This window comes from Amblyomma maculatum, chromosome 10 (genome assembly GCF_055883805.1).
Source record: "Amblyomma maculatum isolate TAMU_Amacu chromosome 10, ASM5588380v1, whole genome shotgun sequence".
Lineage (NCBI taxonomy): Eukaryota > Metazoa > Arthropoda > Arachnida > Ixodida > Ixodidae > Amblyomma > Amblyomma maculatum.
In genome coordinates this window covers 24,441,441-24,503,227 of record NC_139353.1, presented here as the reverse complement: position 1 = coordinate 24,503,227, position 61,787 = coordinate 24,441,441, and the positions used below count along the sequence as shown (strand labels likewise).

The following is a 61,787-nucleotide window of genomic DNA, read 5'->3' as shown; positions in this document are numbered from 1 at the left end:
ATCACGTGACCATATATATGACCCTTATGTACCGATCCGGATTTCATAATGGAAATAATGTTATCCAACCTAATGACGATGTTCATGTGGTTAGTTGAAGCTCTACACTATACAACATACGACGCCGACATCAACTTGCCTCCTCTGATTATATGCGGAATTTTGCGGTACCTACTTCCGATCTCACTACGACGCCGACATCAACTTGCCTCCTCTGATTATATGCGGAATTTTGCGGTACCTACTTCCGATCTCACTACGACGCCGACATCAACTTGCCTCCTCTGATTATATGCGGGATTTTGCGGTACCTACTTCCGATCTCACTACGACGCCGACATCAACTTGCCTCCTCTGATTATATGCGGAATTTTGCGGTACCTACTTCGATCTCACTACGACGAGCCCCCGGTTTCACTCTCACCTCGCCGGCGGCCCGGATTCATATCTCGACTGTGCTACCCCCCCCCCCCCCCCTCCCCCTTTTATTTCTTGATTTGCTTTTGATCTGCCCACACTCATTCGAGGCAGCAAAGGTGTGGCACCGCACAGACGGCGAAAAATACCGATGTTTGTTTTCATTTCTGAGGCTGAAAAATCGTACCCTCCTCGGAGCACCGACGTGGGACGGAGCAGTCGTGCGCTTTCTTGGTCGAGGCTGCGGGCGCAGCCTCTTTGAGGTTGTGCATGCAGGCTTCTTGAGAAGGGAAATACGCCTGTCAACCACGACGCGTGACGGGTCTTGCGTAAATAGGCTGAAAAACTTCAAAGTATAGTAATGAGTACATCTCGTTGCTCAAGCAGTTCCGTGTCTCGGTTGTGCGCTGCAGTTCCACATCCCATGAGGCAGACACACTCTGGAGCAGATATATGTGCCCCCGCTGTGCTACAGCGGCAAAAAGAAAATATGGCGGAGAACTTGTGAGTTTGTCAAAGGCACCGTGTGGGAGCCGCTTTCAAGCTCCAGTACGCTGAGAGAAGAAATCTTTAACGGACGGCTTACTCTTTCTATTCCAGTTCTCTTCTCCTGTGGTGCAAACGCCAGGGGAAACCATTGTGTCTACATCTCTCCATGATTATATCAAAGTGTCAGGAAATTTTCTTGGTTAGTCATACTAAAAGTTCAGTGATGCTAGAGGCAAAACGCATTTTGGGAACTTCGTTTTGCTCTTTTTGATTATTTATTATAAAATAAAAACTCATATACTGCTACTACTGCTAACAATTACTATTTCTTGGCGCATTAAAATTTCCAAATATAGTAGAACTCTGGAGCACATCTAAGAGTATCGATTTAGGAACAGTCTGGATCATTTGAATTTCTAACCTGGATAACTTTGGACCAAAGTAATTGATTTAGAAGAATTGTGTAGCTCTGTGGTACGAGGCTTTTATTTTACAATTAAGAAAAGTTAGTGTCTAATACAAAGGAAAGTGCACAGTCAGGTTTGTCTTTATTGTCACAGAATCGCACCTGACAGGTAAGCGGCTCTAAACTTTATGCTGTATGCTGTGTAACTTCATGCCGTGTATAAGGACACCTCACGTAAATATACAATGGCTATCAAGAAGAGCACGTATCGAAAATGCACACGAGCAGACGAGCTCAAAATGTGCTGATCTATGTCTTCGCACTTTTCTTTGAATCCGAAACGATTGAGCACCTCCTTTGTGATTGCCCTGTTTTTTCAACTGAACGATATGCGCTGCGGACTGCATTGGATGGTCTCGACGCTCTCCTCTTAACGGAAGGGAAGATCTTGGGACCATGGCCACAAACGTCATCTGCGCTCAAAGCCCACAAGGCACTTCTTCGCTTTCTAAAAGAGACTAGCCTGATTGAAAGACTCTGACTTTCGCACCTCCTCTCCTCATCTACCCTCCCTCTTTAATCTCACATTCCCCTTCCCCAGTGCAGGGTAGCCAACCGGAATTCATTCTTTCTGGTTAACATCCCTGCCTTTCGCCCTCCTTTTCTCCTCCTCCGCCTCCTCCACATTCAGTTATCTCTGGCTTGTCATTCATGAGTCATGACAGCCAAATTTTTTGTTTTGTCATGTTTTATGCACCCCTGTGCTTCCTTCAGGCAGAGAGGATCCGCCATACTCAGTCGTTTCCATGACCCTTGTGATCCAGGGAGGTACAGTTTTATCAAGCCCTTGCGTACACTCATGCAATACGTCTGGAATGCGCACTAGCCTGCGCTATAACCTTCCCCACGCCTAATCTTTTACACAAATGCAGACGCGCCGGTGACACCATGCACGAGTGAAAAGAATTGCAGCGTGATGATGGAGGAGCGGCTAACACCTGTAGCAGCCATTCTCGCCATCGGCCACGTTGCGTGAGATTTTCACACAAAATTTACACGAAATTTGCGTGAGATTTTCACACGAAACAGGCCTGCACGGCCTGTTTTCAAAACCTGTCATTCGTCAGCACTCAGCAATAATGATACTCTGGCAAATGCACTGCTCCCATGTATGCGGAGATCGCCTTACTCACGCAAGTGAATTATGGCGCCAGAGTACAGTTGCATCGAAAACGCAACCGGGTGTTCCCTTCCTGTGAACTAATCATCATTATTATTATTACCACGCTAGGCCTAATCAGACGCCCAGTCGGCCACGCAAGCCTGAGGGCCGCCGAGTGGCCTTCATGTTTTACTCGTGTTCTTAATATTTTTGCGCTAAGAGAAACGTTCAACGGCTCGAAGCGTTAGACGAAACTTAACAGCATGCAAGTCCGCGTTTCCTCGACGACCGTGAGACAGTCATGCATCAGTATAAGAGGGTTTCAACAGATATGACGTTTAGAAACAACGATGGCAACGAAGGTTACGAGTTTGGAGCAGTTTGACGCAATTTTCCTCAAGTTTGGTCAGGAATGGGGAAGTCACCGGTTTGGCGCATGCGTAGTGCGTTTGGCCAAGGTTGGGGTCATCGCTAAATTGCATTCAAGTCGGAAGTTAAATAATATATACCTAGAAGTAAACGTGCATATCCTGTTTCAATCTATAACACATCCTTGCCATAGGCAGTGCTTTCGGTTATTATCACACGCTCGCCCCGCCACAGTGGCGAAGTGGTTAGGGCGTTCGACTGCTGTATACCTAAGGATGCGGGATAGTCCCAGCCGTCGGCGTCCGTCCGGTCACACTATAGCTGTCAACCAAATGACGTCATCTGAAAAATAAAAATCTTTTCTCCAACGGGAATCGAACCTTCATTCATCGGATCCCCGGCTAAGCGCTTTAACCAGCTACGCTACGCCCGGGATCGTAAAAAGCATATCATAGTTCTGCTTGAGGATGATGGTAGCGGCAACAATGATGCTGCATTTAGTGATAATGACTATGATGACAGTAGCGATGAAAATGACAGCGCATTTAGTTGATAATTACCCTGTGCTGCAGCAACGCTCAGGCTTTCGCATTTCTGCAGTGTAGATTCAACAGTGCTTTTGAAATTTTTTCGATTGGAAGCGAGAAGCAAGGCGCCCGTGTGCTGTGCGATGTCATTGCACGTTAAAGAACCCCTGGTGCTCGAAATTTCCAGAGCCCTGAACTACGGCGTCTCCCGTAGCCTGAGTCGATTTGGGACGTTAGAATCCATAAACCACTCACTCACTCACTCACTCACTCACTCACTCACTCACTCACTCACTCACTCACTCACTCACTCACTCACTCACTCACTCACTCACTCACTCACTCTCTGAGTGATCCTCCAGATAAAAAAATCTATCAATATGGAACCGGCCCATAAGAGGCAGAGCCTCTGTCGTTCTGCCGAAGCCCGAGGACAGTGTGGGTGTAAGTGCGAGGTCGGTCGGCTCTGCCTCAACGATCCAGACGGGGAAGAGCACCTTACTTTCACCACTACGGGCATCCCGCCGTCTCATAGTTCGGCTTCTCCCTTTCCGCCGTAGTTCCTCGTTCCCCACGCGGAGGAATACTTTTTCTTCTCTTTAACAGAAGTGCATTTTAAAGGTACACGCACAGACGAAGAAATAGTTGGAGGTGGAGTAAGAAATATGATGGAAAGGAGAGGGAGGCATGTTTCAGGAGCCAAGTTTGACGAAGACTGCTGGCGGTCTGAAGCCTCGCTTCCGTGCGTCTTCTTCTCCTGCTTTGATACGCCCTGCCTCGTTCGCTCATAGCAGGAGTATATATATATATATGCATATATACTGCTTTGTGGAATTCCTTGCCTCCTCTGTATCTTCTCTCGGCGGCGTTTCTCATTCATTTTTACAGCCACCCTCGGGCATCGATTCGTCGCCCCTCGTAAAAGCGCCGCTCCGCGGCGCCCCAGAAGGATGGCACTCCCGCGACCGCCTCATTAGCTCGCGTCCTTCAGAAGCGTGCTTGCGGTCGTCTTTTTTGAGACTTCCGTCCTTTCGCCCGACCCCGGGCCTGTGTCTTCGTGGTCTCCTTTCCGCCGATTGCGTAGGCTGACTGGCTTCTATCATCTCGGCAGAGCACGGGCGAGGAACGAAATCGCGTTGCGTACATGTCTGCCACCACGAGACCGTCCGGCTTGCATACTGCGGGCGAGACTGAACCCGGGTATCGAGCTTACACTTCCCGCTAGTTCTGTGCGCCTTTCTTACCGTTGTAACCTTCTCCGCCTCGAAGCGCTAAATGTTACCTGGCGAGAAGCAAACTGGGCTCTTTGCTCTGGAGCTACATTAGCCATTCCTCGGCTCTTACCGTCCGTGCAGAAACTCCCGCACAATTCCGCGTATTCTGTTGAGGCAACCTCCGTCGCTTAATTCTGCAATCCATGTTTCTTGTATTTGTTATTTCTCTGATGCTTTGAAATGGGTTTCTATCGTTCCACACTTCTGCAATGCCCATCAGGACGATGTATATTGATGCCTGTACTGTTCTCACTTTAGAACTTCGGCGCTGACAAGTGTTCCAGTTTTTTGCCTCGTCCCCCCTACTGTAATGCCCACCAGGGCGATATGTAGGTACTTGAATAAATAAATAAATAAATAAATAAATAAATAAATAAATAAATAAATAAATAAATAAATAAATAAATAAATAAATAAATAAATCTTATTCATATTACGTAGAGGACATCTACACACACACGCACGCACGCACGCACGCACGCACATATATATATACCCCGCCGGGGTGGCGCAGTGGTTAAGGTGCTCGACCATGCACTGTTCCCCAGGACGCGGGATCGAATCCCGGCCTCGGCGGCCGCTTTTCGATGGCGGCGAAAAGCAAGGTGCCCGTGTGCTGTGCGATGTCAGTGCACGTTAAAGAACCCCAGGTGGTCGAAATTTCCGGAGTCCTCCACTACGGCGTCTCTCATAGCCTGAGTTGCTTTGGGACGTTAAACCCCACAAACACACACGTGTGTGTGTGTGTGTGTGTGTGTGTGTGCGTGTGTGTGTGTGTGTGTGTGTGTGTGCGTGTGTGTGTGTGTGTGTGTGTGTGTGTGTGTGTGTGTGTGTGTGTGTGTGTGTGTGTGTGTGTGTGTGTGTGTGTGTGTGTGTGTGTGTGTGTGTGTGTGTGTGTGTGTGTGTGTGTGTGTGTGTGTGTGTGTGTGTGTGTGTGTGTGTGTGTGTGTGTGTGTGTGTGTGTGTGTGTGTGTGTGTGTGTGTGTGTGTGTGTGTGTGTGTGTGTGTGTGTGTGTGTGTGTGTGTGTGTGTGTGTGTGTGTGTGTGTGTGTGTGTGTGTGTGTGTGTGTGTGTGTGTGTGTGTGTGTGTGTGTGTGTGTGTGTGTGTGTGTGTGTGTGTGTTTAACAGGGCACGCTTTTCTGTTCAAATTAAAACCACGCCTCCTGCACTGCAGATAAGAAAACGATGTTTGTCCGCGTGAAAGAGTACTGGCGTATACTACTGGTTTGCACCATGACTGCCAGTTTCAATTACGCAACGTGTGAAAAATCTTTGAAGGAAATAGCGTGCTCCGTTCACTTTTGTCCGCACCGGTACGTGGTTATGCATAGTATGTATAACCACGTACCGGTGTGGACAAAAGTAAGAGACACAAAGAGGACTCAAACAGTGTTTTTGTACCCTCTCAAAAGTGTATGCTGCGAGGGAAATAAAGAATGTTTTATGTTTACAGTGCGTGTGCGCTGATAGATATATTTCATGTGCAACACTAAATGATATTCTCATCAGGGCAGTTAAGGGTCACAAAAATGGTTGTGCACGGACAGCTATTAAGCAGACGTATCAAGCACAGCCCCCAACTGCACACAACTTGCTAGTTTTGCGCGCATATTTACTACCTCAATCAGCGCAGATACTATAACGACAAGGGTACCAATCACTGATAAAAGAGACAAACCATGGTGACACAGGCCGGCTGCGTATTTGTTGTATAGGCCCTCTCGGAGGGGGCCCCTATATAGAGATATGGTTGCAGAGAACCGAGGCTGGAAGCGTATCGTGCTGTGCATAATTGAGCTATATATATCACTCCAGCTGCAGTATTGGAGCCATTACTCACGGTGGCATCTGGCGTGGAAAAATCAACCGGTCAACCAGCTTTTTCCTAACTCGAACAAAGAATCGTCGCACGTCGTATTTGCAAGCTCCTGTGCGCAGATAAATGTAATAAATGAAATAAATAAATGAAATAACCGGAACCCGCACTCGTATATTTCGCTGGTGTTCGCCCGGTACATATAGCCTCTGGAAGCTGCACGGTAGTTGGCAGGTTGGTGGGGTTAAAATAAACTATCATGAAACACTTTATGGCTGCGATAGTTAGGTTGAAAACCCGCTACGGTGCGTCCAGATAAGCTTCACTGGCCACTGTATCCGTGACCACAGCCGAACATCCCTCACGTTTAACTAGCAGTCTGTCGCGCTGCATGCTGTTGTTGTCGTTGGCCAATGATCGGAATAGAATAAGGTCGGTTGGGATGCAAAAATGGGAGAAATGACTTCAAAGGTCGGGTCTAGCGACCAAATGAAAGTTTGGAAGTGGGAGGTTCAGTCGGGGATACGGGCTTCCAGATAAAGCAGAGCATTTGAAATGAATTTTGGAAAGCCAAGACAGAGACGTAGAGCATGCCTCATGCCTCTCCAATAACAGTAAAGTATGAAGTTTGTAATTTGCGCTGCCAGAAAACAGAATGAAACCAAATTCAAGTATTGGTCTTACATAGGCTTTGTAGAGAAACAATAAATTATCGCGACGCATTCCGAACTTTTTTTTTGTATTCGTATCAGCCGCCCAAGAGCACGTTCTCCTTTAACCACGTTGTTTTATAAAAAAAAAAAAAAAACAATGTGGTTAAAGAACAACGTTCTTCTCCATGGAGTCTCCAGTCCAATGTTAGATCATACGTAACACCGAAATATTAACCGCATCTAGCTGTAGAATCTGGTTAGCGATGTGCTAAAGAAATCTGTAAAGGTTTATCCGGAGGAAATACAAGCGCACTACATTTATTGACATTAAGGGATAAATTAATACGGTCCAGCCAGACTTCAATCTCATCCAAATATCCTTGTAGAGTGCAATGAATATCCAGAGCCGATGCGAGAAAGGCTATATCGTCGGCATAATATAAACTGTTATGTTTGGACGGATGGGGATGTCATTTATCAATACGTTAAAAAGCAGCGGTGAAAGAACTGATCCTTATAGCACACCCCTTGATTGCTGATACGTGTTAGAGCAGAGGGTTCCGTCTGCACAGTAAAAATGTCTATCTTTCAGAAATTCACATATCCATACATAAATATATGATGGAGGATTTAACAGGGCAAGCTTGTTAAGCAGGATCGCATGTTCAACGCTGTCGTAAGCCTTAGCAACACCAAGTGTCACCAAAGCGGAGACTTCCATTCTTTGTTAGACGACTGTGTACTATTCGTTCTATTAATATGACTAAATTTGAAGTTAATGCAATTGGCCGAATATTGTCCAAGACATATCCCTTCCCTGCATCTTTCAACAACAAAATTTTTGCTACCTTCCAAATGTGCGGAATCCAAGTATTTGGCAATGAAGAGTTTACAAATCTAAAAGGTAACTTGTGAAATCCTGGGCTAAGATTTTAATTATTCCAACAGTGACACCATCATGTCCTGACGCTGCAGATTGCATCGTTGTCAAGAATGATAGCAGCTCAGGCGAGGAAACCTATAGGTAAAGTCTAAGCAAGAAGCGAGTGTACACAAAGAAACCTGTCGTTGTTTCTAGAATCGGAACTCTAATCCCTGAGCTATGCACTCCAGTGTTTGCTTAGCCTTCTGTGGAGCAAGCACTATTGAATTATTGCAGACTAGTGAACGCAAGTTATGCTCCATGAACAGCTGCATGTGTTTGGGATCCGTCTTCACCAACATCGATTCGTGCGCGTTGCATCCAGAACACAGTGCTGCCGCATTGCCCTCTTAAGATCAATCAGCGATTTCGCTGGTCTTTGCCTGAAGCTTGCCAGTGTTTGCTTAGCCTGAAGCTGTATAGACTGAAGCTGTATAGACAACACCCAAGTGCTATAGCGTTCATGAATTCGCATTTTGTCCAACCATGCTAAATCATCCTTAATTTCACGCTATAGGGCATACAGCCCGTTCCGCCGAAAAGCCGCCGCCGCGTCGCTCTATGGGGTGGTCGGAAAAAAGCTTGACTGGGCAGCAAGGCCATGACATCACAGCCACATTACCGTCGCGCGGAAATTTCAAACATCAAAATATTAAAACAAAATCGCAAAATGAAAAGGCGGTGTCAAAGGCACTATCGCCTCTACTCTTAAGATGAAGCTTAAGCTTCCTCCTAATTTTATTCTTTTTTACATAGGTGATGCATTCATTTGAAATAATTTCAAACCTCTTCTTGAACTAAGGTTCAGCAAGGCTGTTTCTTGGGCTAGTTGGTGGAGTTTGTTCATGTTGGCGAAACCTGAAGCGCAAAAAGGACAATCCCTGTATTTATTTGCGCTTAAGGCTTCGTCAACATGAGCTCTCTTTGAAACTTCAAGCTTTTGCTTCACAACTTACAGCAAGCGAGATACAAATGCGGTCCACTTTCCTTGTGAGGATATATCGGTATTATGCTGGTCCTTAAGTGCCTACTAAGCTCGATCGGTCTTTCTTTTCGAAGCCTCCATCATACGCTTTTTCGATGCCGCCATTATGCAATCGCTCTACGGGCTGAGAAGAGTTGAAGTTCAGGTGCAGAACGCTCCTGGGCCACGTGCTCAGACGGGTGCTCCATGACAAGTGGAGCAGGACGGCGCCCTCGGACCCCGAGACGGGGCCCCTCCACGTCCTCTCATTTGTCGCTGTCACTCGAAGGAAGCGGAAGCGCGCATCGGGCCCACTTCCGCCCAATCCTGTCGCCCGGGAAGGGCCTCGCAAAGGTGCAGCGTAGAGGGTTCCGGTCGCGTGACACTGAGGCCTCGACCTGCGCGGGCCTATAGCCCACGTTGTCGCTCTTCGTCGTGCCCGTGACGTGCGTCCGACGCGGTGACACGTCCGCGTACCGACAGCTTGGCGTCGCCTCCAGAGGGCGCTGTGATTTAGAGGCCGTGGCGAAGGGCGGAATGGGGAGAGAGCCTTAAAGTGCGCTCTCCCGATTGCTAATTCGCTACAGTGAGGATATCAGTGCTAAAAAGAAAGAAAATTTCACGTACTTCTCGACACGAATTCCAAGCTTGGACTTAGTAGGTGTGGATGCTTCCTATTCTGCAGTGCTGTATAGTGTAATCTATAGTATGTTTCGATGGTTTAATTCCGCCACATACTGGTCGCTTCATTCACAATTAAGATGTGTCAAAGAGATTTTGCGATGTCCAGTCAGCAGTTTGTAGACTGAAAAGAAAGAAGTGTTTTGTAACTTTAAACCTACGAGGCGGAACTTTCCTGAAAATGAAAGTATATTCATAGTCCGAAGCTTCCATTCAAAAAGAAAAAAAAATTCTAATATATTTTAATTGCAATTATAAGGCTTGGAGAAAAACGAACAAAAATGCGTAAAACATTATTACTATTATTATTTTGCATATGATATCGAATTTAGCGGGTTCTGGTGTTCTCTGTTGCGGGTCTTCTGTTTTTTTTTGCTTGGCAGCACTGTTTGACGTAAAACCCTTATTACGTTTGATGTCTTATAGCTACCAACTGATGCGCAAGCGTTCTTGAAACGTGTCTAGCTGACCCCCGTTACCGTGCGCTACCAAGTGTGAGAACACGTATACCTTTCGCAGATCCGCGCATACCCCGTCCCGACATGCACTGCGCTTCATTTTATTGAGATGAAAAGGCTGTCGCGTCCTGAAGGCTAATCAGGTCACCGCGTATTTCAAGCTCGGTGGCCAAGCAGTTTGTGCGAATGGTCATTTCAACACCTGTCGCTTCCGGAACAATTTGTCAGCGCGATACACACGAACTGAGTTCACTGCCTGGACATGTGATCTCCCGCTTAAGAATGCGATAGACAGCTGTAGGGAAACTTGTCTTGAATTAGGCGTCTCGCACACGCGAACCAGGACAGTGAAATCAACATACAGGATCTATCGTCGCTCTTCCTTCAAGAAAGGACGGGGGAGGGAGTAAACAGGGGGGGGGGGGGGGGGGGGTAACCGCAGAACCCAACCCCGAGATTTCACCCACACCGAGCCTCCCTGTGACTCCGAGTGCGACTTCCACACGAGTGACGCCTGTCTGGAGGCCACGGTGACGGTGGCGTCAGCGGTGACGTTCACTTGTCACTCACCCCGGGTGCGGGACGTTGCCTGTCCACGCACTGCACGGACAGGCATGCGAGAAGATGGGGGGGGGAGTTGGAAGTGTCGTCAGCTCTTGTTTCCCTGAATGTTTTGTGACACTGTGGTTCACTTTTTTTCTCTTATATTTGACTTTTCGATGCCCTCCAGAGAGGTAGCAACCTCGTGCGCTAGCGGTGCAGTACGTAGACCCAATCTCTTAAGACTTCGTGCGCTACACGTTCTGACACGTTAAAATGACGTTGCGGCCGAGTGACAAGAGAAAGCAAAAGGCATTATGCGCACACTCTGCGGCGAGGAAGTGGTATGGTGCTGCCGCGCCTCCGGTAATGGCCGCTGCTGCTGACCCCGTAATACACGAAGCGTTGCGTCATAGTTGATACGCTCTGTCCACTCCATCTGGGTCACCGCGTTTTCAACGGGCCGTGCTGCGCCAATCGTTCGAAGAACAAGTGATCGATGCGGGCCGGCACGGCCTGCTGAGCGGCGCTGAACTGTAGAACCAAGTGGCTCAATTCTGGCCTTGTCTAATGACACGAAGATTTTTCTGCCGACTGTGGTGCTGTCAATGTGGTTCATATCCTGCCGATGTCGTTTTCAGCTGCAGCCCTTATCCCCCAAGAAACCTATATCACTGATGCCGCAGGCATTCTGCTGGCTTTGAGTCGGCTTCCGTTCCGGCCAGTGAAATTTTTTCATGCGTTTCATGCGCGAATACTCCACCCGGTGAAATTGCGTACGTGAAAGTGGGCTAGTGCAAAAACAAAAATGAAATCCAGTATGAAGGGCCTCTCCCGTAAGTCCCTTCATTAACACTGTTCTGTGCCACCCCTTAGCTCAGCAGACCTCCTATCACATGCGTTAATTTATTTGACTACCTCGTTATCTTGCATCATTGCGGTTTGGGCAAGTTGGTTGTTGAAAGGGGACACACACATAGCCGCATTTTTTTTTTTTATATTGCGCGTGTGTGTGTGCCCTTCCTTGCCTTGTCTGTTGTGTGTGCAAAATTTCCATTCACTATCCTGTCCTGGTATATATCGAACGTTTCTTTGACTGTATAGGTATACCCTTCAGTCGCGTCTATTTCCTAAAAAACGGGGCTGAAGAAAAACACAGGCACAAACAACTCGTTCGTTGTTTGGTTCATTTTAAAATGAGCCAACTATGTGCTGATTCGCTGTGCGCTCTTCCTGCTTCTCATGAGTCATAACCGATATATATACCCCCTTCCCCACCCCGCCCCTCCACGTATCATTTCCTTTTTCTCGCTGCTCTGTCCATATCTTACACTGAGGCTTTCTATAATTTTTATCTTCGACACGAAATCTCCAAAATTGTGGCTTGAGCTCTCCCAAGTAATTATATTATCATGCAGATTTAGTTACTCACTGAAACGCATGGATGCATCGAAGGCTGCGTTAACGTAAATTCCAGTACTATGTTTGAGTTGCTTTCTTCGCGTGGCCTTGATATAGTCGGTTATTATACACTTTTCATAATTATTAATTACCGGTCTTAGGCCCCTGGTACTACGCAGAAGTTCCTATGAGCTGAAACGCCCCCTACGCTCTGGTTTTGAACGCACACACAAACACACACACACACACACACACACACACACACACACACACACACACACACACACACACACACACACACACACACACACACACACACACACACACACACACACACACACACACACACACACACACACACACACACACACACACACACACACACACACACACACACACACACATATATATTATGGCCTAATTCATTTGTTCAAGACGGCCCTGTGATACTATATACCTTTTCTGTAACCACATATCACAATGTTTATAAGCCTATATATTGATTGACAGGTAGAAAGTAATTACCACGATGCATCCTTTCCAATCCAAGTCTGAATTGTATAGGAACGGAAAGAACGCCAACATAGAGAACGGAAGTGAAAACTGTTTTAATGCACGCATACCTCTCTTATGTTAGTGCATCTGAACGCCCAGCTTCATCTGCAGACATATCTTACATTCATTAAAGTCCCCCCTTCCGTCCAAAATGAGCTCATTCACTCACGACACAGTTGCTCCTCGCAGGTGGTTTCGATACAACTCGTTTGCCTCGCGCAGTGCTGGTTTGAGTGAAAGCCTGAAGCCGTCGGCTACGCGAGCCAAGATCTTAACTGCAGTATATATGAAACGAAAGAGAGAGAGAGAGAGGAACACATAACGTCCGGAACGAGACGAATATAGACAGAAGAGCTAAACGAAGTAACTGCAACAGGAGGACGTCAACAGTAGCCATAGTTGGCTGCCACACGAGCCACTTTCGCCGATAGTTGCTTTAGGCAAGTGCTTCTGCGCGGAAGCCGTCGAGTAACCGGCAGGTACATGTAAATCAACAGGCCATGCCAGGACGACTCTTCAGCCTTTGCTCGCGTCTCACTCCGTCTCGTCTCTTCCCTGCAGCGCTGCCGAAACTGCGAGGGGTAATTAGGCTGCACCGTCAGGGTTGGGCTCCCGATCGGCTGCCACAGGGTAGAGTACACTTCCCGTAGTAAGTATAGTTCTTGTTATTTCATACCTTTCGCTCCTAACGATGTCTTTTCACGCATAGTTAAGCTATCGCTTTGACAAGCAACCTAGTTGTTACCGTTGACACGAGCTGAAGTGGCTGTGAGGAAGAGCCTGTAGGGTTTAGGGCAAACCCCTAAAGAAAGACGACCTAATACCTACACTCATATATATGCGATACCATCAAAAGACAGAGAGAAATTCAAAAATGAATTAATTTGTTCTGAAATCACGTGAAAAGGGAATGAAGAATGCAAGTAGACTACGAAAAGACTCTCATTCGAACACATTGCAACAGAGGCATTGGCGCTCTTTCATTGTTCGAGAGTCTGTAGCTTCGGCGGCCCTGCCGGGAACTGTTCAGACGACGCAGTGCGAGGAGACACGGCGAGCAACGTGAAGACCTTCGCGCACTATTTGCTCGGGACCCTTCTTTACACCACGCGGCGTGAGACCTGTCGGCGGTCGACCGCCACACGACGAACTGCGGTTCACCGCGTATGCTCTTCGTGGATACACACACACCAACACGCGTGACGAAGTGGCCGGCGGGGGCGTCGTTATGTAGTTCGCGCCCCAAGTGTTGACCACAGACCGGCAGCTGCCGCCGGTCTGTGGTCGGCGCCGGCTTGCGTAAGGCTCGTGTCCGCACAGAAGCGAGCTCTTTGCTCTCTGTTCGTCAGGTGAAGAGAAATGTGGTGGGAGGGAGCGCTGTTGGCAGGGTTTCTCATCTAGCAATTGTTCTCTTGTATCTTTCTTTTGGAGCGACGTGTGGCAAATACGCTGCTATCGTTCGGTCTAGTAAGCGAAGTATTCACGCGACGTCATCAGCATCGCTGTAGCTCCATACCAGACATGGCAGTAATTGAATTACAGTAATGAAATTACTGTAATTTAATTACTTTTTCTGGTAATTTGCAATGCAATGAATTACTTTTTTGGTTTGGTAATTTAGTAATGTAAGGAATTACGTTTTGACAGTAATTTCGCATCAAAAGTAATTAATTCCTTTCGAAATTACTTTTACTAAAGTGCACTACTGCTCCTTCAATAGACAACAAAGTAGAGTGCCGCGAAAGCAGGAATGACGTTCGGCAAACCGAAGCCAGCGTGACGGATCAGCAAAAGGAGACAAAATTGAGCAGAATAGTGCGTCTTAGATTTAGTTTACTAGCTTTACTTAGTTTTTGCATGGATGAAAACTAGAAAGTAATTTAAAAGTAATTGAATTACTCAGTCGAAGTAATTGTAATGTAATTTCATTACTTTTTCGGAGCAGTAATGAGTAATGTAATTTAATTACTTTTCTGCGATTTTCAGGAAAGTAATTAGTAATGTAATTTAATTCCTTTTCAAAAGTAATTTTGCCATGTACCCTTACAAAAATGGATATTGAATTTCTGTTACCCACGTAATGTGTTTTTGATGAGTCATCAACCACTCAAAGGAGATTCAAGATTAGATGTGTTTTAACATCATATCCGCGGCAGACTTTCCTTTGAGATCACACATGAAGTTTTGTGCTTGGAAAACGCAACAGTATTTTTGGGTAGGATCTAATGTGGAAATACATTGACTTTCTCAAATGAGGAAATGTATACATCACTAAGTGAATATATATTATTTCTTTGTTAACTGCACACTTTCAGAGCCCTATGTTTTCATTTCTGATTAGCATATGTAGGATGTTGCCTAAGAAACAATTTTTATGTGTTTTAACATGAGATCCGCAACAGACTTTCATTTGAGATTACGCAAGAAGTTTCGTACTTGGAAAACACAACAGTATTTTTGTATAGGAGCTAATGTGGAAATGCATTGACTTTCTCAAATGAGGGAAATTATACATCACTAAGCGAATGTATATTCTTTACTATGTTTTCATTTTTGTTTAGCATGCACTGTAAAAACAAAAACAACTTTTTGGACATTTGTTTCATTCAAAACACGCTTACACCCGGCGTCTTGGGTGTTTGTGCCATTGCAAATCACTTCTTGCCAAGCGAATGGGTGCTGTGGTTGGACAATATGCTTGAGGGTGTTACGGGCAAGGATATTGTTGTGTACGCGAACCGACGCACTGCCACACCGCCTCCAAGCAAACGGACGCAAGGCCGCTCCATTTCCAATGCCTCCTCGCACCTGCGAGCAGGCCGTTTTGGAGAGGCCTGCGCCGACGACGACGCGCGGACGTAACCCGAGCCGTTCGTTGACTCGGAACTGGACCGTCCTGGGAGCATGTGCGCGACCAGGGCACGAGAAGCAATGCCTTCTTTATAATGCATGATATTTTGCGTGTTTCTTAAGCTTTCGAGCTCCTTCTTCCTCTGCGTATAGATTAACCGAGCCTTCAGTCATCGCATCGCTTCCCGAAATGTTTAGATACAAATAAGATTTAGTTACCAGTAAAATAGTGTTGGCGCTGCTGCGCTTGCCGGTATTGAAGCTTGGTCGCACTTTTTTTCCTTAATGGTTCGTGCTACAGCTCCGTGTTCAGCGAAAATTACGCCCAAGGTAGCAACCACCGAAGAGCCAGCGCTGATAAATTTGCCAGCGATGCCAAACTCGACATGTTAAAATGACTCCAGTGGACAAAATAGTGCGCATAGGTATCCAGAACATTAGATGCAAGTTCTAATGGTCAAGAAGTTGTAATTTTTAGAGCAGCCGCAATGGCCTGTACACTTCGAAACATGCTTCGAAACATCAAGTCCCAATCTTATGAATGCAGTCCAGACATAAGAAGCAAATACGGTACCAACGTTACCAGTTCCCGAGTGGCCGAGTGGTTAGCGTAGAAAGCTACGGAGTAAGAGGTACCAAGTTCGAATCGCGCTTGGGTGCAGTTTTTTTTTTTTCGCTTAGTTTTCATTTTTTTTTTATTTTTTAGCTTTTTTTAATGTAGTTGAAGTGCTTCGCTATGTTTTAGCTTTTACTTTTTATCCAAAAGTGAAAGCCATGAGGCGCTCATTGGTCAACACACAAGAAATGCACACATTAGGTACCAACCAGAAACACGGTGGCCAACTTTCTTGTGAAACTCATTAAATATGCATCAAGAAAATGTATAGAAATGTTAATGTGCATGATGAGAAATGCAATTAACATTTAATCAGAAACTCATTAAGCTTTTTTGTAAGGGTATGCTCCATACAGTACCGTACAGTATCGATGTTCTTCGCCACAAATACAATGAAGGAAACGTGCACTTGCTATGGCTCTAAGGCCGAACGTGAAGACATGAAGAGGCGCACTGACCGTATTACGGCCGCTGCCATAGAGGCACCTCTCGATAATTCAGAATGCAGTGAACAAGTCGGCATGCTAACGACGTTGCGGTATCCCAGCAATAGTTCAGCGTACAAGGAAGGATCTAAGCACGCGTGTGTTCATACCACTGCTCTGTGCTTGAGCAGGCGAATTTTCGCCAGGCCTTTCACGAAGCGGGACCTCTTCCAATAAAATAGAAATGCCAGTAGTAACTGTTAACGAGGACAAACCATCATGGCAGTAGTGAATGTTAGCATACAGCGTATGCGTAATTGGTCGGAAAGTTACACAATATCAAAGTATACACATTTAATACGAAGCAGTGGAGAGTGAAGACCACAGACGTATTGAACGTTGCGACATGACTGGTACCTTCAAATCAGCGAAAAGAAGGGCAGAGGAATGTATAACTTCTCCGAAAGGAAATCTGTTAGTTCCGAAAGGTCCTCAGCGCCTCCAGATGTCATCGCGTAGCAAGGGCCCATGTCGTGTGGTTTCAGCGCCCGCATTCTATGTGACTTGTATAATGAACAGATCAACGCCCGCCCACTCACTTGTTATTAAATTTTTTCTCATATTTTCCTTTTTAGACACTACGTGTGCGCACGCAACACGGAGTCAAAACGGTAGCGTGCGTCGTCTGTAGGCTTGCGTTTCGACGCGCACGTGTCCTTCAGGCGGTCACCGGCACGTGTCCCTGTTTTTACCGCTGAACGGGCACGTGGCGTCACGAGGACACCTTCGCCGCGTTTCCGTTCGGCGAAGTGGTACGGAAACATTAGCGCAACGCGTGCACACGCTGAGGGAACAGCAGATGGCGCCATGGGGCACGAGCTCCCCCTTCCCTATCTCCCCAATTCAGCGCAGACGCCGGTCACGTGGCTGAGGCAGAACCCGCCAGAGGGCGGTGTTTAAACGCGGCCCGGCCGCTGCCCGCCAAAACGACCGCCTGGGGACCGCACCAACCAGGGTTCGAGACCGGGGTCACGTGTTCGGGTCCCGTCCACCGAGATTCGCCACTCCAGAGGCGGCCCTCTCGATTTTTCGATCGTTCCGTCCGGGACCTGGATATGCATTTATTTCCTTTACTGATCCTTTAGTGTCTTCTTTCAGTTATTTTTATATTTCGCCGCCGCCGGATTTTCTATTTTAATTTCGATTTCGTATGCCGCTCATATGCGTCCTTGTTTTTCTGCGTTTCTACCTCGCTTTGCTCCCGTTATGGCCTTTTGTTCACCTTTAGGGGAACGCCTTTCGATGTCTCACCGAAGGTCGTCGGCGCATATGGCGTTTCCCTCCGTAGAGCAGAAATCGCCGCGCGAGGCTTCCGCTGCTGCGTACGTAACGCAAAGTATACGAAAGACGTACGTTGACGTTCTGAGGCTTTATCTCGATTTGTTTCTTGGCGTATACGTATAGAGAATGAGTTCACACGTCTGCTGTCTGCTGCTCTGCCGACTTTGTAAGGGGGCCAGGACCCCGTCAAGCTGTTTTTACAGCTTTTATTTCTGGCCCCTCCTTTTCTTGCTAAAAGTAAATAAACTTGAACGTACGGTCGAAAACGAAACCACTTTTTTTTTTTTTGAATTCCAGCAGACGTAAATACAAACAGCTGCTCACATTGTTACGTTTACCGTGCTGTATAGCAGAACTTGTAACGTTACCTATAAATATGTTCATCTTTTCGAGTATCAGAAACGGATCATATACATATTGCAGGCTGTTCAAGAACATACATGTATATCTACAGATACTAAACTGACAACGAAACAAGCATGCACAAGGAGAGGCTTGCTATGGAACACTGTAATGATTCGTTAAGCGCGCAAACAATTTATATTTTCAAAGATCCGCCTTACGATGACATCTGCGGCAATCACAGTTGTATGTTTCATCATTTTCTTACGTCTTCCCAATGTTTGGTAAAGACGCTTACAACCTTCATTCGCCTGAAAGCCGGTAGCAAAGAAAAGCCTGTGACCATCGTTTTAAGCCAAAATCAGTCACCTGCGCTTTAGCTAGCACGCTCGCGTATACAAAGCAACCATAAAATAACGTTCATGACTTGTGCATTAACCTGTTCTCGGCACTCCTTTCCTACAGTCGCCGACCATACATAAAAACCAACCAACCACTTAATCATATATGCAAGATGCTATTAGCTGTGGTATTTCTGGATTTGGTACTGAAGTTAGCGCGGGAATTAAAAAATAAATGAAAATAACGTCACCCAGACCGCACCTCCAAAACACAACGTACTAACGAATTAGGGCATATTTTTTTCCGCATGTACCCATCTCACGGTTACGTCCCCTAAATGCTCGTAGACGCACACGTTGAAGGAAGAGAATCATGATTTGGACAAGATCTACAAAGAGACGCAGGCGGAACGAGTGCTACCTTCGTTCGCATCATCTCTAAAGTAGCTCTTCCCTTCAGTCAGCTTATATGCTCAGCTCAACAAAATATAGCTTCAGCCGTGCTGGTGGGGTACCAGCATGACGTACTAAACGGATACTTAGAAAAGGCCCATTTCCTATCATTGGATGAATTGGTGATAACGATTTCAGGTGAAGACAGTAGACGAGATCCTTAGCATAAAATTTCTACTGTTTTCAGATTCCGAAATTTTTAATGTCCACAACAATGTCATGTGGCATATTGTCCATGCAAAATGAAATGTCAAAATGCTCTCCTAATTAAACGGAAACTCTAATGGCGCAAATAGGAGTCTAATCTGAAATTAGCCTATTATAAAGCACATCAGTTACACAGAACGCATGCCAACGGCTATCAGATTGCCTTACGACGCAATTAACGTTTACGGTGGCATCAATCACCGTGACAGAAGTCTCTATGTGGAGTAAGCATACACTATCCCTAGTGAAAAAAAGCTACGAGTCACAATAATCTCATACAGATTTCTCATACTAAAGTTATACAAAAATCATACAAATCTCATATTATCTCATACAAATATCATTCAACTTATGAGAAATATATGAGATTATTTAAGAGTTGTATGAGTTTAGTATGAGTTTCGTATGAGAAACCTGTATGAGGTTATTGTGACTCACAGTTTTTTCGCTAGGGATATAAAGTCGTTTCAAAGTGGTACATAAGAATATGCAGAGTATGTACATTTAACATTACCTTATTTAAATAGGCAAACTCTAAACAAAGCAACAATGTGCACTGGCGATGAGTCTCTGATCAGTAGAGCTACGTAAATAAATATCAACGCATTCGTTACGCGGCAAGTAAACCTGATCACATTTATCTCTCACGTTCAGCTAATTAAGGGCACAATAACTGCTGCCGTCAAAGAAATTGCTCTTTTCTTATACATGTTTTCTTTTCAGAATAATGAAAATTTGTATCACGCTAAAATGAGTCCTATGCAGCCAATATTTGGTTTGGTTACACAGCTTAACTTCCAAAGGCAAATCAGGTGCGAGGGACGCCAGGTGAGAGATACAAAATTTTCGACCGCCTGCTTTTTTTTTTTTTTTTCATCCCACACGGTGCTCAATAGGGCGCCTGTGCAGACAACACGTCAGATTTCTATGTGCTCAAGTGGTAGCACTTGGCACACAGAGCGTGTTAAAAAATAAACACCTCACATTCTTACAACCGAAACTTATTTCGGTCTCAATCGCAGTGCTGTCACGGCAACAAGAACAAAAAAAAAAACAATCATTTGTCAAAACTGTGTATAACGCCCACGCTAACTCGTATATCAACTATGTTAAAACGCTAAAACCATCTTCCAATATTATGCTGACATTTCGCCTCACTTTTTGGGCACCCTAAATTCCTTGAATGAGTAACCTGACGCAGTGCATGCCTGCATTAACCCGGCAGTGGAACAGAGTAGCGAGAAAACCAAAAAGCACACGGAAAAATGTCCATCCAGAAGTCTTTAACGAATGTTTACGGTGACACCGCGAGTTAACTTAAAGCTTCTACCTGCACCGTGTCCCGTAAACAAGGACGTACTCCCGAAAAGCCGGCCCTGCATGTCTCTTCTCATTAGCACCGAAAGCACGCACCACAAAAAAAAGGGAAGCGTCAAGTAAGCACCAAATGCAGCGACAAAATATATGGGAAATGCGCGGAAAGGCTATAACCGCATATCTTGGCTAATCCGTTTAATTCGCAACTCTTCATCGCTCCACGTCCGTAACAAGAAGCATCACGAAACGCCTCCGGTGCTCATATCCGCCACGCACGAGAGACAGTCCGTACGTAATACACACAGCGATATCCCCTCCGCTGTAATAATAGCGAGACCTCATAAAAGAGTGCGCCCTCAGATCCAGCCGTGCAACCCTCTGCCTGGTTAGACGAGGGGGGTCGGGTGGTGTATACATGTACACGCACGCCTACGATAGGGGGCGCTGCGTGCGTTGTCCGGCGGGCGTTCCTAACAAAGGCGAGGCTATTTAGGCGACATTTGTGCCTGCCGAGCCCGATATTTATGGCGGCGCGCAGAGAGAGAACACAACGGGCTCCCGATCGCAGCTCCCTCTGTATGGTTCCCTCGGTGCATGTATAGCACCACGCACAGAGGGACACCATTGATGTCAACGCTGTCGCGCGGTGTACAGCGGCCAGTGGAGGGGGGCTTCGCTGCAACAGGGAAGAAGGGGAACAGGCGCGTAGTTGTCCGGCTCATATATATAGTGCATATATGCGCGTGCTTTCGCGCCTCCACAGCGCGTGCACGTGTCAACAGGGATGCAAATAAACAGGGTGTCACTCTGCCTCTGCTCATGGGTGTGGCAGCTTCTTTCTCGCATTTGTTTTTCGTTTGTTCTTTTTTCGCTGGCACCGCACACTTGGTGTTTTGCTAATTTGTTTACTTTATACCAGCGCACCCCCAAACATGTCTGCCACATTTGGTGGAATGTATCTCGTCATTGTTTATTTATTTATTTTTTTCATTCTGTTCTATTCAGTTTCATTCCTTCTCGTATGCGGTGCACTTCAGGTACAGTTAATACCAGGCCTCGTTGTTCAGGATTTAGGAAAAAACATGTCCCCAGAAGAAATGGCGAGCTCCGTGTGAAAAATGAAAAACAAAAGTGGGAGGGGGGGGGGGGGGGTTCCAAATATAGAAAGGCACTAATGATTGGTTAACATCATCAGGCATCGCAGGAGGTGGTAACGTGCGGCTGTGGAGTTCCAGGGCGAGAGGATAGCTCTTACCCCGCACCTCCACCAAATGTGGAATGGGGGTTTATTGAAGTACTAGGCCGCTATCTGGAAGCACGTCAGGAACAGTCCGCGGAGAAGCAGGTCCAGTGCACACACACCGATAGCGATGTCACTGGCTACAGCGCACGGAAGCTTCTTCTTTATCTTCGCACGCACATCTTCATCTTTACAATATATACACCAGAACCCATTATTCTTGCCGCTGGAGTGAGTTTCCATCGGAACTCTATTCACGGGGATTTCGATTGACATGTCTGGCAGTCGAGTCGGACTCCGGCAGTCTGGTTCCGACTGCGTTTCATTGCTGTGTTTCCATGGCTGAGAACCTGCTTTCGATTGCTGTAGTATATACAACAGCCCTGGATAAAACGGAATGGAACCGTGAAAAACCTGTTCCTTCAAACGTCACATGATCCCCGTACAATCAAGCGCATCGTCACACGAAAGATATTGGTATGTGTGACTGTACGGGGAGTAGAGCACTGCAGCTGCAGTGTGACAGCTGTCAGTGGGCAGTTGGAACTTGCGGAAATTACTTTTTACTTCTTACTAAATTTTACTCTTACTTTTATGTCGTTTCAAGTGGTCGCTTCTGCATGGGACTTCGCCATGGGATACTTACAGTAATAATAATAATTGGTTTACAGGAAAGAAAATCCGCGGTATTTGTCACACTTTTTTTTCTGTGGGCACCCAAACCGCGCCATAAGGGAAGGGACAAAGGTGGGGGTTATTTGCTTCTCGTCTCTTTCCTTTTCCAGCATCTTAATCGTCCGCGCTTCGATTACGCCCTGTCCGCATGACTGAGTATTCAATTGAGTCAAATGCTTCCTGGTCATCTATGAAGGCATAGTTCCTGAAATACAACCATCAGAAGGCGGAGACAGGAAAGAGTACGTCCAACATTTGCGTGGTGCCTAAATTCGCATTAATGCGGTAAGCAGACAGGCTTCGTATGAAGAGAGCGGCAGCTAGCGATCGCCGCAACTGCACACACACAAGCTTCTGCGCTGCAGCTTGCTTGCGCCGCTGATGGCACTTGAACGTCGCGCACCAGGACAGCATGTAACCCCCCGTCCCCGTCTGGGCACATTGAAAACAAAAAGAAAAAGCTCAAGAAGACAGCATATGCGAATAAGAAAATGGGGAGGAGGGGGGGGGGGGGGGGGCCGGCTAAGATGCGATATTCTTCAGTCCGTCCCCCTCTTCCCTTGCCCCCCGCTGTTACTCCTCCGGCTGTGTTTTTCGCTGCTGATTTGCTCTGGCAGCGTCCTCAGTCGAGGACCGCGCCGGCGACACGCCACCTCGCCGGTGGTCCTCCCGGTATAGTGTCCTGCCCTCCCCGGCCTCTAAACAGGAGCCGATCCTTGACAAGATGATGGCCCAATCCACGACATGAGCGCGCGTGGCCCCGGCGTCTAGTCCTCTCTCTTCTTGTTGTCTCACCTCTCTGCCTGTATGCGGTCCCGACGCGACGCGCGAAGCACACCAGGCGGCAGAAACGATTCATACACCCCCTCCCCCAGATACCCCTCAGTGTGCTCTTGAACCTCCCGCGCCACTTTCTTCTTTTTACCTCGCCTCCGCCTTGTCTGTAATGAACTTGAGGCAAGACGGTCACGCGATGGGCATATTCGCTTTATGTGCACGGAGTTCGTCGTCATACCCGGATATGAGGCTGCGAGCTGCTTCACGTGGCATCGATATCGGCTCTGTTGTTGGAGACTTTGTGTGCGTTTGCGAGCTGATCCGTTCGACAGTAACCACTGCCTGCGTACAAGCTCGGCTGAGGCTGCGGCGAAAACAGACTCGGAATTGTCCGCAAACGCAGGCTGATTACGGAGGGGAAAAAAAATCAGATTTTATTCTTCTAAGCGTTTATAGTTTTGACTGCTGTCCATGCGTTCGTTTCTCTTCATATATTGAAGGACCAGCCGGCTTATAGGGCGGCGCCCCGCGAAGCCGATAATTTTGTTGACCTGACTTCTATCAGTTTCACAGTATCGACTTCTTTCCTTTATTCCGAAAGTTATTTTCCCGCTCCCTCCGACAGGACAAAGCGGTGGTAGTGAAAGGGATCACGGATGACGAAACACGAGCATCTGTGTCTCGCCGCGTGTTTCTTTCCTTTGTCCAATTTTTCTTGAGCTAAATAAGATGAATATAATGTGAGTGAGTGAGTGAGTGAGTGAGTGAGTGAGTGAGTGAGTGAGTGAGTGAGTGAGTGAGTGAGTGAGTGAGTGAGTGAGTGAGTGAGTGAGTGAGTGAGTGAGTGAGTGAGTGAGTGAGTGAGTGAGTGAGTGAGTGAGTGAGTGGAGTGATCTAGGAGTCCTCGTTCCCTCACAGCCAACTCCGCTTATGCAGTGACCTTCCGTTTGACCACCAGGTTGAAGATCAGCAGCATCAAGCATTGCTTTTTCATTATAACCGTTTTCAAATTTTTTATCTCACTTTTGCAATTTTCGATTTTATCAAATATTTCAATTAATTGATCAATTGCACACACAATTTCTTAATTAGATCAGGAAGCATTGCCTTTTCGTTCAGCAATTTGACACCTTTGAAGTCCCCTTTTCTAATTTTTAATTTTTTATCAATTAATCAATTAATTATAAAATTTCATTAACTCATCATCGCCTATTGCGCAACAATCTATCATAAGTCCTTAGAACCAAAAATTACCATTATATGAAATTTTTTACGCTTCCCCCGATTATTATCATTTCACGATTAATATACTGAGGTAAAGAATTCGGCAGCATCATGCGTATGTGTACAGCCACACAGCACTGATATTTTGTTTTCTAATACTGCTTCCACAACGTCGCGAAGCATAGGAAACGGGCGTTTAAAAGGCGGTGGCATAAAATGAGATAGTAGCAGGAACCATCGTCTTAATATTGGGATATGTTTGTTGGCAATGTCCGGCCCTATATACATATATTGGGCCGGTACATTGCCAACAAACTCCAATACTGGGCCGATGATTTGTGCTGCCGGGGATATAATTCTGCCGGTATTCTTCCGCGAGTCCCGCATTCCTCCGCTTTCGCGTCCTCACTGCGTGGTAACGCTCCTCCTCCTCTTCCCACGGTAGCGAACCTCCGGAATTTTCTCGTGGCAACCCTTCTATCAGGTTACGCCGACCAGTGCTACGCCAGCGCGAACCTGTGGAGCTGGCGCTCAGGGAGTTATCCTTGTGGCACATCGTAATATAGAGGAGAAGAAAGAAGCCACCGTCACAGGTGTGCTCGATGTAACGATGGTTGTCTCGAAAACGTTAGAGCGGGCAAATAGTTTTAGCTTTCCTCCCATACAGAGTCAAAGGGTAAGGAACGTGGCGCTTTCAGTTGCCGCGAGCTCTTTCGCTACACTGTGTCCCTTCCGACGACATATGCAGGTTTGCTGGCCGACGTGGAATGCGACGGATCCACTGTCCCGTCGCCCGTTTCGGCAGCAGCGCCCGTCCGTGTCTGCGCTGGCTGCATAGATACGCCCGCCGCCTGTGTCCCATCGCATGCAGTCCCCACAGCGTAGCCGAGGGTGAATACGTAATAAGGCGTGCCGCTGCTCAGCTGGACAAGACTGCGAGCCATATCCCAGTGCGAGACTCGTGCGCCTGTCCGGAGACGGGAGTACGGCCGTTTCTTATGACCGAGCCGTACGTTTGAGCGTTCATGCTTGCTTTTTTTGTTCCCATGTCTCTGAACCGCTCGACGACACGTGGAGATCAGTATGCGAGCTTTCTTTCTAGCTTCCTTGGAGACGCTGGCTATGTCAGCGGAGACGATGCGTGACTTCCAAGGGGACACAATGTCTAGGTTTTTTTTCCTGGGAGCTGTACTGCTACTAAATAATTGCACAGACGTGCATCTTTGTTGTTTCTTTTTTTTAGCAATATAATTGTATGCGAAGCGAGAAAACAGACATATTTTCCAGATGCCGTACGAATAGTGCATTTATCTTAAAGGAGAAAGCTCGACGACATTGCAATTCCGAATCACGACGCGTGACTATACCTGCTTGTCAGTGGCAGAGTCATGCCACATTTGTGACCAAAGAGAATGTGCTGTCTATCGAAGTGTGATACAGGTATGCGTGCCATTGGAGCCTAGAACTGGACGTGTAGCTTTTTTTCTTTTTTTTTTTTTATGAGGTAGGATTACGGCCTTGGCGGACAAGACATGGAGTTTCAAACGGCCCGATTAGCCGATGGATCACATGCAGACTCGAACCATGAGTAGTCCATGACATACTAAAATGAGGAAGGTATAGATTATTATTAAATGCGTTTCCTATCCTGCACCGCGGTGGAGATCATGCATATGAAACGTTAGCAATTTAACAAAATCTGCAAAGTGAACCCAAGAATTTGACCTTCGGTGACTGTCCATTTTTAATGAGATAGCACATGTACAGTACGATCCACTGTTAAAGGGAACGTGCAGTCGCGTGGTGTAAACACTTTGCAAAACGCTACCACCGACAACTGGTGAGAATGAGCGGCACTATATGGATGCTAATAGCAGCCGGCCATGCTCACTGAGCATGCACTTTCTGTGGTCACTTGTTGTCGGCTCTCTCGGGAAGGTAGCGCATGTACAGCCTTCTGCGACACCATTTAATTGTAGGACAACTATGAGATATTCTAAGAAACAGTGATGCGCATGTTAATGGGAATGGCATAACCTTCCGGCGCGCCGCAGAAATTTGCTTCAGAAGTTTTCTTCGTGCCCGCAACGTGTAATACTGCTGTAGAAAACTAATCGGCCGTTTCCGAAAACGTAACCCATTAGCCCAAAAGAACGTCTGTTTTGTCGAGCAGAACAAAGGAAGTTAACTTAATAGCGCACTCAGCGAAACTGAAAAAAAAGACAACAATAAAGAAATAGATCGGATTTTCTTATTCAATTGACTGCGTGACTTGCGTTTCTGCCAATTTTCCAATTTCTCGGTGATTGGAGAAAGCAGAGAGTATACATTAAAAAGGGACGTCATCTGGAAATGCTGCTCCGCGTCGTCTATGGCGTCATCCTCCTCCTTGCGTGCACAATACAGCAGTATGTCCGGAAGCTATGTGCAGACGAGCACTTCGTGCCTTCTTGGTTTCATTATGTTAATCAGTTACTGCAGTCTCCCGCCGTAACCGCTCTGTTGCTGCCAACTATAGCGAAGAGAAGGAAGCCGAAACGGCGCTGAGCCATGGTAATTCAATCTAAGGAATACGCTGGATAAGTGCAGAACTGCTCCCCAGGCAAAAGGCATAAACAAAAGCTTTCTTAAGACAAGAGACGTGCGCGCTTCGTTGCACGCACGAGTTACTTCCGAACTCATCATCGCTTGGCGAAGTATTATAGGCAAGTTGCGTTTTGTAGCGAAAGCTACACTACTGTAGGTTTTTTAAGACGTCGGCGTGGCACCATGGCACCGTGGCGGGAGCTGCCAGCCTCGTTTCACATGGGACGGTATGTCAGAATAAGCCTGCCAGGACCCTGGCATTCACTTTACCCATATAGGCCACTAAGGCACATTCATACGGCTTGGTTAAAGCGGGGCTTTGTATGTGGGATGGTAGCCTACGCTATCGCGTTATACCTTGAAAGATGGAGCTTAAGTGTCCTCCATATTTAGATGCAATAAACGGCTTTACCACCATCACCTAAAAGACCGGTGAATATTGATGCGTTCAACGGAACGCTTGTTGTGTTCGATGCAACGTTCGGTCGCCTGCAGCCAAAGCCTGCGCTCCACACTCGGTTCAGCAGCGTTGAAACCGTGTGATTTTTTGCCCGAACTCCCCCGCCGCTGCCAAGCTATGGCGCCGTAGCTGCTCCAGAAAATTCGACCTCCTGAGGTTCTTTAGCGTGCACTGAGACCGCACAATAGACGAACTTCTTGCATTTCGCCTTCATTGAAAAGTGACCGCCTCCGTCGGGATCGAACCTAGCTACGTCCTTCTGATCACAGGTCAAGCGCCTTAACAATTGAGCCACCGTGGCGGGGTCATCCATAATTATTTGCTATTTAGCAGCACAAATTAGTAGTACTGAGTAGTAGGGTCCCTGCATTCAAGATGCGGTCCCTGCGTTCAAGCGGCATATGACGACGGATTATGGGGGGAGAAGCCAGCTGCCACCAGGTGCAGGATCCGCGTCGGCTCTAATTTGACCGACACCTAGCTCTCTTGAACACACAACAAAGTCTTCATAAACGGGTACTTTTCCGTATCGCCTCTCTCAAATGCAGCCGCCGGGACCACGATCGAACCTGCGACCTTGAGCTCAGCAGTCGGGCGACATAGCCACTCAGTTGTCACGGTGGCTTCTAATGATACAAAGCGCATACACTGTCTGCGGGGGAACCGCGGCCATACCAATTGGACAAAGCCAGGGGGCGCTGCTAGCGGGAACGCACCAAGACACGCGTGGTTTCGGTTATGTTTATATTCGCCGCTCATGCTGTGCCGCCGGCATGCCGACACGGTGCAGAGACCCTAGCGAGCAGAGCAATCGTGACTTGGCTGTCACGGCTATCGCCGCACGGCCGGGTGCCTGGCAGGACATGACGACCGCCGCCGGCTCCGTATGTCCCTTCACATCTCCGTGTCCGATATAAAGAAAAGTGGGAGAGTTGACCGTGGCGGACTCCTTTCCCAGCCTTGAAACTCCGGTTCAATATCGGGATGTCTCCTTCGACCATTCAGTTTCCAGCAGGTTTAGGAGTCGCACATGGGCGCTATATAGGTATATTGTCAGCTACTCATGACGTTCTGCACCACCTGAGTGGGGTTGAACAGTTCTTTTTATTGTAACTGGTAACACTACGTATGTACAACATTCTTCCAACCCAGAGACCAATGAGCGTGTTGGGTGGCGAGTTCCGCCTCGGATGTGATCGAATACGTTGTATCTTAGGCTGCAGTGGTTCGCATACCGAATGGTCAAATTTGTCCTATAGGTAGTCTATAGTAAGAGCAGAAAACTGGGCTAGTTGGTGTGGATTCATACTTTCCAAAAATTGTAGAAGTTCAACTATCCTTCAGCCGGCTGCTGCCGCTTCTATATCTTGGCTTGACTCGTTTCCGCACTTTTGTAAGCTTCTCGGCGACGGGCTAGCCTGGCTTCTAGTTGTTTGGTAGTCTGAGCTGCCTATCTGGCACTGCTGTGGTCACGTATTGGGATTTATTTATTCTATTTAGTTATTCATCCGACGCTTTACTCGCGGACCTCGCCCGCACTCGCCCAGGTGGCGTATGTGTATGGCGCATTTCTCTATGTTAAACGGAGGAGCGGCACAGAAGAAACACAGCACAGCGCCAGAGTGTGTTCCAGTTGGAACTTGATGAAGGTGCCGATATTTGCTGCACAGCGCCAAAGTGTGTAGCATTTTTACACGAGGCGTCTGCGGCGACAGTATAGTGCTCTCTGGGCAAGATGATAAAGACGGCGATGTTTGCTGCACAACGCGAGAGTTCAAGGTCAAATTTTCGGAGCATGATGACCTTGAGGAATTGGCATGGGAGCAGTACAGTTAGCTCACACTCTAGACATTCATCGCTGTCCAGCTTGCCAACAAGTTCTAAGGAACAGAGCTGCCTGCGATGATGGGAAAGCATATGCACAATATCACCGCTGCTGTGAGGAGAAATAAATAAAAAAAAATTTTAAAATTCCTATCTATCTCGTCTATATTGCAGGGACACATATCTCCGGCGACGCGCGAAGACGCGTTGCGAGGAATTTTAGAAAATCAGCCTGCATTCATTTCGTGTCCAGGCGACAGGCGCACGATGCCACACAACTATCACCGCGCAGCCCTCTAAAATGCACACGAGACTGACACGCGTTCATCCTGCGTTCGCTGAGAACGTTTGGCATCTCGCATCCGCCGCTGTCGTGCCTAACACCGGTCCTGGACATAGCCTCCTCCTCGCCCTTGACGGCACCGGTCTCTTTTTTTTCACAAAGTGCCGCTCTGCATCGGCCTTATTGCCACGTCAAGTCGCGCCCGGTCCTCCCAATCTCGTGGTCGTCCTGCGGTGATATCATCCGCGGTAATTCTGCGCGGCGCCTTTTTCCACGCATATGCTGTCGTGCAGCTCTCGAAGCCGCGGCCTCCTCCCTCTATACCTCCCGCCCATTTCTCGTTCTCTCACTGCACAGGAGTGGCCACTTTCCTGTGCAAGAGGAGGCAGAAGAGTAGAAGATGATGTCCGTTCCGAAGTCATTTCTGGGGGCTAGCCTTGATCGAGATGTCTAGTTATCGACTCCAACACCCTTCCTCCTCGCCCTTGTCTTGCTCACGTACCTCTGTATGGCGCTTTCAATCTCACCGCTGGCCTGATCGTTCCCCCCACCTCGTGTCCGTTGCCCCGGACGTATTCAGCTCCTCCGTGGCCGTTTTGTGCCTGCCAGGATTGCGACAGCATCCGACGCGCCGCCATGGACAGGGGCATGGTTTCACTGCCAGCATGGGAGGCCTCGGCATTTCACGTTTGACGTCGCGACCAAATCCCCTCCACTGCAACACATTGTGCATTTCTCCTCACCACAGGAGCTATACATGCATCCGAAGTCACGAAAGTTGTCCACGCGAAAGGGGTGCGGGTCTACAGGATACAGGGGCCATATCCGTGTTCGCGCTGCAGTTTCATATATACCATGAATGCTTCGCTGTACATGTTACTGGACGATCTGCGCGTCAGCCTCGTACTCCTCGAATGCATACTAAAGATGCTCCAGGAACGATACGCCGCCCCTGCAACACTACAGCACTGTTCCAGGCAAAATGGGAAAATGCCACCGTCCGATCATCATCCAATCACTTCTTGTTCGACAAGGCATGCCATAAATACTATGACGCAATTAGTTTCTGATCGCTGCTCGGAATGTGCACAAGTTTGGGCGTTCTCCAGCGATACTGACCCATACGTATCTTGGAAGAAAATACATTTATCTGAATCCACTTATTTGTCCGCACTTAACTTTGATTATAGTGCACTAGAATATTCGGTATTCTGGTATACTATATTAGTATATAGCTTGTCTATAAGGCTTTCATGCAGTGACCGTATGATCTAACCATAAATTAATAGTTTACTGGTCGGCGCAATCAGTGTATAGTCGTCAGGGTACTTCAGTTCTCCCCAGCGACTGCTAGTCGTACAAATTTCTGCGGCCAGCATCTCTGGTCGTGTATGTCTGCAAATAATGTGCACTGCTGCAATTACGGAGAAATTATACATTTATACAAAGAGCTTTTCGCTCAGTCGTCGACTTAACGTTAGCAGCAAGTATATATGGTATATATCTAGATGTTACTTATGACTCAAGATTGTACAGCCGCTCCCATATAAAGAACAATATGAAACCGATACTTTTTGGTTGCATTCTGTTTTCTGGTACCGCGAGCTACAAACTCCAAGTCTTTGCCCCAGTCTCCCAAAATCCCATTTCTAACGGTCTAATTACCTTCTTTTAAAATATGTTTTAAGATAAAAAGTTAAAATAAGATTTTAGTTTTTTTTTAATTTTCAATTAAATGTAAGCATCAAAGTCCAGTCAAGGGAAGTTTGAAAACGTGGGTAGCTTCTTGCATGTGTAAGATTGCAAGAAATAATAAATTACACATAGTTGCCGCTATAAAGGCCAAACAGGATATCCACATGATAACCTGTCATGATGTAAAATCAAGGACATCTCTAGGTAATTCCTCGGAAGTCCAATCAGGTATGAGACTATGCGGCTACAGTTTGGATGTCTCTGAGACATGGTGCTTCACTGTCCGCTACATATATTCGAGGGTATTGACACACCCATGTATAAGCCCTGCGAAAAGAAACTCTTCCCATAAACCTAGCTTGTTTCGCGAAGGAAATATTCCTGTCCTTTTCTCTCCCACCTACCTGGAGTTTAGAGCAGTATAGTTGACCTAAGTCAGGTGGTCGGGAGCAACCGCAGCGCTCCTCGAATTCCAAGTAAAATCGATGGCCAGTCTGTACTTTCATCTTCCGCTCACAAAAACCGCGTGCACACCAAAAAGCTCCGCCGCCGAGCTTCAGAGTGAAAGCACCGCATCACGCTGCTGCCTGCACTGGGAGGAAGTGAGACAGGAGTTTCCCTTGTGAACTCTTCCAAGACACCCAGCGAAGCCTCTATACTGAACTTAGTCCGTGCGCGCTTCTGTGTACATCTCAGGAAAATGTAAGCATTCCAAAAGAATCGGCGCTATTTTCTATCGTTCTTTTTAAGACGCATGCACGCGCTTTCGGAAAGCAGAAATGACCGCAAACAAATGCTTGCAAAGGGTAATACGCACGGTGGCAGATTTATACGCCAATTGTCTCTCTTCGGTGGGTTGCACGGAGCCCAGGAGAAATCCCGGCCGACGGCGCCTCCGGGCGTCACTGGGTTTTTCCCACTCGGTCGCCACCGCTCGAGGCCCAATAAGTGGCACAAGCATAACAAACGTCAGCTTTTTCGGCCGTAACTTGTCGTCGGCGTATAACTTTGTTCTGGTTCCGTGGGAAAGCGAGCATGAGCGCCGTGTGTGGGGACCCTAATTTACCTCCTCTTCGAGGGTTCGAGAGTTTCGGTTTCACCGCAGTTAATGTACGCTTTGGAACAGGATAGGAAGAGAGATAAGCGATAGCGATTATACGGAAAGCTGAACGTGAGCGCAAGTGCATTCCAGGCTTTAGTGTGCGCTCCGAACTTTTCTTTGTCGAAACTGCACTGCATGCGCGCTACACGACGCAGCTGTAAAAAAAGGCTTTCGCCATATCGACGACGCAGTAGCCCATATACTTTTCGCTGGCGAGGGGACACATCTTCAGGCACTAATTAAGTAGGCCGTCCGGAGCAGAGTAAGGACGGTGGTGGCTTGGCACAGACGCATACTCTACAATCCGTGCATTGCTTAGGGTAATAAGAGAGTAACAAGTACTCCCTTATCGCACTCTACCGCTCGTGTCTGTTTCAGCGCGGCGTCACATGTCGATGTGTGTCATATTCGGCTGCGCAAGCAAGTCTTCTGCGAGCACCACTGATCTTCAATGTTTGCCGAAGGTGATCCCCATGCAGTGCACGAAGCTGCTTTCCGAAAAGCGTTGAAGCGGTAGTCGGTATAGTTCAAGCAAAGAGCGGCATCCAGCCCTCAAAGGACCCCCCTCCGACCAATGACATCGCTTGAAATGTGCGACGTCGCGGCACACACGGGGGAAAAAAAAAAATAGAGAAACGTATTCTTCCACGCTCACGGTCTCACGGACTTTTACCAATATGGCCGCCTCCGGTTGTCGCGTCCGTCCGTCGGTGTCACCTCGTAGGGCACGGCGGATGCCATGGATACAGTGTACAAGTATTCTAGTACACTGTAGCCATGGAGATGACACCGCTGATGGAGTGAAGCGCAGAACAATTCGAAGCGGTTTCGTGAAAACTCGACAGTACTCAAATTCACCATCACAATTCGTCGTTTTATCTGTTGTACTCTGATGAGCAAACGAATATTGATCGAATTGAGTAAAGGTTTGTATTTCTGCTGGAGCTCACGAAGCATTTAGGAACTATTCGCCAGCAAGGACTCACTCGATGAAACCACGTTCCAAGCGCTACTCGTAGGTGGCGGTCGGCCGCGATGTATAGCTCGGCAGCTATTGGTTGGAGGGGGCCATTTGATAGCTTGATGGATGCCGCTTTTTTATTGACCTGTATCCGATGGGACAGCAGGAATAGACTTCAAAAAATGTAAGCTGTATAGAGGAGACATATAAACCTGCGGTCATTCTCCGAGATTCTTACCACGGCAGCTAGCTGCAGAAAAATTGGCACTGCGGCCTCTTTTGAATCTTACGTGCTGATGTGACAATCAGCGTAAAGTCACGCAAAAGGCTGTTCTAAAAAACTTCAGTGTTTTATCATGGTTAAACCTAGTTATGCGAGCGTAAGCTCTGTTAAGCATGGCTACACGTCAGCCTGCGCCGAAGTAGTAACGCACTCGTACCCCACGTTACTAGAAACTAAACCAGCTTCAGGTACAACACTCGGCTTCCGCTGTACATCTTGGGCGGCGCCGGGCCGCTTTCCGCAGTAGGTGGCGCGGCGGTCGAAACAGGCTCCTGACGCCTTGGAGCGGCAGGCTTGATGGGTGAAGGGCAGCACTTCCGAGCTATTCATTTGTCTGAAGCAATAACGTTAAATTTTATTTTCCAGTAGCTGCGACGTTGGTAGTCATAAAACGGTAAGGAACTAATGCAAACCTTGTAAGCAACAATTCTTAAGGTGTAGCGCAGCAAAGCCCGCGGGATGTTTGATCGGTTTTCTCCAGCAGGGAAGACAGTATACGTTTCTGGTATACTTTGTGCAATTTGTGCGAACAATCAAACGTTAGGCGGCTGGTTGAGAAGCCGGTTGTGTGCACACGTTTTAAATAAAACAAGTTTTCTATATGTTCAAAAGCTTAGAGTGCAGCCTTTGCAATTCAACAGCGTTTGCCCCGCCACACTTGGCAATTTTCATAATAGCACATGAGGAACTGCCAGTCGTGCAATACAGCGCGATGCAAAACATGCATGAATGCAATCTGAGAAAGTGTTACGTATGCAGTACTGGCAAAAGTGTGTATTGATGTACCATCACAAAAATTTAAGTACACAAATTAACATAGCTGTATAAAGGGAGAAAGCACAATAAGCGGCTTTTCTATGCTCTTCACAGTGCGCACAATAGGGGGTATTCACTGACGCGCTGCATTGTGGGTAATTGAGGCACAGTCGGCCATTTTTGTGTCCACGGAACGAACAGGGCGAACGTACGTATCAAGTGCTGTCGTGCGGTTCTACAAGCAGTGGCATCCGCAGCTATATGTTGTTTACTGAGCTATCGTAGACTGTAATATGCGCGTGCACAGTGTAAACAACGGAAGCTGAAGAGCTGCGCAAACGACCTCGGCATTTTAAGGTTCCGGAAGTACACACGAGCAACTCCACTCGAACGAGATACCTCACCGAGATGCGACGTCACGTATGGCTGGCACGGCTCAACCGCACAAGTATCATGGAATATGAGAAATGTATGTCAAAATGGGCTGGACTGGAATCTTCCGGATGTGCCTTAGCAGCCAGCTCTTGTCACTATCCGTGCACGACTGTCCTTCACGCACTCGGAAGACACATTCCCGGTAAAAAAGCAGCGCGGTATCGCTTCCAGTCATGCGAATGCATGCAGCGCGCCGCCAACACCTCCTCGTCGTGTTTTGCTGCAATAAAATCTTCATAGAGGGCTCGCTAAACTTTGTGTTTGTCGTACTTGCCTCATTCCATCAGAAGAAGTCGGATGTTCGCATCGTCTGTGTCGGCTGCTAATCAAAGCAGACCGCATGCAGATTCGGCGAAGGAACGTAGGCGGGCAGAGTTGTTTTGCAGAAGGTTTGAAGAACTTTACAAACTTATTTATCTCTAATAACAAATCAAGTTCAGCTTGGAAAAAATTGCGCTGTATTTCAAGAGTTTTCTTGCAAAAAGTTATTTCGAACCCGCAATGCAACGAGGTAGCGCCACCGGTGTCATCGCTGTGGCCTGTGGCAGCGGTTTCTTTTGCTTCCCTACCGCCACAGACGATGCAAACATCCGACTTCTTCTGATCGATTGAGGCAAGTACACGAAACAAATTTTTGTATAAAAGATACCGACTACCAAACGCCATTTCTATGCAGAATATCAGCTACAAACACTCAGCGGTTTAGCTGGTATACAAACGTTGGACGGCACGCACGTAATTGCACAAAGAGCGAGTTCGTCTGCTTCAACCACGGCTCTTAACCCAGCCGCTTGTAACAAAGTTGCATTTTTCGAGTGGTCAGTAGGATTGCGATCGGTTTCTTGTGACGAAGCTCGTCCGTAGGAGAAGGAATTCATGAATGTCGCACGTATCTATGCGTGGGCACAGGCCGACGCTTACCGTGCAGTTGCGCATATCGACTGCACACGGGTTGATACCAAAGTTTTGTTTCGTACAGGTCTCTGTCCGCATCGCGCACACTTTGCCGATAAATCAAACTGTCACTCATAATACCGACTAACGGTGCTGGCATGAGGCAGAGTGGCAGAGCAAACGGACGCGCGCGAACAGCTAAGCTAACCGCTGCCTCGTACTAGTACTAGTCAGAACAGGACGCAAATATGGCGTCGACTGCATACTGACGTCAGCTGTGACGTCACGTGAATACCCCCTATAAGCGCACAGTGAGATATTTACCATGAAAATGTCAAAATATCTCACAGTGCGCTTCACATCCGATTGGGACTATCAAGTGAGCAGTCGCGGAGTTTGTCTACAGTTAACCAGAATAGGCTTCCAAAAATCTTTCCCGATTCAGTTGCTTTCTCCAACCAATTTTGCTCCAGGATATCGCACGCCGCCAGTACACCAGTCCCTTGAAAGACTTGAGCACCAAGTGCTGTATTTAAGAAGCGAACGGATGGCACCCTTGTAAATCTCTCGTGACTTTGACCACTCAAGCAATACACGCTGCTTTCTTTTTGCAGTCTCGGGCCCCCGAGCTTGTTTTTCTAGAGGCAGGCGACAGCCGTACATAAATGCAGAAAACATACATGTGCGGATAAGAAACACGTACATACCTGCACATGTGGGCTGCATTCTGCTCTAGGAGTACAGATGCTGCCAGGCAAGTTGGCGTTGCATACTGTTGCAAACAGAAAGCGCGCGGCGACTTGGAGAGGGATGGAATAAGTGTGGGCAGATGTAGATGAGCGCGCTGTGCACGTCTTATTTTTCTCAAGTTGTCGCGCTAAGTTCTTCACACCACGCACTGCATTTTCTTCAGAATTTTCGGAAATAAACGGGCCCGGTCCGCACGTACCGGGGCTTCGAGCGCGCGATTTATTCATCCATCAACTGACTATACATGGTACCACTAAGAGCTAGGGACCTTCAAGCATGAAAAGACCTCCTCTTAAACGCGGATACGCGCACGCTTTCAAAATGAACTCGAGGCAGGGATAATAAAATGATTCGTTTCCTATTCTTCTCGCTACCGTTATATTAGATGCAGTGGAAACTTTGCACACCATGCCGTCCGCATGAATGAAATCTGTTTTCTCAGCTCAGTAAACTTTGGAAAAAAAAAAAAAATCTCAAGACAATAGGAATACTAATTTACATTTCCGGAACCGCTAGGTACTACGGCGTCAAGTCAGCGCTTTGAACTCGCGCGCGCGCCGCTGAAACGCCTGAGGCCGTCAGAAAACGCGCCGGTGCGCTGAAACCTGGTTCGACTACAACCCCACTCGTTGTGCGGTGCTCCATATTTTTTAAACTGAAGCTAGGTCAAGTAACGTTGTCCGTACCAGCATGCACCTCACCATGACAAGACTGAGCAACCAAGCGCTGGCGAAGCAGTTGTTAAACCCCGCCTAGTCACGCGGTCGAAATTTCCGTAGACCTCCACTACGGATCTCTCGGCTGAACGTCAAATGCGCAACTTAACAGAAGTAGTAGTGCGAAGAGTTTATGCTCAAAAACTTTCGAATGCTCTTTTATGGGTTTGGCTTATAGACAGCAGTGTATTATTTGCAATCATATATGCATACGCTGCGAGCAGACGCCGCGGCGCTGAGGAACAAGCTTAACGCATTCCTGTGATTGGTTCAAGAAGTCTCCTAGCTTCTTTGTTGAAAGACATGGAGCTGCTCATAGCGCACACACAAGTGTTCCACACACCTGCTTCTAAGAACTGTTGCGAACAAATGCGGAGCGAGTATTAAGGAACATGAAGGCACACAGGGGGCGCGTTCATTGTACTCCCGTAGCACGATAGTGCAATAAAATTTTGCGTGTCGTGTTTATCGCGACTGTTCACAAACGCACTCTGTATCGATCATATACTTCGCTGTGTTCAAGAAACTGAGTGTGGGTCCACTCTCTACTCATACATACGCAACTTCCTCAAAGATCGCACTGCATGTTTCCGCATAGCAGGCGAGAATTCCCTTCCCTTTGCTCTCACCCGTGGCACCCCTCAAGGCGCTGTTCTTTCCCCCACCCTCTTTAATCTTGGTATGGCCCCACTTTCACGCCAACTTCAAAAAATTCCAAACTTGTCTCACATATTTTATGCTGACGACCTTACGCTGTGGTGCACACAAGGCTCCCCAGGGGAGGTCGAGGCAACATTTCAACAAGGCCTCGATATTATATCCCAGTTTCTGAATTCTGCTGGGCTCCAGCCGGCACCAAAAAAGTCCGAGCTCCTCCTCTTATCGCGTACCCGCTATCAGAGATCCGTCAATCATCACATATCTCTTCATTTAGCCAACCATCCTATCCCACAGGTTTCTTCATGCAGAATTCTAGGCATTAATATTCATGAAAGGTCCAATCAATTAAGTGTCAATTCAGCGATTAGCACGTGCCGCTCCGTTACTCACCTGGTCAGGCGTGTTGTTAAACGCCAAGCAGGATTGCAAGAAAAACAAGCCAGTCAGTACACGCACTAGCACTAAGCAAAATTTTATACGCTCTTCCTTATTTTGAACTCACACAACAGCAAACTATAAAAGCTTCATCAGCGCTCAACAGCCTATATAAAGCATCCCTTAACCTCCTTGTACACACTTAAAACAAGAGGCTCTACGACACAGGCCTTTTTCATCCTCTCCCCACATTACTCGTTCTCCACAGAGACAGGCAGCTGGCTCGACTGTCTGGCACTTTGCAGGGTCGCTGGCTCCTAGAGAAAGCAAATCTGTCTCCTATCAACCTGCCTATCGAAGAATCATCTGCACCCCTTCCCTCCAACATGCGCTTCGCCCCTCTACCCCGTCATATGGCCCCTTGTGTGAATAATGGTCGCAGGGAAGCTCAGGCAGCTCACCACAGTCCTCCCTTATCAACACAGACAGTAGCATATACAGACGCCACCATATTGGACATAGGTTCTGCGGCATATGTAATCTTCACCCTTTTGGAGGCGGACCCTTCCCTTCATACATGCGGCCCATACAGCAATCCTCCCCTCATCGCTACTCTAGAGATTTTACCTATCATACATGCCATCATGTCCTTCTCTGAATTTCCTCGCACTTCTTCGTACACCATTTACACTGACTCAATGGCGGCTATTCGGTTGCTGCAGCGTCGGCTAATTCCTTCGGACCTAGAAACAGCATTACACCACGCCTTACGCTCGTTGGCTCCATCGTCAGTCACAATACGGTGGGTCCCTGGCCATGCAGGGATCACAGGAAATGAGCTGGCTCATCAGCTAGCCCGCGATATTCACATCCGGGCGCCTGTGATCCCTTGATCAAGCCGTGGGACGATGCGTTGGCCTATAAACTCACAATTAAGGAACACTACCGCCAACTAAAAACGTCATTTAGGCACGTACCCCGCCCCCATCGGCATCTCAACGTTGCTCAAGCACATATACTTCGTAGGATTCAAACGAACACTCTTATTACACCTTCCCGACAATTCCATTTCCGTCTTCGTTCAGACCCTTCCTGTTCCAACTGTCCTGCGCTGTATGCCAATCTAGAACACTGCCTCTACTCCTGTCCAGCCGCCCACTCCAGTCACTACATCCCCTTCCCTTCACCTCCCTCCTGGAGTGCCTGGCTGTCATCGGCACAGATGGAAGACCAGCTTGCCTTGGTAAACCAGGCGAAGGATATGTTGAGTGCTTAATTTGCGCTCTTAAATAAAGTGTTTTTCTCTCTCTCTCTCTTTCACTCTGTATGCGCAGTCCTCCCAGACAGCAGTAAAATGATACACGGCTGCTGCTAAACACGAAAGAAGTGAAGCACATATAGGCACATAACATCTCTTTAATGTATAAAAATATATGTACAGGCGCGGAACGTATTAAATATTTTTCAGTCACATCCTGCACCCAACAAATCAGTCCGCTAGAAGCTCCGGTAAACCATCAGCCGTACACTACCGTCACATCATGTAGTATGAGAAGCTGAACATCGCACCACACAAACTAGAAATTTCGGTACTCTGGAAGCAAAACCAATAAGGCTCTTGCGCCAATGACGTCAACAAAATATTGCGAAAGTGCACTCAGTTACACACTAAACGGGCCAACGCTCTTAACATCTTTCGCAATTAGATGTGCAGGCATCGTCCGCAAAAACAGCTGTATGCGTGCGTAATCTCTAGCTATAAATCACGCGTCACAACCCTCCAACAAGCCAAAATACGCGCGCGGCAGAACGGTGGCGCCACCTACCAGCAGCACCCCGAATTACAACAGATTACGCGCGCGCACATTTCATCTGCTGAATATGTCGTAGGTTTGGCAAAGGTACGATGTTCGATATGAACCAATGAGCAGACATCAATAGGGAAGATGGGAGGCTTGTTGGGACATATGATAGACAGTCACTGACAGTCTTTGAGGCTAACGAAAGCAGAGGGAGATGTTTCCATCAATTTCTTTTGTGTAGAAAATGTGTACCCGTCACAGAGGAGAAATTTGAGACAGCGGAAGAAAGACATGCCACCGGCGGGTGCTGAACATGCGGGTTCCGCAAGTCGAGTGCAGTGGTTTCGCTACCACCAGCAGCGTATTGTTTATTCAGCTACTCTGCCAAATTATCTCCCACCTACACCGATTACTCAACAGCAAGAGAAAAAAAGGTCGGAAACATTTCCCAGTCCTTCGCTTGACTTCACAGACTGTTGGCACCTTTTGTACATTGTGATCTGTATGCTTATAAAATTCTCAGCAAGCAACTGACAAAAAATTGTGGCATATAGTCTGGAGCCCTTGGTACTCTGTGAAAAATAGTTCTTTGGATAACAGTACACTGCTTATCAGGTTGATCAGTTAAAAACTAAAGTAACAGAGAAATGTGGTAACAGCTCACTTCATGTCATGTTGTTACAACAATGTGAACTAATGGTTTTAATTAGTGCCTGTGTTGGTGGTGAAGCCAGCACCTAAGCTGGACCATTACGAAGAATATGCAGAAACATGTCTAGACATAATATATGCTAATGTTTAACTGCAAATATAGCTGATGAGTTGTTTCATTCTTTGCACATGCTGTACTTCAGAGTAATTTTGAAATCACTGACCTTGTTTAATTATCAATTTTACACTGCAAATATTAATGTGACTGTGTCCCAATGATGATGGCACCCCAGAGTAATTAATATACAAGAAAACACCTGAGTATCTAAACTATAGATTGAACTTCGTGACCATAGGCATATGATTTGAGCGCCTTGATCATAATGCATGTTTCTCTTTCTTTATAATCTCTTTCTTTATAAAGGTGAGCTTCATTCCACGAAAAAAATAAAGATGATGTTTCTGGCAGTATTTTTTTAACAGACAAGCACAACAGCTCCATCAAGCATGTCATCAATAACCTCAAACTTCTGCAAATGATACTCATGTTCAGTACCTTCATGAATTGTGAAGCACATCTGAACATTGTAGCAATTTAGTTTTTACAGGTATAGATTTAGCACACTTAACACTGCTACAAATTCCAGTGCTCAAAATCTGATCACAAAGTGAGGTACTTTTCAAGCAATCGCTGTGAACAACAACAGAGCATATATTGAACAGTCAACACTACACAAAGTATAAGTTATTACACACAGTCCACAATCACCACACACGACACCAATGCGCACACAATGTGAGCGAACAGCGACGTAATGCAGAAGCAAAATGCCAAGTGATGTTTTTGCATTGGTACTACATGTGACTTTCTACATTTCATTCAGGCCAATGAAACATAAATAACAATGACTTAAATAGAAAACTTGGGCACTCACAAGTTTACTTTTAGTGAGCATGCGACTCCGGTGAGAAAATTCTTTCAGAAGAATACAATATTTGTGTATCCCTACACTTTAACAGCTTTGATTTTTGAAAACAGTACTTATGGATAAGTATTTTCAAAGGTGTAAGGTGTTTACCTTCCCCTCCCAAGAAACTGCTGAAAGATACTAGAGTGTATCGGGCAGATCTACACACCTTTTAACACACAACTTGGGACACTTAATGTTTCCTTAGTGCCAATAAGGCATGCTTAGATGTGCTTATGCTGCACGCTACTTAGTTGTTTGTAAGCAGTAAAAACAAGTGCAGATCCCTGCTACTCCATTCTTAAAATGATCACAGTTATCAAAAGTGCAAGGTGCAACAATGAAAACATTCTGCAGCTTGTCTGTGAAATATGAGCTTTTCCACAACCAGGGTCATGTACTCAACAACACTCATCCTACATCGTCTATGATACTTGCAGGTACCGAGCCAACACATCAGCAATAATGTCATGAGCCATTAGGTCTCCCTTAATGAACCAATGAGAACAACCATGCACCATTCCCCACGGAAGTCATGCAGCCTTACCCGCTTGCCAGGTTCAAGGCAGATGTTCACAGGCCAACAGATGCAATGAACAGAGCCCACTTGTAAGATAAATAATGAACATGCGGTTAATGCCCAACTTATTGGCTGAATATTGGCCTTGCAACGCGCAGTTTGGCAGAACAACTCCCAGTGCTGCGCCGACATTTACAGAGACGAGAGTTAACAAAATGTTAATGCATTGGTGATGTCTGCGAGGAAGCGGCACATAAGAGCAGGAGAAAATACTTAGAATGAAGGTGAAGGCAGAGGGTGGACTCAGCAGCAACCTTCCTTCCCTCTCACAAGGGTGGATAACATGGGGGGTTGGGAAAGGGAAGTAGCGGGGTGAAAACCATGAAGACACAACAGAGGTGGAGCATTGTAGTGCAGGGGTACTATGCACTCTATAGATGCTGCATGGAGGGTAACAGATGAGGTGCTGCAGCATCATAGCAAGAGCACACACAGTATCGCACAGAACTGCACGATAATTCATCGCTTTCCTGCAACGGCAACACCCGAGAAGGTATGCACCTAAAGAGCGTGTCAAAGCACGCTCCTGTAACATAAAAGCATACCCTTGCGCTTGGGACAAAACCTTCGCTCCTCAACAGTGAAACGTGACACTGCAATGTAAGTCGTCAATTTCAACAACGTAATTCATCTCAACTTTTTCTACAAAGATGTACACCTTCATGAGGCACGGTTTGCAAGAAGTTGTACACGATGCCGCTCAGCATTTCCTGTCAACTGCATCTGTTGCCTCTGAAACATGCCTTTCCTAGTCTGCAATTGCACATGTAGTATGAGAGAGCAATTAGCCCAATTTGGCTGCAGACAATTTTTCTAGGCCAACAGGTTAGCGGCTGAAATGACAGTTCACGAGCGCAAAAAACTGAAGAGAGAGATAGAGAGACCTTCAACGGGACACCTCACGAGAACACCTGCTGGTGCTAGTGTTACACAGCAAGCGCGCGTCATAAAGGTTGGGAGTAGAGTTCGTTTGCGTAGAGGTGTGGCTGGGTCATGGGCTCCAGGAGTGATGCCCAGCCCAGCAGTCCCATCAAGAATGCCAGCAGGAGCAGCGTCAGTCGTGGCTGCTTGTAGCTAAACACCTCCGCCACATCTGGGAATCCCATGTGGTTGCAGAAGGCGTGGGCCACAAAGGGTGCGACAAAATGGCCTGCGTCGAAGCCAGTATCCTTGTCATGATTACCACCAACTCAAGAAGGAAGATGGACCTCTTCTGCTACTAGCACAAGACCTTCCTAGAGAAATTAACGTATTTCCTATTCTACTATTCTATCCTATCCTACTACCAACTCAGCTGCGTCCACTGCTGGACAAAGGCAGCTCCCACCAACCCCAGTTCACTGTGCCCTGCACCAGCTGCGTCCACACTATTCCCTACAACTTCCTAATCTTATCTGCTTGCCTGAATCTCCCACCCCCTACATTTGCCTTCCCTCAGAATCTACTATTGCCAAACAATGTTACATGTCCTATCTGTCTACTCTTTCGTTTCAGCTAGAATATCACTACCTTGTGCCTGTCCCGAGATTTCAAGCTTTTTCATTTTAGTCTCTAAGCTTCTGCCTTGTAGGTGAGCAATGACTAGATACAACTATGGGTGTGATAATATTAGAAAATTTCACCTGGAAGATTGAGTATCCTCCCATTCAATTTGTCGAAGAAATCAAACTGCACATTTTCGGAAGTACTTGAAAGAGACCGTATAGGTTGTCTTCTGTTTAATGCTGGATCATATACAGTCTGCACCCCTTTCATCTACTGAAATGTGGCAATAGATTATCCGCGGTCAGCATCAATAGCAAAAAACGGATTGACATTGTATTGCATACACCCCAGCGGAGATAGGTGTCGTGTCTTTCGATAGCTACAGCTATAACTCCATAAATAACTTAGTATAAATAAAGCCCCTCTGTTTATAAGCAATTCTGCATGAAATCCCATATTAAACCATTTTGATTCACGAGTTAGGAGCCACATTTATTCTAATTTCTTTGGAATGCTAGTGTTACGGACATTAATAGGTAGGACAGAAAGATTAAAAAAATTACTGATTTAGTATCCCATCGCGAAAATATGATATGAGACAGGATTAAGACATTAGGAGAATGTTAAGACATACGATTATAATGCAGTCTCAAGTGCAATCTCACAAACTATTTGGGCCAAGCACAGCCAAGAGTACCCCACCCCAACTTTAAAAAATGCGGAAACAAGAGATAGAGCCGTGTTACTTAAACTACAGCACTCCAGATGCACACGACTGAGCAAAGTAGAGCCCTCACTACGATTGGACACACAGCTTCCTACACAGCAGCAGCTATCGTAGCACAGTTGCTCAATGTTTCGAACTGCCCAGTGCTGCACCCTATTCCACTCAAACATTTTGCTGTTGTCCACTTTGACCGCTGCGTTCCGCTTTCTTTGCACATCTACAGCTGCCTTCCAGGGGACTCTGCACTTTTTTGCTGTGCGCTCTTTTCCAAGGTCACTGTTTTCAGTGACCGTAAAAACGGTGACGAGAGGATGACGTATTATGACATGCGATGGAAGTGGTTGTCAACTTTCTATCAGCTTCTGTGTATAGAAAGATATAATTCATGAATAAAAATTCAGTTGTCAGTTCAGCATAATGTGTGTTTGTCTCTTTCTATCTGTGTTCTAGCGCTGTTTTAACATAATGTTCAACCAACTCGCCCAACAAGTCACTCTGCTCCCAAGCTGACCATTTTGTTAAATCTTAACACTACACGGTTACCATCCCCTTCAACTCTCCGTACAAGCTCTTTGTGTTCTATGTTACAAATAACTCTACACAAGAAAAAACAAGTCACAATTTTGCACTGAATTTGTGATTTCCATCTTTTCACATAAAATGGCCCGGATGAATGAACCAATAAAAAGATAGGAAATCAACAGAAGAACTTAAGTCCAGGTAAGAGATATTTGAACAGCAAAACTGCAATAAACACCCAATGAGATTTGTCAAGCCTTCAAGAATTATCGCAAACTTACTTAAACAGGCTTATCTCCATATGGCAATAAGCCCATGCTGGTTGTTTCTGTTCTTTGCTCATCTAGCAAGCAAAATCAAGGTAAAGTCTGGACACTCAATATACAAGGAAGGCTGCCATATCTAAATCTGAGGAAGTAACATGGCTAGATCCAGAGTCAATGCTGAGCCACCTTCCATTCATTTGCTTAGGTATCAAATATACCATTCCACACTACAAAGACAATATCTCTCCGTGACCCCCTTTTCCGTTAAAATAAGCACATACCTGTCCTCAGGAACAAGTAGACGGAGTAGGCACCAAAGACAGTTGTGTAAGCAAACTGAAACACTGAAAAAAAAAAAGAAGAAAAGAAAAGCAAGCAGGACAGACGAAGATGAAAAGCAGCAACATCCTGTACAGAGTAGATAAAGATCATGCTACCAACAGGAAATAGGCAGTTAAAAGCCCACACTGCTTTAGTTACAAGAGCCTGACATGTAATAGGGACTATTAAAAAAACAATGTGACTGTCTCAGTACAGGCCACGGCCACGGTGAAGCCGCTAACTCAGCAAACATCCACAAAGTTCAACTCAGCTGCACAATATGTATGGTTGCTACAATCTCCTGTGTGAAGCCTAGCTGCAAACACAATTCACACACTTTGACACAAGTCTAAAGCCACTGGAATAATGTCATGGTGCACCTGCCTTCAAATGGATGAAAGCATTATTGGCAAACATAACACCTTTCTCGTGTTCTTGACGCAAAGTTGTCCAATGTTGAAAAAGCTGTTTGCTTCATCTTGTGGGAGAAACAAAAGCCACCCAACACACAAATATACACAAAAAAAAAGAACAGCTATGAGGATGCTTAAAACTTTTTAAGACTGTGAAGGCAAAAGCCGAATTGGACGTTTTGTTTTGGAAGTTCTGTTAAACTCTTTGCATTTTTTATTGACACACTAACATCCAGCTCTCCCAGTACACACTTCAATCACCCCAGCGCATATCTTCCACAGCCACTTCCTGAGGGCAGATACGCCGAAGAGCATTTTGAGCTGCTCTAGCCCTTTTCCACTTGCAAAACCCACAATTAAGGCCTGGTGCGTTGTTACCCATAGCAATATAGAGTGAAGCTCTGAGCCCACGTGGCGACATACACAAGGTGGGAGAGCCAGCTACAAGCAGTGCTGCGGCCATTTCCAGAACATTCTACTGAAGCCGACATTGACATTTCCCTTCCCTCAACCAGTGCTTCTGTTGCCCTTTGCCTCAATGCCCTCTGGCACTGCCGCTGGCATTTCCCTCAACGCTCCGAAGTTCTCCATAGCCCTTTCTCAGAACCCTCCTCTGGCGCTCTTGTTTCCCTTTCCCAACGTCTTCCGTTTTCCTGTACTCCAAAATGCGACCATAGAAATTCAGGACTTTCGCATTAACAGAACAAGTGAAACAGCATGCTTGCACTAGACAGAGAAAATTATGGATTCGTTTTCAGGAAGTCAGTATGTAGTAGTGGTTAGTGTGCGCAGCTGGGGCATGGAAAGATGGTCGTTCAAATCCTGGCACGGACACGATTAAACTTTTTTTTTTTTCGTTTTCAAACCTATTTTCCGTGCCTCACAAGTTGACTTTGAAACATAAGATACTTAAGGCTTTTGCCTTAAAAATACCAAGTATGTACACGCAAGTGGCAAAGCTTCCACTTGTAATGGCTAACTGCCTGTGCCGGAACTTGAGATCCAAGTTGCGAGGTGAGCCGGGAGCCATCAACCTCTCCACAATTTGCCTACTCGTGTTGCCTTTTGTCCAAAATCTGGACGCGAAGAAGGGTCGCCGAACGACTCGCTGGAATGCGGGGATGATGTGCTAATGACGGCTACACAGATGCTGTTGCGAGGATGGTGAGGGTTCTGAGAACGGGAAGGAAGGATCCAAGGTGACAAAGAAAGCCGCAGAAGGAGGGCTGGGCAGAGAGGAACGAGATGCGCTAGAGGAGGTCGACCCGGCCTCGTCCCCTGAGGGATGACTCCCTGAAAATACGAAGACGGCTCGCTAGTCCTGCCAGCGCATATATTAAGTTCGGCCGTGTAAACCGTCATCATAAGCACTGCCTGCAGCTATGGTCATCATTTCCCACCTCAAGCACCGGATCACCACAGTGGTGTCCAGACGCAGCCTCTGAGCGGGGGCATCCAGCTCTGATTAAATCTGTTACTGGCCCTATTTCGTGTGTGATTCCTGCTCTCCACCCTGAAAAGAGCCCTATAACCGGGACATCACACACTCACCTGACTGCATGATAGCCAGTTTTACATTGTTTGTCCTTCTCAGCCTCTCGATGAGATGATGGAAATGTGCTGGAATAAAAAGAAACCGCACTGTAAAGGTTGCAAAATGCAGTTGCAAATAGAACAGTAGAGACAGCATGTAAGCAGTACCACATGGAGAAATATGCAATGCCTGACTATCCCCATAACAAGAATAGAAAGCCTTAAACATATAGACGTAATGGAGTACTCAGCAAATCAACCACGGCAGCAAGTAAAGGATGAGACCCAGACTAATGCACCACATTTCATCTAATGTTCAGCAGAACTAAAGTAAGAAATATTTGGTGTCTCTCTTCTAAAGTGCAATACCAAATAAAGGTAAAAAATATTTGGTGTCTCTCTTCTAAAGTGCAACACCCAATACTGTAAAACCTGCAAAAAATCAGTTTACCAGATTTTCAAATTAACCAAAAAGACAAAAAATTGAGTCGAGGCAAAAACATTTCGCTCCGAGAAGATGCTGCACATTTTCACGACTTGGTTCGAAATTGGTTCTCACAGGCTGGCCTCGCAATGTGCCAGCAACTTAAATGCAATAAATTATAAACACGTTAAGATGCCTGCGGGGATTGAAAGCGAAACAGCATTCCAGCCTGCTTTGCAGCAGGGTGGAGCGCAGGGTGGTTTGGCCCAAACGGCTTGTGGCAAGTCTACACGGCTGCGTAGTTTCAGATTCCACAGCAAGTGCACACCCCTGAAATTATTACAGAATTTGCTCTTGCATTACCTACTGCTCGTCCGAGGGAGTGCCTGCAAGCACAAACGAGCTGGGCGAACAGAGCTCAATTTGAATTTCCTATAATGCAGCCAATGAGCATACAAACCAACTCTTTGATGCAAGTGTCCTTCCGGAAGAAGGAATCGCCATAGGGCATGCATACCCGCTGCTCATTTAAAGCTACTTCCAATCCCACAAATGGATTGGCCAAATTTCGGATGGTTGTTTTCCAGAAGACGGTACAGTACCTAAAATAACTGACATTGTGGTAACCTAACCTAACCCTCTCACGATAGCTTACCATTGAAAGAAACTGTGCAGGTTGACATTGTGTGCAGTCAACCCGCTGCAGGCATGAAGCAAGAGTGTTCGCGTCGCGGGATGTGCGAGAGGTGCTTCCTAGCCAGAACCTCCACTATACTGTGTTGAATGTGGCCACGCCAGAGAGGAGCGACCAATGTATATGCCGCTGCCTCCAGAAAAAGCACGCCTTTACGAAGCAAAGAGAGCATGTTACTTTGACACTGGTAGCCACGGATGCATCGCAGTGTAGCAAATCTCCCTCACAGGTGCATGCTTTTGGCAATCAACTAGCCACACTGCAGTGTTTTTGGCATATCAAGCATAGGAATCATTTTGTGGCTTTGAGGGGGCATCCCTTCATTGGTTTGCCGCGAAATTAGGATCGAGCACTTCCCTGTGGAAACTCAAATCATCGAATTAACAGCACTGATGCAGGTCACCACATCGAGGCCAAATTTACGTCAAAGTACAGGACCCCAGAAATTCTTAGAATATCCGGGATTTCAAATTAACCCGGTTAGAATTTTCGAGGTTTTACTGCGTATTAAAGCTAATGATTTTGGTGCTGTCAACACAAAGCATTTTAAACAGACCCCCACTAATTTAAAATTTGCATAATTAAAAAAATTCTTATTCCTGTTAAAGTTCAAATTATTATTTGGTTTGGTTTGTGGGGTTTACGTCCCAAAGCGACTTAGGCTATGGGAGACTGCGTAGCAGAGGGCTCTGGACATTTCGACCACCTGGGGTTCTTTAACGTGAACTGACATCGCACAGCACACAAGCGCCTTGCTTTCTACCTTCATCGAAAAGCGGCCGCCTGCACTGCCACGGCGGGGTCAAGTTCAAATTATTGACACCTGACTGCATGTGTATCATGAATTCGCACAAGCTAGTATAACTGTCACTTCTATCGACCAAAAGTTCGAGCTGAAAATGGCTGAAGTTACTCAAATCCCAAAATACTCACCAACGCCAAAGAACAGTGGACAGATGACAACAGCAGCTCGGTGGCCCAAGCAAGGCACCAGAATGGGAAGCATGCAGGCACGAAATGTGAACTCTTCTGAAAATGGTGCCTAGATGAGAACGAAAACAGTGAGTCGGCATGTGCCCCCAATGCGTGGGCTTCACAGATGGCACGCTGCACTCACCACAACATGGTTCCTGAGCCAGATGAGGTTCTTCAGGTTCAAGTACCAGTAGCGCGGTTCTGAATTTCGAGTAATATAGGCGTAAATTAGAACCACCTCACGTTACCTCTGATTCGAGCACCTCACAAAAATTGAAACGGTTAAAACAGCAAGAGGCTACTTGCCCATGTAAAGGCTCCAGACGCCATCAAAATAGTGCAGTACCAGGGGTCCCGCAAAGAGCACCTGCATTGTGGACAGAAAGTATTTAAAAAATAGAGAGAGAAAGGGATGAAGCCTGTTAAAAATTATGGAAAATTTATTCAGAAATCAATCAGAGCATCATCAAACTTGGCTCATTTTGATGATTTCTGAATGTCTAAGTATAATTAAACAGCACACAAAATATGCAAACGCACACAAGCGAATCAATAGCAAAATTTAAAACCACTCAATCACGCACGTGTTAAATGGACCGACAAGAGAAATATAAGCATGGAATTTTTTTCACGAGAAGCATGCTGCCTGAAGAAGCACTTGATTCTGCAAAGGTTTTGTAGAAACGCTAAAGAAGAATTTTACCAAGAATTTTTCAATCAGTGACACCTGTTTTTATATATCCTGATGCTGGAAACCATTATGTACAAAATGGCAACTATGTGCTGGCCAAAGTGATGTAGTGAAACCTAATAATGCAAGTATTTTCTACCAGACACTCTTTAAAGAGATTTATAAGAGAGCAGCATCCGTCCGATCTTCCACCCCTAAAGCTTTTAAGGCACAGTAATGTATGCCTCAATGAAACAAGTTTTAATGGAATGCAATTACCACTTCCACAAGAAATTCAAAACACGGTGTTGCCATCTGGTGACAAAAACTCAAAGCACTTCAATGGTGTTGCAAAGGGTGCATTGCCTACTTTCAAAGGACCCAGTGCAAATAGCTTAATCTATAATACAATATGAAGAACACTTAAAACGATGAACACCACCCATACAACAACAAAGAAGCAATGTTTTACTGACGTAAAAACTGACTAACTTTGGTCAGTTGTCAGTCCCTTCCGTGCAGCATTCCGACCATGAAACTTATAAGCTGTATCGTCGTTAAAGGTAGCTTTCACAAGAATTTCTTGTTCAATAGACCCCCATCTCTGTCAGCCAGCAGTTCAAACTTTTATTTCAAAAATATACTAGAAAAAAGACCATTTGCGCAACCACATCAGCAATTTATGCAGTTCTGTGGGCAGGAATAAAAATAATTGACATCTTTCTACTTCGCATTGCATGTGATGTATAGGACATTACAGGATTATCTCAACGCAGATTTATTAGCACTGACAACTCTCTGCTTTCAGACATGCTGTTTACAATAAAAGAAATGCATTTTACTCTATGTGAAGAAAAAAAGAGACCAATAAAGCACATCAGCAACATCCTCCAAAGTTAATTTTTTTTTTCCCTCTCAATTTGCAGGCAGCCACTGGTAACAAAAGTAAACATAAAAAAAATGAACTACAGTTCTGTGATTTACACATTACAGAGCAGACGTGGTATGCTAGCATCCTACCAGGAGCAGAACGTGCAGCCAGAGAGATCTTGAGCTCAACATAACACAAAGCTACTGTCAAGGACCCTTAAAAAGACTAGGTGGAGTTACAGTCGCAATTCGCAACCACTGAGTGATATATGCCATGTGTGTTCCTATATGTCTCAAAATATTAAATAAAATGAGTGTTTTCCAATGAGAGCAAGGCAGTCAAGTCAATGTGGCTAATTCACCAGGCTGAGATAGGATGAGAATGTTTGTTCCACTGAGCAAGTAAACATGCAGAGTGCAAATACCTCAAATTGCTCTCAAATACCAGGGCCAGATTTAAGAAGGGAGAAGTATTGGAGTGCCGTATGCTTATTTGGTTCAATGGAGCAGACCAGTTGAAATGCCAGGGATGCTGTTATATACGTTTCGCATTTACCTAACTTTATGCCTTATCTATGACCTTTTACTTTTAAGATTGACATATGCTAATCATGGTATGGAAGCCTAATAGTTTAACCATACTTGCTGCTTCCCTCTACTGTCACTTTTGAGGTTTTACATCATGCAACCATAAGGAATCAGTGCAAAACTGTCTTATCAGTACAAGGCAACAAACATCACGACATGTAAGCTACGCTTTGTGATCAATGAACAGCCATTCCCTTTGCAGCTGCAAGTCGCAGAGCTGGGAGGAAAGATTGAGATTTAATATCATAGCAGATTTGGCTTCTGGCAAGCCTTACTCAGCAATGCACAATAACATTCAAATGGTGAAATTGGGCCACCTGATCATGTTAAAATTGTTCATTCTGAACCTGTGCCTCTGCCTAGTAGAACAGTGGAGCACCTGAATCTCAAATCAGGTACGAGTGGTCAAGTGTGATAACATGTCAGTACTGTCTACGAATCTCAGCACAGATGCAGTGCCAGTGATGCAATACTCCACAATCTCGTTGTAGTGGTGAAGAGTTATTCAAAAGTGACGAGATAAGCAGCCTGCATGTTCACCTTACAAAACAATGACCAAAGGACACACACTAGATGACAGAGCACTGTGCTCTTGTGCCCTTGTTATTTTGTGCATAGGCTATCCCCAAGAAAAAAGACGGGCAACCTGGTCAGCTTGCTGTTCCTTTTGAGTTCCAGAGCTGACATCTGATCTCCGCACTTCAAGCTGGACGACCAAGGTGGTCACCTGAATGTGCCATCAGAAATTTGCCTGGACAAGGTAACAGTGGCTGGCACTGGTTATGGCTAGTTGGGAAACAACAGGAAAAGGTTTTGTCTTGGCATACACTTAAAGGTTGCCAAAAAGAGAGCGAATATTTCAGAGCATATTAATATCGAAATGAAAAGAAAAAATTTTGAGTTGTAAACGAGAAGCTGTATGTCAGTACCAACAAGCTGTATGTCAGTACAAAACAAAAAATTATTTGCATGGCGTGGACCATTTCTGCAGCGAATGCACCTGCGCGACTTTACAGCTGGGCGTGTTATGCAGAGAAAAGCTTACCATCGTGAGAGCTAGCGGTAGAACAATGGCTTGTAACAGTCCTGCCAGGCGAAGACCCATCACAGCTGGTACGCTGGCATTCTGTCAATGCGCAAAGTGAACACAAACGCCGCGATTAAAATGTTATGGCGGGCATAGGCATTACAACTTCACAGCTCACAACTCACAAAGACTACGCACCTTCTTGAAGTGGCCAAGGTCCGCGCCAAAGACAACGAAGAGAGGCGATATGCATATAATGGCGAACACGCTGATGAACCTTTTCTTGATGGTGGCTGGGTGATCCCTGCACACGGTGATGGATAAATATCAGCCTTACACTCGTGCTACGCACTTCAAAGCAAGAGAGAAGGCAAAGGGAACGCCACATCGCACTGGCCGACCGGTGAGGTGGCAGCCGCGAGATAAAAGTTCACCGCTACGTAACCACACACTTCCTTGGCGTCTGCTGACCTTCTTTTCAAAGTCGCCGGGTCGTGTCGTTTGCTTTCTTAAGCGTCTTCATAGCCCTCAACCCAGCTGCCCGGCCTCGGACATTCACGCATTGTAATGAATTAGGATGTGTGCGGCTTTAAAAAGATTGTAAAATTTGTTATGCTTCATCAAAGATCAACTAGCAACATCGCAGTTCTCGAGCAAACCTCGGCGCGAGAACGGCATCTCTTACCTGTGATCCTTTGTCCTCCAGATGTACAGGCTACCCACATAAGTGAGCGCCAACATGAAGGTCCAGAGTATGGCACTGAAACAGCTGCTTCCCGTATTCTCCGCCGAAACCATAATGTCATTCTCGTCGTGTGTACTGTAACAAGCTGACCTACTCGCTCGATTGACAGTCCATTGGAAAGGAAGCCGCCATACTGCTTTCTGGTGATAATGATGATTTGAGGCTGATGATTCGCGCTACTGGCATGCCACCTAGAACCCACGCTACACGCTACCCATGCGAACTTCTGAGATCTCGCCATAATTGTTTTCGCGTCGTGTTTCGTGGAGCGAGTTTCTAAGTTCGTTAAAAACCTTTTCTGAGCATTTAAAACAGCAGCTGTGAACAGGTATTTTCGTGTGCCGTTGCTTTCTTTGTGAGTAGTCGTCAGCTGTAGGATGAAACAGGCGTTGACAGCGTATCAGCAGTATCAGGTCTAGGCACACTGATGGCGGCGGCAGCGTTGCATTGTTTTTGTTTCATCTCTTTGTCATGTACTTTTTTTGTCTCATTCGTGCGCGTCTGCCGGTTGTCACAGGCGGTGATATTTGTTCGAAGATCGTCGCGTATTGTCCAGCCATAACGCCGCGAGATCGACTGCAAGGGGAGTCATGGCGGGTAACTTTTGGCAGAGCTCGCAGTATCAGCAATGGCTTCTGGACCGGCAGGACCTCCTGCGCGAGCGACACGGGGACTTGCAGGTGCTCAGCGAAGAAGAGTACCAAAAACTGATGATCTTCTTCGCCAACTTCATCCAAGCCCTGGGCGAGCAGCTCAAGGTGAAGCAGCAGGTGATCGCCACAGCCACTGTTTACTTCAAGCGGTTCTACGTGCGAAACTCACTTCGCTGCGTTGATCCGCTGCTGATGGCTCCGACATGCATCTTCCTCGCTTCCAAAGTGGAAGAGTTCGGCGTGATTTCCAACAGCCGCCTCGTGACTACCTGTCAGACGGTAGTTAAGAACAAGTTTTCGCATGTGTTTCCGCAGGACTTTCCGTATCGCATCAACCACGTGCTCGAGTGCGAGTTCTACCTGCTGGAAATGATGGACTGCTGCCTGGTGCTGTACCACCCGTACCGGCCGCTCGTGCAGTACGTGCATGACATCGGGCCCGAGGACAGCCTTCTCTCGATGGCTTGGAAAGTGGTCAACGACTCGCTACGCACAGACGTCTGCTTGCTCCACCCGCCGCACCAAATCGCGTTGGCGTGCCTGCACGTGGCCTGTGTCATCTTGCAGCGCGATTGCAAGCACTGGTTTGCCGACCTGAACGTAGACATGGAAAAGATTCTCGAGATTACACGCCAGGTGCTCACTCTGTACGACACGTGGCGCAACATGGACGAGAAGAAAGAGCTGCCGCCCATTCTGGCTAAGGTGCCCAAGCCGAAAACCCAGCCGTCCAGGCCGCCGTCGCAAGGACCCAACGACCAGGCGGCGGCGCCTCAACCCAGCTAGCCCCACTCGCCCGTGGCTCCCGCTTCACCGGACTGCATGGCGTGACAGGTGGCGTGACCGGACAGTGAGGTGCGACGTGGGAGTTCCACACCTAGAAAGCAGTTTATAGCGACAGCAGTGATTCGTTTGTTTTCTGGCTTCGTTCTCTCTGGTGCGAAGGACAGGCCCACCCCAACTTGAGCAGCAGTGCGTCTCTCATAGCCCGAGTTGCTTTGGAACATTATACCCGACTAACAAAACCAAACCAGCTTGGGCAGTCTAGCAAAATGGCTTCCCACAGACACATTGCTGCTCTGCTTTTGGATGCGACTTTACATAGCAAAGAGCTATGCCGGTGTACCACCTGCCTTGCGTGGTGCTTGTAAACAGTTGAGAGAGAATGTAAACATGTGCACCCGTTAAATGGAACCTGTTTGCTGCCTTTACAGTTTGGTGAAATGACTTGCAAGTTAGACTGTCCAGAGGCACCTCTGCTTTAATTTGCAGTAGTTCAGTAATTGGTAGTTATTTTGCGGATGTCATAGGTGCACACTAGCCATGCGTTTCTCATGGAAAGCTAGCCAGGTAGAAAAAGCTCTGCACATTCATATTACGGTGTAAACAAGCATTGATGTTTGTTTTGATTGTAAAAACGGGCAACTTTACCAAGTTATGTTGCAGTTTTTCTACATCTCAATTCGCACGGCTCATTGCAACAGCAGAGAACAACATAGAAAAATGCAAAGAAGCACACCCGTAGCTATGCGCTGTTGTGCCTTTCAGTGCTACACCTAGGCCATACGAGTGCATTCGTATGGCTAGCTTAAAGGAGGACTTTATGTTGGGTAGTCACGACATCAGAGGCACAGATTAGGGATTGGCAATTAAGCGATCAGGGACGTACACAAACAAGGAACTGTAATGAGAGCCATTAATGCTATTGCATCGTACCCCGAAATGCGGGATTACTAGTCTACCTCATTTTTTCTCTTCACCTCAGTGCAAAGTTTGAGGTTCAGGGTGACACTGAAGTCCTACCAGTGGCTAGCAGCCCTCCAGCATACCACAGTACCACACTAGAAAAAGGGCAGCTCATGGATACTAAAGTTGGCCACAGATACCTGACACTTCGTGATCCTTGTATGAAAACTATCAATGCAGTCTTCCCAATTTAAGCCCAGACCTAGCAAACACAGTCTGTTCCAGCTTATCTGTGGTTATCCAGGAGATATAGCATTCAAGAAAAAATAACGGGTGTTGCTACGCTTTATGCGAACCGTAAAATGTTTGTATCGATTAAACTGCTGGGTTATTAGTGCTGAAATTTGGCACACAGGTAGCCTACGACCGTCTGTAAATTGCTTGCAATACCAGTTTGGACAACATACTTGCCTGATGAGAATTAATTCGAAATTTGTGTCAGCTGCAGCATCGACGACTGAAAAGAAGCCCCTTTCACGTAGGCAATACTGGTAGCAATATCTGGTGAGTATCTGCAGAATATTGCACAAAGGCGGCTAATTTGAAAATGTTTTCTTGATTGCATTAGCAATAATTAGTGCAGAAAATGTTCATCAATCTTCGGTGCGTTTAGTGCAAACAATACCTTCTACGCTCTGATGAGCCACTCAACTCCCCCCTCCCTCTTTCTGCCACGTTCCACGGATGTTCACCAAATGTCGCCACCAGTATCACCTGAAAAACGGTATCTTTTGGGTCGTCGATGCTGTAGCCAACATGAATTTCAAATTAATTCTGATTGAATCAGGCAAGTATATCATCCAAACTGGCAGTAAAAGTTGTAGACAGTTGTATGCTATCTATGTGCCAAATTTCAGCGCGAATAAGCAAGCAGTTTAATGGATACAGGCATTTTACGGTTCGCATGAAGCGTTGAAACACCTGTTAGAACGCAAAAGTAAGTGTTGATGTTCCTCATAAATGATATGGAGCCTGCAGAACCTGAAATGAGCATACTGTACACAGTGACCAGTGGGGTCAGAAAGTCAGTGCAGATCTTAATTAAGGTGCTCATACAAAGCACAATGGCAATAGTTTCAGTGAGCCTGGAGTCCTCATGTTGATTTTTATATCTGTGCACTTGGAGACACAGAGGACCAGTTTTAATGCAAGTTTGTATTGCAAAATGCATTTGAAATTGTAAACAAACTGCTTAAATTATCTTGTAGCGGTGGTCTGCGCTTGTTATCGGAAGTGGGCACCACAAGATGCACGAGGAATGGTATGGTATCACATGGTGCAATGTGTGAGGTTTAACTTCTATAAATTGTTCATGGGCTATATGGGACGTGTAGTGGCGGGCTATGTATGAATTTCACATTTCTCCCATTCAAAAAATTTCCAGCAGGTACCTACTGCAGTCACTGCTTCCTCAGCACAGCCAATAATTAAGACACCTTAAGAAAACAGCACAGCATTACCCTCCATACTTGCACATGAGAAGGGCTTCAAATTTAACTAGGAACTAAAACGTCATAAAGTCACCGTCAGTGTCCCTTTCATTACATGCCAAACGGCACTTTTTTTTTTTTTTTTTTTTGCAGTGTTTACAAAAACGCATCTCTCGGAACAAAGTTTTTGTTTTCCTTTTACAAGGCACCAACAAGAAAAACATTCATGTTAAAGCCGCACTGCAGAGATGAACTTCTAGAAGAAACACTAAGAAATAAAAATTACTGATGTCTCTAAAAAAAGGCAAACAGTTCTAAAAGAAAACAAACATCCAAAGCACAGGTCATGCACTAGCTTTCTAAACAGTTTTTCTAAGTTGGTTTCACAAATGTTTATGTTTAGAAGCTCAGTAGTCGGCAAGCATGCCACAAAGCAATACAAACCCAGCACAAAAATTTTTACATGACTAGAGTGCTTGCTCTACTCAACTACCTTTCACAATTAGGAACTTAAAATTGTAACAAATTTTTTATCAGTGCTCACAACACTTCATTGACAATATATGGCACTTAATAACAGTAAAATATAGCTGTCAAAACAAGCTCCTCGAAACCTAAGAAAAACCATAAAGTAAACTGACAGGTCTATACAATGTACCATGCCGACCATGCCTCTCTCTAGGTCCTATACTGAATGCCGGCAGAACAGGTAGGCCACAAACACCACAAGCATTAAGGAACAGTGAATGCCTATGGGTACAGTTCTTTACATGGAATTCCATTCGCAAAGTGGGCAACAAATTCCACTAAAAAAAAAACTTGCAGGCTATGCGCAAATGTCCACAAGTAATTGTAAATATAGCTGTTTTTCCCACTTCTGGCCTTAGACAGATCTGTTAAATATGCCTTGTCTGAGGAGGTCACGGAACACAGCTGGCATCAGTTTGGCCTCCCACCCAGAAGACGAATGTGCGTGCTCAGGGCGGCCTTTGTAGTAAACCCCCTTGCAGCAGTGAGTACACTGGTAGTTTGCCTCACCAGTGTGAGTACGGATATGTTTCTTCAGGCTGCTACTTGTGAAGCTCTGGCTGCTGTAAATGCACAGGTATGGTTTTTCGCCAGGAGTGATCTTTGTGGGGTGAGATGGACCCTCGACCACATAATATGGGAATGCCCGTATTCCTTCAGGGAGACGCACAATATAGGCAGTAGAGACACCTGAGAGACCCTGCTGCACAGCTCAGACCCTGAGCTCCAGCTCCTGCTCGTTCAACTGGCTGAAGAAGCTGCTGGGACCCAAGACCTCCCAGCCTGCATCTGAGGTGGTGGCACCCACCCGCTGACCTGCGTGTCAGGGGGTGGGTAGATCACCTTCAGTTCAGTTCAGTCGTGTCCGACTCTTCGTGACACGACTGTGATTAAAGTTTAGTCTGTCTGTCTATCGCCAGTGTGGATACGTAGGTGGTCTTTCAGCATGCTGGCCCTTACAGCAGTGTTTGCATTTGTATGGTTTCTCGTCCGTGTGGACATGGAGATGGTTCTTGAAGTGGGTGCTATAGATTCTGTCATAGCAGCACTCGAAGCACACATACTGCCGCCAACGTGTTTGAATTCTTGCTGAAGTAATGAGCCTTGGCTGCTGTGAGTGGTCTCGAAACCTGCAGAGTTGACGGTAGTTTGTTCCTTAATGAGCCCTTGCTATGCATGTTCAAAAAGTAAAACACTGTCAGAGCTGGAACACCCCCTTTGATAATGAATCCTGGAGCAGCTCTTGATAAGGCCTTCTTGCTTTGCATGCAATATGGTGTTGAATTCAGTAAGTCAATATTTAAAACAAATTCATCCCGCAAAAGAAAAGAACTCATGCCCTGGACACTGTCAGTGAACATTAAAGATCCAAAGGTGGTCTAAATTAATCTGGTGCTTGCCACTACAGCGTCCTTCAGAATTTGAGCCACTACGGCACAATAAACTGCACATGCCATATACTGAACCATATGAAAGGTCATTTTGATGTAAGCATACACCTGAAATCGCAATGACAAGTCACAAACAGCTTATTGTCGCAAAATGTGGAACGAAATGAAACAAATCAACAGCTCCAAGAGTGCAAACAGAACACTGGTCACCATTGCTGAAAGAATAATTGCTCACAGCAACACACCCTGCAGTGCCTGTGATATCTACATCCATCCAGTAATGCAAAAAATTAAGGAAAACTTAAAATAAAATCATTTTTACAAGCAAGACATGCTTTTGGCAATTCTTGCAGCACTTTCTGTGCACCCTGAGGACACCTAGTTGATGGAAGAACTATTCCACCACTAGGCTGGTACACATAAAGACAATGTTTTACGTAATTAGTAGGCCAAGCACTTGTGTCAAAAACTGCATTATGATTTTTGTGCCAACAAAGTCTCGCTATTCCCATAGTGCTCAAACTAAATACTGTATTTCTTATGAAACTGCGCGTTAATACGGGGCTAAGAGGAAAAAGACATGCACGGTGCTGAACTTTACTACAGTAAATAACATAGTTATAAATGGGGTTTCAGGAATAAAAACCTTGCCGATAGAACATTTCGAAAACCCTGATGAAAGACCCATGAGAAGGTGGTGTAAAATATGGCAGCAATGTGAAATGATGGCCCTGCAAAATAGGCCTATTTTCACAGATACAAACAAAAAAAAATCTTTTTCCTCAGTATGACTGTTGACATTGTTGGACGCTAATGTAGCTTGCTCAGGCATTCTAACCACAAAACCTTCTTTGCCATGGCCTCCTCTGTATACAGTGCACCGTTACAAAATCAGTACACAGAAACATATTTTAGAATTTAAACTATCCCTGAAAATATACACGAGACAGGTTTTAAAATGTGTGTTCATCCCTTTACAGCTCACCAGTTTGTGTTTACAGAGTGAAATAAAGAATTCTGATTATAACCACTACCACATCAGATATTACACTCTGTTATTAACCAGTTTAGCCACTGCACCCAAACTACACAGCATGCTTGACACAAAGTATGCATAGTGAGCTGGTGCGATCATAAAATGCAAATATTTAAGAATATATTGCAATTCAGTTGGTAAAACTGCATGCAAAACTTTAAGGGCAAAACAAATCAGCCATACTTTTGTAGTAGCAGCCCATGAATGCACATGACAGCAAATACTCGGACACCATTCAACCATGTGGCAAACAAGAATGGCTTGGCCATGGCTAAACTGCAAATGGGTGCAACAGAGACTTGCACTTCATCAAAAATGTGAGATGCCAGACTTGCAATCTAAGAAATGAATCAAGAAGAGAAAAAACATCAATCTGATCAGGTGCTCCCTTCACTCCTTCAAATTCAAACTGCCCTTCCTATGAAAATTGGCACCAGTTATTCTAATGCAGTTCACATATATGCATTTTTTTCTTTGTACTGCTGAGGTAAGCTCCTGTTCCTGCGAAATGAACAGTGGTGAGCAGCATGCATATGACTCAAACCCAGTACTAAAACATCTCTGTTTTGTTGATCCATAGAATGCACGAGCATATTCTAAGCACTCAGGATCCCTCTGAAAGGTTGATTTATGAAGCAGAATCGAAGAGTGTCTAGAATCTTCTCGCGAGTCTAACAAAACTAGACATGCTAGAATGCATTCCCAACAGTATTAGCACGAATCAAAAGGGAAATGCTGCTTATGCATTGATATATGGCTGCACCTATACATATCAAAGGGTGCAACGTAGGTACAACAGCTGCATCGCAGTTGAAAATCTATGCAACATTCGATATGGTTATAGCGCCTTGGGGAGCATGCGATGAACTAAACGATTCTAATCCCCGAGACTATGACCACAGTAGATCCAACCACTCTTTTGAACCACTCTGCCTGAAGCGTCTGTAATGAAGGCCAAAGTTTAGGTCCTGCGGTGCAAGACCCAACATGCATTTAACTTCAAGGTGCTTGCATTGCAAATTTTAACACGAACAAGAAACAACAGTCTACTTCAATACAACTAAAGAAAGCATTGAAGGTGTACTGTTTGTATGCAGCACATGCCCTCGTTGATGCACAATGCAATGCCGCAACTCAGTGCCCACAGAAAAAAAAATTTAGAAGTGCAGGCCTGATTTCACAACAAGTTTGATTTGCAACAGCCATAGTAAGTGAAAATTTATTGTTATTGAAAGTCTTAATAAGCTTACAAAATATGACAACAAAACCTCCCAATGTCCTTCCTCAATTTCACACAGAATCTATCCACAGATTTTCCACCTACTAGATGTGTCTGATAATCTAGATGTATTATATCATATATGTATAAAATGAAAATGCCTTTTGGAAAAACTGATTGGAAATAACTCGTCTCGAGTGAAAAATCTCACTCCAGATGTTCACGCATCAGAAGCCTTGATCTTGCCCTGGAGTTCTGCCGATTCCATGGACACACAGCCTTTTGGATTCCCCATATACCACA

At 46.1% G+C, this 61,787-nt stretch overlaps 2 protein-coding genes and 1 pseudogene across 2 annotated transcripts; 2 read left to right on the top strand and 1 right to left on the bottom strand.

Annotated features, from left to right (window-relative positions):
- Positions 1-28,262: 28,262 nt before the first annotated feature.
- On the top strand, positions 28,263-39,499 carry LOC146175894 (uncharacterized; annotated as a pseudogene).
- Positions 39,500-39,621: 122 nt separating this feature from the next.
- On the bottom strand, positions 39,622-53,627 carry Sras (Ras converting CAAX endopeptidase Sras). The gene is made up of 9 exons (XM_084582259.1): positions 53,422-53,627; positions 52,935-53,040; positions 52,755-52,835; positions 49,888-49,948; positions 49,724-49,782; positions 49,540-49,648; positions 47,507-47,575; positions 45,503-45,565; positions 39,622-43,374 (listed from the first exon to the last, which is right to left on the bottom strand). The coding sequence occupies exons 1-9, from the start codon at positions 53,532-53,534 to the stop codon at positions 43,169-43,171; spliced, it is 867 nt and encodes a 288-aa protein (XP_084438385.1). The 5' UTR covers positions 53,535-53,627; the 3' UTR covers positions 39,622-43,168.
- A 133-nt stretch (positions 53,628-53,760) lies between these two features.
- CycC (cyclin C) lies at positions 53,761-56,120 on the top strand. The gene has a single exon (XM_084582258.1). The coding sequence runs from the start codon at positions 54,072-54,074 to the stop codon at positions 54,918-54,920; it is 849 nt and encodes a 282-aa protein (XP_084438384.1). The 5' UTR covers positions 53,761-54,071; the 3' UTR covers positions 54,921-56,120.
- Positions 56,121-61,787: the final 5,667 nt, after the last annotated feature.

Bases quoted from the DNA above. Each gene is read 5' to 3' on its own strand.
- Sras (XM_084582259.1), bottom strand. From the start codon at position 53,534: ATGGTTTCGGCGGAGAATACGGGAAGCAGCTGTTTCAGTGCCATACTC. The intron at 49,949-52,754 runs GTAAGCTTTTCT...TCCACAATGCAG, and splicing joins TACCGCTAGCTCTCACGATG to GTGCTCTTTGCGGGACCCCT. The intron at 45,566-47,506 runs GTGAGTGTGTGA...TTTTTTTTTCAG, and splicing joins ACTGGCTATCATGCAGTCAG to TGTTTCAGTTTGCTTACACA.
- CycC (XM_084582258.1), top strand. From the start codon at position 54,072: ATGGCGGGTAACTTTTGGCAGAGCTCGCAGTATCAGCAATGGCTTCTG.